Source organism: Thalassophryne amazonica, chromosome 11, assembly GCF_902500255.1.
Source record: "Thalassophryne amazonica chromosome 11, fThaAma1.1, whole genome shotgun sequence".
NCBI lineage: Eukaryota > Metazoa > Chordata > Actinopteri > Batrachoidiformes > Batrachoididae > Thalassophryne > Thalassophryne amazonica.
This window is the reverse complement of record NC_047113.1, coordinates 91,529,298-91,601,386: the sequence shown is the minus strand read 5'-3', so window position 1 is coordinate 91,601,386 and position 72,089 is coordinate 91,529,298. Positions and strand designations below refer to the sequence as shown.

At 41.7% G+C, this 72,089-nt stretch overlaps 1 long non-coding RNA gene across 1 annotated transcript; it reads right to left on the bottom strand.

Moving 5' to 3' along the window:
• Window positions 1-43,760: 43,760 nt before the first annotated feature.
• Window positions 43,761-68,123, bottom strand: LOC117520747. Its single transcript, XR_004563750.1, has 3 exons — window positions 68,108-68,123; window positions 47,819-47,821; window positions 43,761-43,923 (listed from the first exon to the last, which is right to left on the bottom strand). It is a non-coding gene; the product is annotated as an uncharacterized LOC117520747 (long non-coding RNA).
• Between the last annotated feature and the right edge of the window lie 3,966 nt (window positions 68,124-72,089).

Sequence of the window (72,089 nt, the reverse complement as noted above, 5' to 3'; positions counted from 1 at the left end):
GCACCACAACGCGCGGAACTCCTCCGCACGTCTGTCTTAATGTGCCGAAAATTTACTGATGTCCACGTCTTTTCACAATTCCTGTGCGGATCAAGACAGCGTCCAGTTTAAAAATGAACGGCACATTTCACTGTTACAGGAGTTTTTGTCATGGAAAGAGAAGCTGCTCCACCGCGTGTCGCGGTGCAGCCGCTTGGCACAAAGCAACGCCATGATGAAGCCTCACGGGACATGTTCTGGCATGTCCAGCTCATGCACAATCACAATCGGATATTCACACCACTGGAAAGCAACTGGAATCCATCTGAAATCCACCTGAAAGCCGTCCAACACCGAGGTAGTTTTGTCCCGCGTAATGAACGGCTCCGTGGCGCGTCCCTCTGCTTTTCTTTCCATGAAAAAAACTCCTGTAACGGTGGAATGTACAGAAAAAGTGCTGATGTCCACATCTTCTGCCTTTTTGTGAAAGTCAGACGAGGTCCAGGATCAACAAAGCCTTCACGTTGGAAATGATCTGGTTGTTTCAGCGGGGTGTGAGCCTGTCGATGGGGGCTGGGAGTGCGCCGCACTCTCAGGAGTTGTGGGCAGTCCTTAAAGCGGCAGTAACACTCCTTAATCTGTTTAATCCCCATAAAATCGTCCCTGAAAGCCATATTAATTTTTCGAACGGTGTCCACCTGGAGTTCTCTCACAGTTTCTGGAAAAAAATTGATGCAGCAAAGCTCCAAATCGTTCAGACATTTATTCGCAATAAAAATCCGCCGAGAGGGTGGACCACACCTCACTCAAAGCCTACTCACAGGCGAATGACGCAACCGACAGGCATGAAAAAACTCACGCATGCGCACGAGGGTTCAAGCTTGTCTGTCACACGTGATTCAAATCCATATGGTTTTTTAAAAAATAATGTCGGATACTTTTCTAATAGACCTCGTAGATCAGGCCAATTTCACCATCCCTATTAATATAACCGGGTTTTCCGCGTTATCCCGCATAAATTGTTCAGCGAATGGAACACCCGATGCAATAGCATGGCCCCAAGTAAAAAATCCACTACTAATATCTGACCTACTGATATACCATGCTTTTGACTGTTGCATAATGGCCAATGGTTCTAGACAATTAGGCGATGTTCCAGAATGGTTGTGCAATACCACCTACACCTATTGTCGGTATGAGAATAAAACTGCCCAAAAACAATGCATGAATAATAATACCTGTGCCAACAATGCAACCTTAAAACAACTATTCTACAAGAAATCATTTGATGACAAAAAGTGGTGTTATAATTCGTCAGGATGTGGTTGTTCCGCAATTGCTCCCTCCAAAAAGGGTAACAGGATACTACTACAACTTATGGTGTTACAGAACTGTATGGTTCTGGACTTGTTGACCGCACCGCAGGGAGGTGTGTGCGCTATAGTGGGCACAGCGTGCTGCACTTTCATTCCAGATAACACCGCTGATGGAGGTGCTATCACCCGAGCCTTGCGTTGCGTTGTTATTGGCTAAGTCATTGAGTGGCTTGACAGTTGTTCTGGGGTCTTAGAGACACTGCTCACTAGTTTTCTTTCCCGAGTCTTTGAAATGTTTTCCTTGCTACCTCTCCCAGGCCTGTTCATTGCTGTGTGGCTCTCTTTGAATATATTGATGCACTGGTCACTCCAGTTCTTGACACTTGGAAATGCTGTATTAACACATTCTCTTGCTTTGTGAGCATCAACAATTCTTTTTTTCAAGTTTAAACTGATTTTGTTTTTGGTATGATTTCAAATGACAGCTCAAACCCTGACTGAATTTTTATACTGTGTGTATGTTGGAAGATACCCACAGACAGGGGCGTGCTGGGGACATTTTTCAGCCCGGGAGTTTCATATCCAACCGGTGCTGACTGACTGTGAAAATTGGGTGGCTTATAAGAGAAAGTAAAAGTTAGTTAAGCTGGGCATACACTGTACGATATTTTCAATCGTTGTACTTGGCTTCAGCTCAAACTATGCGACAAAACTGCAGGATTTAAAAGTTCAGACTGCACGATTCATGTTCTCACACTGTATGGCCCGATGCTCTGAGGCGATCTGACTGCTCACATAGTACGTTCAAAAACCACACGTCTGGAAGCAAAACGTAAGAGAAGCTTTTTTTTTTCTTATTCAAAAAAATTTATTTCATGCCTATCAGTGCACACAGTGAGTGAAATCAGGTGGGGAGACTGAACGCATATGCGTGTGCGTGCACACACAGCAGACAGCAACATGATTCACGAGAGGACGGTAAAAAAAGAAAACACAAACATTTATAACAGGTGTTGCTACTTACACTGTTGTATAAATAAACTATATTTCATACAGAGTCTTACAGCTGTGCTTATCTGTTGTAAATCCTGTTGTTGTCTGCTGTGTGTGTGTGTGTGTGTGTGTGTGCGCGCACGCATATACATTCAGTCTCCCCCTACCTGATTCCACTCACTGTGTGCGCTGATAGGCATGAACTTTAATATGATATTAGGTTATTCAATCAATCAATTTTATTTATATAGCGCCAAATCACAACAAACAGTTGCCCCAAGGCGCTTTATATTGTAAGGCAAGGCCATACAATAATGATGTAAAACCCCAACGGTCAAAACGACCCCCTGTGAGCAAGCACTTGGCTACAGTGGGAAGGAAAACTCCCTTTTAACAGGAAGAAACCTCCAACAGAACCAGGCTCAGGGAGGGGCAGTCTTCTGCTGGGACTGGTTGGGGCTGAGGGAGAGAACCAGGAAAAAGACATGCTGTGGAGGGGAGCAGAGATCGATCACTAATGATTAAATGCAGAGTGGTGCATACAGAGCGAAAAGAGAAAGAAACAATGCATCATGCGAACCCCCCAGCAGTCTACGTCTATAGCAGCATAACTAAGGGATGGTTCAGGGTCACCTGATCCAGCCCTAACTATAAGCTTTAGCAAAAAGGAAAGTTTTAAGCCTAATCTTAAAAGTAGAGAGGGTGTCTGTCTCCCTGATCTGAATTGGGAGCTGGTTCCACAGGAGAGGAGCCTGAAAGCTGAAGGCTCTGCCTCCCATTCTACTCTTACAAACCCTAGGAACTACAAGTAAGCCTGCAGTCTGAGAGCGAAGCGCTCTATTGGGGTGATATGGTACTACGAGGTCCCTAAGATTAGATGGGACCTGATTATTCAAAACCTTATAAGTAAGAAGAAGAATTTTAAATTCTATTCTAGAATTAACAGGAAGCCAATGAAGAGAGGCCAATATGGGTGAGATATGCTCTCTCCTTCTAGTCCCCGTCAGTACTCTAGCTGCAGCATTTTGAATTAACTGAAGGCTTTTTAGGGAACTTTTAGGACAACCTGATAATAATGAATTACAATAGTCCAGCCTAGAATTTTTGAGAGAAAAGGAAGGTTGGAGATTGGCCTATAATTAGCTAAGATAGCTGGGTCAAGTGATGGCTTTTTAAGTAATGGTTTAATTACTGCCACCTTAAAAGCCTGTGGTACATAGCCAACTAACAAAGATAGATTGATCATATTTAAGATCGAACCATTAAATAATGGTAGGGCTCCTTGAGCAGCCTGGTAGGAATGGGGTCTAATAAACATGTTGATGGTTTGGATGAAGTAACTAATGAAAATAACTCAGACAGAACAATCGGAGAGAAAGAGTCTAACCAAATACCTAGCTTTACGGAGGGCTTTTTTATAGAGCAACAGACTCTTTTTCCAGGCTAAGTGAAGATCTTCTAAATTAGTGAGACGTCATTTCCTCTCCAACTTACGGGTTATCTGCTTTAAGCTACGAGTTTGTGAGTTATACCACGGAGTCAGGCACTTCTGATTTAAAGCTCTCTTTTTCAGAGGAGCTACAGCATCCAAAGTTGTCTTCAATGAGGATGTAAAACTATTGATGAGATACTCTATCTCACTTACAGAGTTTAGGGAGCTACTCTGCACCGTGTTGGTATATGGCATTAGAGAACATAAAGAAGGAATCATATCCTTAAACCTAGTTACAGCACTTTCTGAAAGACTTCTAGTGTAATGAAACTTATTCCCCACTGCTGGGTAGTCCATCAGAGTAAATGTAAATGTTATTAAGAAATGATCAGACAGAAGGGAGTTTTCAGGGAATACTGTTAAGTCTTCTATTTCCATACCATAAGTCAGAACAAGATCTAAGATATGATTAAAGTGGTGGGTGGACTCATTTACTTTTTGAGCAAAGCCAATAGAGTCTAATAATAGATTAAATGCAGTGTTGAGGCTGTCATTCTCAGCATCTGTGTGGATGTTAAAATCGCCCACTATAATTATCTTATCTGAGCTAAGCACTAAGTCAGACAAAAGGTCTGAAAATTCACAGAGAAACTCACAGTAACAACCAGGTGGACGATAGATAATAACAAATAAAACTGGTTTTTGGGACTTCCAATTTGGATGGACAAGACTAAGAGTCAAGCTTTCAAATGAATTAAAGCTCTGTCTGGGTTTTTGATTAATTAATAAGCTGGAATGGAAGATTGCTGCTAATCCTCCGCCCCGGCCTGTACTACGAACATTCTGACAGTTAGTGTGACTCGGGGGTGTTGACTCATTTAAACTAACATATTCATCCTGCTGTAACCAGGTTTCTGTAAGGCAGAATAAATCAATATGTTGATCAATTATTATATCATTTACCAACAGGGACTTAGAAGAGAGAGACCTAATGTTTAATAGACCACATTTAACTGTTTTAGTCTGTGGTGCAGTTGAAAGTGCTATATTATTTTTTCTTTTTGAATTTTTATGCTTAAATAGATTTTTGCTGGTTATTGGTAGTCTGGAAGCAGGCACCGTCTCTACGGGGATGGGGTAATGAGGGGATGGCAGGGGGAGAGAAGCTGCAGAGAGGTGTGTAAGACTACAACTCTGCTTCCTGGTCCCAACCCTGGATAGTCACGGTTTGGAGGATTTAAGAAAATTGGCCAGATTTCTAGAAATGAGAGCTGCTCCATCCAAAGTGGGATGGATGCCGTCTCTCCTAACAAGACCAGGTTTTCCCCAGAAGCTTTGCCAATTATCTATGAAGCCCACCTCATTTTTTGGACACCACTCAGACAGCCAGCAATACAAGGAGAACATGCGGCTAAACATGTCACTCCCGGTCTGATTGGGGAGGGGCCCAGAGAAAACTACAGAGTCCGACATTGTTTTTGCAAAGTTACACACCGATTTAATGTTAATTTTAGTGACCTCCGATTGGCGTAACCGGGTGTCATTACTGCTGACGTGAATTACAATCTTACCAAATTTACGCTTAGCCTTAGCCAGCAGTTTCAAATTTCCTTCAGTGTCACCTGCTCTGGCCCCCGGAAGACAATTGACTATGGTTGCTGGTGTCGCTAACTTCACATTTCTCAAAACAGAGTCGCCAATAACCAGAGTTTGATCCTCGGCGGGTGTGTCGTCGAGTGGGGAAAAACGGTTAGAGATGTGAACGGGTTGGCGGTGTACACGGGGCTTCTGTTTAGGGCTACGCTTCCTCCTCACAGTCACCCAGTCGGCCTGCTTTCCCGGCTGCTCGGGATCTGCCAGGGGGTAACTAACGGCGGCTAAGCTACCTTGGTCCGCACCGACTACAGGGGCCTGGCTAGCTGTAGAATTTTCCACGGTGCGGAGCCGAGTATCCAATTCACCCAGCCTGGCCTCCAAAGCTACGAATAAGCTACACTTATTACAAGTACCGTTACTGCTAAAGGAGGCCGAGGAATAACTAAACATTTCACACCCAGAGCAGAAAAGTGCGGGAGAGAGACAGGAGAAGCCGCCATGCTAAATCGGCTAAGAGCTAGTAGCTACGCTAAGCTAGCGGATTCCTAAAAACACGCAAAGTGAATAATGTGTAAATAATTTAGAGGTGATTCAGCAGAAGGAGTGCTTTAGTTAAGGCACGTAAAGATTACACTGGGAAACAAATCGTAATCTAGATAACTAGATCAATCTAACTGCGCAGATTAAACAGCTAACAGATACAGCAAAACACCGCTGTGCTCCGGAACAGGAAGTGATACAATACCACAGTGAGAGCCAACCACCAGTAGAGGCAAGCAAGAGCCAGAGCAGATTTTTATTGCGAGGGAACGCAATAAAAAAAGATCACTGTTTGCTCTCTCCGGTGTTTGCACATGCACAGTGCGTGAGGTGATCAGCGCGTAGACGCTTGTAGCGCTGCTTCAACAGCGCGGAACCCTCACGAGTCATGACGGCCGACCAAAATATCAAACAGGTTTGATTTTTATCTGACCATACCATTCCCCATCGGCAGGTTGTCGTGAGATGTTAAACGCAGCTCATTACTACTCCATGTAGACTGCACAATCCCGATGCACGATTAAGATGAAACTCGGCACGATCCTAAAAATTCTTGCACAAGTGAAAAATTGTCTGAAAAAGGGCCAAAAATCACACAGTGTAAGCCCAGCCTTAGTTAAAACAAGAACGGTATTGTTAACTCACCAGTACACCACCTAAGGCTGGTGTACAGTGTGAGACCATGAATTGTGCACGCTGAACTTTTAAACCCTGCGGTTTTGTCGCACAGTTTGAGCTGGAGCCAAGTACAATGATTGAAAATATCGTACAGTGTATGCCCAGCTTAAGTCACTGAAGTCTGTAAGTAGCTGGAAGAGGTGGTACTGTACTACAAATGATACAGCTGACATACAGCTGGCATAACAGGCTACTTGCCTGTTATGCCCGGCCCTATTTACCATTTCCCTCTTCGCTCTGTCTTCTTGAAAAAATATCTGTGAGCTTTGCACACTTGGCAGCATCTTCCTCCAAAGCTTTTCTTTTTCTTAATCTAGCTTTTTCAGCTCCACCTGGCTTTTTTCTGCCCATCTTTTCACTCACGGGTCACTCCTCCTATACTTGCTAGTAGCGCAAGTCCCATCTGGGTGCACAGGGCTTGATTGGACTGAACTAACTGTAATGAATGCATAGGGATGTTAAATGTGTAATGGTATGTCCCTACCTTAGGCTTTGGAAAAGATAACAGCTTTGCAAAAGAAGCAGTACTGAGTTATTTTCTTGTGAATTTTCGTGATTGTAAAACATTTATAACACTTAATGTCTTCTCTTTAAAATACAGCAGCCCAAGTGTCTTGCTGTGTAGCCTAACAGTTAGTGGTGGTCATATATGTATGCATAGATATTAACACCCCCTCACAACGGCCCCAGGTTGGACCAGCCCACCGGGAAAACTCCAGACTCTCCCGATTACCCAGCACGCGGTAGCCCACAGATTTATCTTGATTTTACAAGTGTTAATTCTGTCATCTTTTTTTCATTTAGTCTTTGTTTTGTGTCACATGTCATTTTCAGTTGTAGTCATATTTAGTCATTCACATACTATTTTTTGTTAGGTTTTAGTTGACTAACAATCTGGTTATTTTGGTCTAGTTTTAGTCAAAAGAAAACTGAATGTATTTTAATTTCATTTTGGTGAAGGGATTTTAGTCTTTTTGATAAAAAATAACAATTAGATCATTGCTGATTCCTATTTCAGTCAATATAGTGTTTCATATATTTCAAATACTGGATGTTATAATGACCTGACAGAATACACTTGTTGAATGATTTGTGGTGTTTTCCCCCAATATTTTACATGTGCAAGGCTTCAAGGTCATGAAAAAATGGTCATTGGCAACTATATTTCATCTCATCTGATCAAATTAACACTAGATTTTACAAGCTTTGACTACTACAAAGTTAAAACACATCATTGCACAACAGCAGTTTGTGCTACATATGGTTCAAAAAAGCATCACTTCTTAAGAGGGCTAACAGTTTTGACCCTGGTAGTTTTTGTTTTTATTAAATAATCTTGTTTCTATGTGCAAAATAAAATAATGTAAGCATCCAAAATAAAATTATGACAATTAGAAATGCTGTGTTGAAAATTCCTCGCTCTGTTATAAAAGCACTTGGGGAAATGTTGAAGAAAACATTACAGTGGTATGTAAAAGTTTCAGCACCCCTGATGATTTCCATGATTTTCCTTTATGAATCATTTGTTGTTTGAATCAGCAATTTCAGTTAAATATATCATATAGCAGACAAACAGTGATATTTGCGAAGTGAAATGAAGTTTATAGGATTTACATAAAGTGTGCAATAGTTCTTTTTAGACAAGTGCATAAATTTGGGCACCCCAACAGAACAAATACATCAATATTTAGTAGCTCCTCCTTTTGCAGCCTCTAAACACTTCCCATAGCTTCCAATGAGAGGCTGGATTCTGGTTGAAGGTATTTTGGACCATTCTTCTTTACAAAACATCTCCAGTTCAGTCAGGTTTGTTGGTTTCTGAACATGGACAGCCCACTGAAAGTCACACCACAGATGTTCAATAATATTCAGGTCTGGGGTCTGAGATGGCCATTCCAGAACACTGTACTTGTTCCTCTGCATGAATGCCTTAGTAGATTTTGAGCAGTGTTTAGGGTTGTTGTCTTGTTGAAAGATCCAGCCCAGGTGCAACTTCAACTTTGTCACTGATTCTTGAACATTGTTCTCAAGAATGTCCTGATATTGACTGGAATCCATGTGACCCTCAGCTTTAACAAGATTCCGAGTACCTGCACTGGCCACACAGCATGATGGAACCACCTCCAAATTTTACTGTAGGTAGCAAGTGTTTTTCTTGGAATGCTGTTTTCTTTTTCAGTCATGCATACCACCCTTTGTTATGTTGAAATAATTCAATTTTAGTTTCATCAGTCCACAGCAACTTATTCCGAAATGAAGCTGGCTTGTCCAAATGTGCTTTAGCAAACCTCAAGTGACTTTGTGGCGTGTACGCAGAAAAGGCTTCCTCTGCATTACAGCATCATACAACATCTCTTTGTGCAAAGTGTGCTGTATAGTTGAACAATGTACAGAGACACTATCTGCAGCAAGATCATGTTGCAGTTCTGTGGGTTGACTATGACTGTTCTCACAATCCTTCGCTTCAACTTATCTGAGATATTTCTTGGTTTGCCATTTGGGCCTTAAGTAATACTGTGCCTGTGGTCTTCCATTTCCTCACAATGTTCCTCACAGTGGAAACTGACATCTGAAATCTTTGAGATAGCTTTTTGTATTCTTCCCCAAAACCATGATGTTGAACAGTCTTTGTTTTCAGGTCATTTGAGAGTTGTTTAGAAGAGATGCAAAGAGGAGAAACATTTGTAAATGGCCACCTTAAATACCCTTTCTCATGGTTGGATTCACCTGTGTAAGGAGGTCAAGGGTCAATGAGCTTACCAAACCAATTTTGTGTTCCAATAATTAGTGCTAACTGTATTCAAATCAATAAAATGACAAGGGTGCCCAAATGTATGCACCTACCTAAATTTTGTTTAAATAATTATTGCACACTTTCTGTAAATACTAGAAACTTCATTTCACTTCTCAAATATCTTGCTGACAAAGAAAGAAGCCCCTGCTCCAAAATTGACACCTTCAAGCTAGACTGAAATTTGCAGCTGCCCACATGGACAAGCCCAGTGCTTTCTGGAGAAAATGTTTCTGTCAGACAATATAAAGATTGAGCTACTTGATCATAATGGTAAGGGGTATGTTTGGAGGAGTAACAGTGAGGCTTTCAAACCAAAGAACACTGTACCAACTGTCAAACATGGTAGTGGTAGCATCATGTTATGGAGCTGTGTTGCTGCCAGTGGTACTGGTGCATTACACAAAGTGGCTGGAATAATGAAGAAGGAGTACTACCTCCACATTCTTCGTCACTTCAAAACAGCAACTAGATGGTTGAAACTGAGCCAAAAATGGGTGTTCCAACAGGACAATGATCCCAATCACACATCAAAACTGGTTGTGGGTTTTTATAAAACAGGTTAACATTAAGCTTCTGGGATGCCCTTCCCAAAACCTGGACATCAACTCTTATTGAAAATTTGTTGACTACGCTTAAAAGCCGGGTCCATGCCAGGAAACCAACCAATTTAAATGAACTCTACCAATTCTGCCAAGAAGAGTGGTCAAATATCCAGCTAGAATTATTCCAGATCCCACAGAAACCTACACATTTTGGCATGTGAAGGGAGTTAGACAGCAAGGTGGAAAGATGCAAAGGGAAACACAAGAGGACAGAGAGATCACCAAAAAGAAAAAGTGCAGATTAATGGTTATTGTGTTCACAGACCTTAAACTCCCTTTTGGCTCAACTTGAAGATAACCATGCTTTTTTTTTTTCCCAGCACTATAACAAATGACTCTGAAATGCCATTTAATTAATAGATCTTCCCACAATGGTTTTAATTTTGTCATAACTCACTTGGCTAGAAAACAGTGTTTCTGAGAGCATTAACTGGTTTGATACTTCCTGCTTTTGATCATTTTTTTTGTCCATTGTGCACCCAGTATTTAGTTAATTTGGATATGTGCCTTTGAACATTGTTGCATGGTTTTGCACATCCACAGAACATGGATTAGCTTCATGTTGTTCTCTGATGTGAGAACTATAAACAGCCTCATTATTTTTTCCTGTTGCTCAGCTCCATGTGTAAGTCTGACAAATGTTAAATACTTTGAAAATTCTCCTTCAAAGAGAAAATTTGAAAATGTATTTGTCTTAGTTACCGTAAGATAATTATTAAAGGGATCAAATTGTGCCAGATGTATTTATCTACTTTTACATTTCCATGTGTTTGTCCCATAATTGTATGAGTATTTTCACAGATATTCTGTTGGGGTTTTGGTTTTGTTATGTGATTTCTGTCCCATGTTATGTTTGAGTCCCTGCATGTTGTTGTGGAAATGATCCTCTTGGAATCTGTCTTGTGTGCCTGGTGAATTGTGATGGAGATGGAGGTGGGTGCGTGTGTGTGAGTGCATGTGTGTGTGTGTCTGCTGGTCTTCCATGTGCTTCTCCTTTCATGGCCTGTGAATGTGTGTGTGACATACTCCGGTGTGTATTTGTGTGAGCGTGTGCGTTGATCTGGTCTGTTCTCTGTGTGCTCTCTGGTGATCTATGTGTGCACCTGTCTTACCGTTGTCTATGGGTGTGTGTGAGAATATGTGTGTGAATATGTGTGTGATTGGGTCCTGTGTATGTGAGTGCGTGGGATGCGGACTCTTCCATGCTGGTGTGTGCGTCAGTGTATGTCCGTGTCCTTGTCAGCCACTGTGCCTCAATCTTGTGTGGGTGGATGTGTGTGCAGATACACTTGTCACCCCTGGGCTGTGTCTGGCATGTGAAGGTGTGGTCATGTTTGCGTCTTTGCTTTTGGGCATCTCGTGCCAGTGTGTGCGGTGCCCCCCCCCCCCCCCCCCCTGCCCCCTGCTGTCAGTCTCCCTCATGTTTGGTCTGCTCCTAGTCTCCCAGTCTGTCAAGTCCCTGTGTCTGATACATGCTGTAATATATCACCCATCCACTGATCTGCATCTGATGATTTTCAGTTTATTTAAATTTTCTATTTATTTTCATTTATATAGCACCAAATCACAGCAAGGCTTCCTCAAGGCACTTCACACAAATAAGGTCTAACATTACCAACTCCCAGAACAACAGTGGTAAGGAAAAACTCCCTCTGAGGAAGAAACCTCAAGCAGACCAGACTCAAAGGGCTCCCACTCTGCTTGGGCCATGCTACAGACACAAATTACAAAAAAAATTCACAAAACGAACATACTGTTGCCGGTGCACAGGACGGTTTCTGCAACAGATAACACACCCATCTCGGGATGGAGTTGCACCTCAAACAGAGAGTAAAGAAAAAAAGCAGAATCAAGCACCAGAAAGACAACAAATACAGTATAATTTGTCAGCATTAAGCAACAAGAAAAACAGAAGAAATGCTAAGGTGATCGCCGGCCACTAGCTCTAAGCTTCACTAAAAGACCCAGACTTTAGATAAAGTTGAGGCCGCGGCCTGCTCCGTTTCCTAATAAAATTAATTAAAAGAGTAAAAAGCATACAAACATACTATGCTAGTATGCTAGCCATACGAAAGGGAAAATAAGTGCGTCTTATGTACGTCTGGACTTGAAAGTCTCTACAGAATCTGACTGTTTTATTGATGCAGGGAGATCATTCCACAGAACAGGGGCACGATAAGAGAAAGCTCTGTGACCCACAGACTTCTTATTCACCCAAGGGACACAAATTAGTCCTGCACCTTGAGGACGCAAAGCCCGGGCCGGTACGTAGGGTTTAATTAAGTCAGCTAAGTAGGGAGGTGCCCGTCCCTGAACAATTTTATAGGCTAGTAGCAGAACCTTAAAATCTGATCTCACTGGGAGAGGAAGCCAGTGAAGAGATGCCAAAATGGGTGTAATGTGATCAAACGTTCTGCTTCTTGTCAAAAGTCTGGCATAAGCATTTTGAACCAAATGGAGACCCCTAATGCTGGACTGCGGTAAACCAGAAAATAGAACATTGCAATAGTCCAGTCTAGAAGAGACAAATGCATTGATCAGGGTCTCAGCATCAGCCATAGGCAGGATAGGAAGAATCTTCACTATATTTTGCAGGTGGAAGAAAGCAGTCCTCGTAATATCTCTAATGTGAAGGTCAAAGGACAACGTAGGATCAAAAATTACCCCAAGGTTCCTCACTTTATCAATGTGATGTATGACACATAAGCCTAGGCTAAGCATTAACTGGTCAATTGATGCCGATGTCTCACTGGACCAAGAACCATCATTTCAGTCTTATCAGAGTTTAAAAGTAGAAAGTTGCTAGACATCCAGCTTCTCACTGATACAAGCCAATCTTCTAAGGATTTTATGTGGATGAGACTACCAGCAGTTATCGGCATGTATAACTGAATATCATCAGCATAGCAGTGAAAGGTAACCCCAAAAGCTGCAATATGTGCCCAAGGTTTGCAATATAAAGAGATAAAAGCAGGGGGCCTAAGACAGACCCCTGTAGAACCCCAAATTTCATGTCACTAAGGTTAGAGGTCGTGTTATTGTACAAAACACAGTGAGAACTAGGGATGTCCCTATCAGGTTTTTTTTGGCCCCGATCCGATTCCGAGTCATCTGATTTTGAGTATCTGCCGATACTGAGTCCTGATCTGATACTTTAAAAAACTGAATGAACAATGAACAAATGCTAAATATATAATATTTTCATTTTAATCACCTTATTTCATTATTTATCACTAAACAGTGCACTTCTCCTTGAGGTAGCTTGAACAATCAAGTAATAATCTACCAGACTTTAAAAATGTACAATTTTCCATGTTATTTTATTTGTCTAAAAATAAATGTCCAAGGTTCCTTCCTTTTGTTAATCAGATGACAGATTGTCATCCAGAGGACTTGGTCAGCACCGGGTCCTGCTGCGTGCGGAAGGATGACTGAGCAAGAGTTTTGGTGGGAAAGTGTCCATCACCCTCTTGTCATTTCATCAAGGCGTCAGGCTGAGCACGTTCTGCAAAAGAAACTTTACGCACATAACTCCCCCCACCTCTGTCCAGGTTACAATTCCATCTCTTCTTCCCAAATTCATTGCGCAACTCTTGCTCCCTTTTCTCCTCTGGAATCGGTTTCAGCCGCACGTGTGTGCGAGAATGTCTGGTTGAACTTATGTTTTTTCTTTTGTTCAATTAAAAAAAAAAGATTGGGTTGAACTTTGACCGCGTCAGCCTGCCAACAAGCGGCAATGCGCGCTCCTGTCAGAAGCATCACGTCAAAAGCTGAGCTAAAGCGACGCTTCTGACACCTCTAAAAAGCAACGCGTCTCACACCTCTGATGCTTCTGACGTGTGAAAGGCCCATTAATTTGCAATAATGAGCCTGAAATAGTGCTGATCAAAATAATAAGGATAAAATCTATATCAGATTCCTGATGGGGATGCATCGTCCGATTCGATCAAGTCTGAAACCACGTGATCGGGCCTGATTTCCGATCACGTGATCGGATCGGAACATCCCTAGTGAGAAGGACTGGTCAGGTATGATGTCAACCATGCAAGGGCATTCCCAGTAATCCCAAAATGATTCTCCAGCCTATTGAGTAGAATATGATGAACCACGGTATAAAACACAGTACTAAGATCTAACAGCACCAGAACTGCAGTGGTGTCTGAATCCATTGCAAGCAGAAGATCATTCACCACTTTAGTGAGAGCTGTCTCTGTGGAATGATATTTTCTAAAAGCAGACTGCAGTGGCTCAAAAAAATTATTCTCGGTAAGGTAGTCCACGAGCTGCCGTGAAATCACTTTTTCCAGAATTTCAGAGCAAAATGATAGATTTGATATCGGCCGATACACTTCAATACACTAGGGTCAAGATTAGGTTTCTTGAGTAATGGTTTAATCACTGCATATTTGAAATATTTAGGAACAGATCCAGAAGTTAATGAGAGATTTCCAGCACAGTCAGCCCAAGAGTGGGTCACAGATCCTGAAACAGTTTTGTTGGTATCGCATCGAATAAGCAGGTTGTGCTTTTTGTAGACGTTACGAGTTTTCTCAGCACACCGAGAGAGATACTATCAAATTCTGTAAATCTAGGTAATAACTCAATAATGGCACCCACCTCAATAGCAGGGTGTAGTGGCTCGGTTAAGGCATGCTGGGATATGTTTAACCTAATGTCTTCTATTTTCTTCTCGAAGTAATCCAAGAAATCTTGTGCTGTAAAAAGAGAGTGAACTACAGGTGGTTGTCCATATATAACAAGAACTTTGAGTTATGCTTGTTTTTGTTGATCAAATCAGAGTAATAGGTCCGCTTTGTAGCCAGTAATGCATGCTTATAGTCTAAGACAGCATCACTCCACGCAAGGTGGAATACTTCTAATTTTGAACTATGCCATTTCCGTTCTACAGTAGACCGCTAGCCTTATTCTTGAGGTCATGCAAGTAGTCACTGAACCAAGGTAACTGTGTTTTTTTTTTGGGGGGGGGGGGGGGGGCGTGGTTTTGACAAAGGTGGCTCAATTATGCCGAGTGTAGTTTTGAGCACTGAGTTTAAACTATCCATAAGACTGTCTACTGATTGGACATTTGCCAAATGTGAAGCAACACCCCTGCCTTGCTTTGCATCATGAGGGATGTGACTAAATGTGTACGCCGGTGGACAGGCCTCGTTTAAGTGGAGGACAGCTGTAGGTTTAAGCCAGGTTTCACATAACCCAATCATATCTGGGTGATGATCCATAACTAGATCATTAATCAACAATGATTTTGAGGATAGTGATCTTATGTTAAGGACCTCAGTTGGGATGCCGGTTTGACTGTTTGGGTTTAGGGGTGTTCCAGAGTAGCATATATAAGATGCCTGGAAGTAGGTTTAGGTTTGAGACATTCCACGCGAGTTATAGGTAGCAGACACGGAATCTTTGATTTTGCTGGAACAGCCAATGGGCCATCCTCAATTTTAACATCATCCAATGTAGAAATGTAAAAAACTCAGCCACATGGGGTATGCAGCCAGTACGTTCTGAGTGCCGGTCCCAAGCCTGGATAAATGAGGAGGGCTGCGTCAGGAAGGGCATCCGGCGTAAAACAAGCCAACCCAACTATGCAGACTAAGAATCGAATTTCCATACCGGATTGGTCACAGCCCGGGATAACAACATCCGCCACTGGTGCTGTTGCCCAACAGGGTGCCGGTGAAAATTGGGCTACTGCTGGGCGAAGACGAGAATGAAGAAGAGGAGGAGAATGTTTCCACAGACAGCGGGAGAAGAAGAAAACTAGAAGGGTGGAAATGAGAGTGGGGACTTTGAATGTTGGTAGTATGACTGGTAAAGGGAGAGTGCTGGCTGATATGATGGAGAGGAGAAAGGTAGACATATTGTGTGTGCAAGAGACCAAGTGGAAGGGAAGTAAGAGCAGGAGCATCGGTGGTGGGTACAAGTTGTAGTACCATGGTGAGGACAGGAAGAGAAATGGTGTTGGGGTCATTTTAAAGGAAGAGTATGTTAAAAGTGTGTTGGAGGTTAAGCGAGTGTCTGACAGGGAGTGTGAAGTTGGAAATTGAAGGGGTGATGATGAATATCATCAGTGCATATGCCCCACAGGTAGGTTGTGAGATGAAGGAGAAAGAAGATTTCTGGAGTGTGTTAGATGAGGTGGTGGAGAGTGTGCCCAAGTATGAAAGAGTGGTGATAGGAGCAGACTTCAATGGGCATGTTGGTGAAGGGAACAGAGGTGATGAGGAAGTAATGGGTAGATATGGTATCAAGGATAGGAATGGGGATGGACAGATGGTAGTTGATTTTGCAAAAAGGATGGAAATGGCTGTGGTGAATACCTACTTTAAGAAAAGGGAGGAGCACAGGGTAACATATTCTGTAAGAGTGGAGGAAGGTGCACACAGGTGGACTACATTCTTTATGGGAGATGCAAGCTAAAAGAAATCAGAGACTGTAAGGTGGTGGCAGGAGAGAATGTCATTAGACAGCATAGGATGGTTGTTTGTAGGATGACTTTAGAGGTAAAGAAGAAGAAGAGAGTGAGAGCTCAACAAAGGATCAGATAGTGGAAGCTGAAGGAGACTGTTGTGTAAAATTTAGCGAGCAGGTGAGAGAAGCACTGGTTTGAGGGGAAGCAATTTTGGACAACTGGAAAAGTACTGGAGATGTGGTGAGGGAGACAGCTAGGACAGTACTGGGTATGACATCTGGACAGTGGAAGGAAGACAAGGAGACTTGGTGGTGGAATGAAGAGGTCCAGGAAAGCATACGGAGAAAGAGGCTGGCGAAAAAGTTTTGGAATAGTCAGAGAGATGAAGAAAGTAGACAGGAGTACAAGGAGATGCGGCGTAAGGTGAAAAGAGAAGTGGCAAAAGCGAAGGAAAAAGCATATTGTGAGCTGTACAAGATGTTGAATAGTAAGGAAGGAGAAAAGGACTTGTACCGTTTGGCCAAACAAAGGTACAGAGCTGGAAAGGATGTGCAGCAGGTTAGGGTGGTAAAAGATGCACATGGTAATGTGCTGACAAGTGAGGAGTGTGTGCTGAGAAGGTGGAGGGAATATTTTGAAGAGCTGATGAATAAAGAAAAATGAGCGAGAGAAAAGGCTGGATGATGTGGTGAGAGTAAATCAGGAAGTACAAGAGATTAGTAAGGAAGAAGTGAGGGCTGCTATGAAGAGGATGATGAGTGGAAAGGCAGTTGGTCCAGATGACATTCCAGTGGAGGCATGGAAATGTCGAGGAGAGATGGCAGTAGAGTTTCTAACCAGATTGTTTAATAAAATCTTGGAAAATGAGAGGATGCCTGAGGAGTGGAGACGAAATGTGCTGGTTCCTATTTTCAAGAACAAGGGTGATGTGCAGAGCTGCAGTAACTACAGAGACATAAAGTTGATCAGCCACAGCATGACATTATGGGAAAGAGTAGCAGAAGCTAGGCTTAGAAAACAGGTGAAGATCTGTGAGCTGCAATATGGTTTCATGCTGAGAAAGAGCACTACAGATGCAATGTTTGCGCTAAGAATACTGTTGGAGAAGTACAGAGAAGCCCAGAAAGAGTTACATGGAGAGTGTGGTAGAGAGGTGAAGAAGAGAGTGCAGGCAGGGTGGAGTGGGTGGAGAAAGGTGGCAGGAGTGATTTGTGACCAAAGAATATCAGCAAGAGTGAAGGGGAAAGTTTACAAGACAAGAGGTGGCGGAGCTGAAGATGTTGAGATTCTCTTTGGGAGTGACAAGAATGGACAAGATTAGGAATGAACACATCAGAGGGATAGCTCAGGTGGGACGGTTTGGAGCCAAAGTCAGAGAGGCGAGATTGAGATGGTTTGGACATGTGCAGAGGAGGGACCCAGTGTATATAGGGAGAAGGATGCTGAGGATGGAGCCACCAGGCAGGAGGAGAAGAGGGAGGCCAAAGAGGAGGTATATGGATGTCCTGAGGGAGGACATGCAGGTGGCTGGTGTGACAGAGGAAGATACAGAGGACAGGGTGAGATGGAAATGATTGATCTGCTGTGGCGACCCCTATCGGGAACAGCCAAGAGATAAAGAAGAAGATACAATGTAGAAATGGGTATTAAGTTTGCAAAGCATAGCCCTCTATGATTTTTATGGACACGTCTATGGAAGCAGGCCACAGTCTCAACTTGTTGAATTTCCCTCCCTGACAGATAAACAGACTGTGTGTGAACACATCATCATCTGGTGGTTGGCTCTCACTGCGGTATTGTATCACTTCCTGTTCCGTAGCACAGCGGTGTTTTTCTGTATCTGTTAGCTGTTTAATCTGTGCAGTTAGATTGATCTAGTTATCTAGATTACGATTTGTTTCCCAGTGTAATCTTTACGTGCCTTAACTAAAGCACTCCCTCTGCTGAATCACCTCTAAATTATTTACACATTATTCACTTTGCGTGTTTTTATGAATCCGCTAGCTTAGCGTAGCTACTAGCTCTTAGCCGATTTAGCATGGCGACTTCTCCTGTCTCTCCCGCACTTTTCTGCTCTGGGTGTGAAATGTTTAGTTATTCCTCGGCCTCCTTTAGCAGTAACGGTACTTGTAATAAGTGTAGCTTATTCGTAGCTTTGGAGGCCAGGCTGGGCGAATTGGAGACTCGGCTCCGCACCGTGGAAAATTCTACAGCTAGCCAGGCCCCTGTAGTCGGTGCGGACCAAGGTAGCTTAGCCGCCGTTAGTTCCCCCCTGGCAGATCCCGAGCAGCCGGGAAAGCAGGCTGACTGGGTGACTGTGAGGAGGAAGCGTAGCCCTAAACAGAAGCCCTGTGTACACCGCCAACCCGTTCACATTTCTAACCGTTTTTCCCCACTCGACGACACACCCGCCGAGGATCAAACTCTGGTTATTGGCGACTCTGTTTGAGAAATGTGAAGTTAGCGACACCAGCAACCATAGTCAATTGTCTTCCGGGGGCCAGAGCAGGCGACATTGAAGGAAATTTGAAGCGTAAATTTGGTAAGATTGTAATTCACGTCGGCAGTAATGACACCCGGTTACGCCAATCAGAGGTCACTAAAATTAACATTAAATCGGTGTGTAACTTTGCAAAAACAATGTCGGACTCTGTAGTTTTCTCTGGGCCCCTCCCCAATCGGACCGGGAGTGACATGTTTAGCCGCATGTTCTCCTTGAATTGCTGGCTGTCTGAGTGGTGTCCAAAAAATGAGGTGGGCTTCATAGATAATTGGCAGAGCTTCTGGGGAAAACCTGGTCTTGTTAGGAGAGACGGCATCCATCCCACTTTGGATGGAGCAGCTCTCATTTCTAGAAATCTGGCCAATTTTCTTAAATCCTCCAAACCGTGACTATCCAGGGTTGGGACCAGGAAGCAGAGTTGTAGTCTTACACACCTCTCTGCAGCTTCTCTCCCCCTGCCATCCCCTCATTACCCCATCCCCGTAGAGACGGTGCCTGCTCCCAGACTACCAATAACCAGCAAAAATCTATTTAAGCATAAAAATTCAAAAAGAAAAAATAATATAGCACCTTCAACTGCACCACAGACTAAAACAGTTAAATGTGGTCTATTAAACATTAGGTCTCTCTCTTCTAAGTCCCTGTTGGTAAATGATATAATAATTGATCAACATATTGATTTATTCTGCCTAACAGAAACCTGGTTACAGCAGGATGAATATGTTAGTTTAAATGAGTCAACACCCCCAAGTCACACTAACTGTCAGAATGCTCGTAGCACGGGCCGGGGCGGAGGATTAGCAGCAATCTTCCATTCCAGCTTATTAATTAATCAAAAACCCAGACAGAGCTTTAATTCATTTGAAAGCTTGTCTCTTAGTCTTGTCCATCCAAATTGGAAGTCCCAAAAACCAGTTTTATTTGTTATTATCTATCGTCCACCTGGTCGTTACTGTGAGTTTCTCTGACCTTTTTCAGACCTTTTGTCTGACTTAGTGCTTAGCTCAGATAAGATAATTATAGTGGGCGATTTTAACATCCACACAGATGCTGAGAATGACAGCCTCAACACTGCATTTAATCTATTATTAGACTCTATTGGCTTTGCTCAAAAAGTAAATGAGTCCACCCACCACTTTAATCATATCTTAGATCTTGTTCTGACTTATGGTATGGAAATAGAAGACTTAACAGTATTCCCTGAAAACTCCCTTCTGTCTGATCATTTCTTAATAACATTTACATTTACTCTGATGGACTACCCAGCAGTAGGGAATAAGTTTCATTACACTAGAAGTCTTTCAGAAAGCGCTGTAACTAGGTTTAAGGATATGATTCCTTCTTTATGTTCTCTAATGCCATATAACAACACAGTGCAGAGTAGCTACCTAAACTCTGTAAGGGAGATAGAGTATCTCGTCAATAGTTTTACATCCTCATTGAAGACAACTTTGGATGCTGTAGCTCCTCTGAAAAAGAGAGCTTTAAATCAGAAGTGTCTGACTCCGTGGTATAACTCACAAACTCGTAGCTTAAAGCAGATAACCCGTAAGTTGGAGAGGAAATGGCGTCTCACTAATTTAGAAGATCTTCACTTAGCCTGGAAAAAGAGTCTGTTGCTCTATAAAAAAGCCCTCCGTAAAGCTAGGACATCTTTCTACTCATCACTAATTGAAGAAAATAAGAACAACCCCAGGTTTCTTTTCAGCACTGTAGCCAGGCTGACAAAGAGTCAGAGCTCTATTGAGCTGAGTATTCCATTAACGTTAACTAGTAATGACTTCATGACTTTCTTTGCTAACAAAATTTTAACTATTAGAGAAAAAATTACTCATAACCATCCCAAAGACGTATCGTTATCTTTGGCTGCTTTCAGTGATGCCGGTATTTGGTTAGACTCTTTCTCTCCGATTGTTCTGTCTGAGTTATTTTCATTAGTTACTTCATCCAAACCATCAACATGTTTATTAGACCCCATTCCTACCAGGCTGCTCAAGGAAGCCCTACCATTATTTAATGCTTCGATCTTAAATATGATCAATCTATCTTTGTTAGTTGGCTATGTACCACAGGCTTTTAAGGTGGCAGTAATTAAACCATTACTTAAAAAGCCATCACTTGACCCAGCTATCTTAGCTAATTATAGGCCAATCTCCAACCTTCCTTTTCTCTCAAAAATTCTTGAAAGGGTAGTTGTAAAACAGCTAACTGATCATCTGCAGAGGAATGGTCTATTTGAAGAGTTTCAGTCAGGTTTTAGAATTCATCATAGTACAGAAACAGCATTAGTGAAGGTTACAAATGATCTTCTTATGGCCTCGGACAGTGGACTCATCTCTGTGCTTGTTCTGTTAGACCTCAGTGCTGCTTTTGATACTGTTGACCATAAAATTTTATTACAGAGATTAGAGCATGCCATAGGTATTAAAGGCACTGCGCTGCGGTGGTTTGAATCATATTTGTCTAATAGATTACAATTTGTTCATGTAAATGGGGAATCTTCTTCACAGACTAAAGTTAATTATGGAGTTCCACAAGGTTCTGTGCTAGGACCAATTTTATTCACTTTATATATGCTTCCCTTAGGCAGTATTATTAGACAGTATTGCTTAAATTTTCATTGTTACGCAGATGATACCCAGCTTTATCTATCCATGAAGCCAGAGGACACACACCAATTAGCTAAACTGCAGGATTGTCTTACAGACATAAAGACATCGATGACCTCTAATTTCCTGCTTTTAAACTCAGATAAAACTGAAGTTATTGTACTTGGCCCCACAAATCTTAGAAACATGGTGTCTAACCAGATCCTTACTCTGGATGGCATTACCCTGACCTCTAGTAATACTGTGAGAAATCTTGGAGTCATTTTTGATCAGGATATGTCATTCAAAGTGCATATTAAACAAATATGTAGGACTGCTTTTTTGCATTTACGCAATATCTCTAAAATCAGAAAGGTCTTGTCTCAGAGTGATGCTGAAAAACTAATTCATGCATTTATTTCCTCTAGGCTGGACTATTGTAATTCATTATTATCAGGTTGTCCTAAAAGTTCCCTAAAAAGCCTTCAGTTAATTCAAAATGCTGCAGCTAGAGTACTGACGGGGACTAGAAGGAGAGAGCATATCTCACCCATATTGGCCTCTCTTCATTGGCTTCCTGTTAATTCTAGAATAGAATTTAAAATTCTTCTTCTTACTTATAAGGTTTTGAATAATCAGGTCCCATCTTATCTTAGGGACCTCGTAGTACCATATCACCCCAATAGAGCGCTTCGCTCTCAGACTGCAGGCTTACTTGTAGTTCCTAGGGTTTGTAAGAGTAGAATGGGAGGCAGAGCCTTCAGCTTTCAGGCTCCTCTCCTGTGGAACCAGCTCCCAATTCAGATCAGGGAGACAGACACCCTCTCTACTTTTAAGATTAGGCTTAAAACTTTCCTTTTTGCTAAAGCTTATAGTTAGGGCTGGATCAGGTGACCCTGAACCATCCCTTAGTTATGCTGCTATAGACATAGACTGCTGGGGGGTTCCCATGATGCACTGTTTCTTTCTCTTTTTGCTCTGTATGCACCACTCTGCATTTAATCATTAGTGATCGATCTCTGCTCCCCTCCACAGAATGTCTTTTTCCTGGTTCTCTCCCTCAGCCCCAACCAGTCCCAGCAGAAGACTGCCCCTCCCTGAGCCTGGTTCTGCTGGAGGTTTCTTCCTGTTAAAAGGGAGTTTTTCCTTCCCACTGTAGCCAAGTGCTTGCTCACAGGGGGTCGTTTTGACCGTTGGGGTTTTACATAATTATTGTATGGCCTTGCCTTACAATATAAAGCGCCTTGGGGCAACTGTTTGTTGTGATTTGGCGCTATATAAAAAAATTGATTGATTGATTGATAAACTGCACTATCACCATAGTGGATTTTCAGCACTAATTTCCTCGCTAAGTTAATGGATTCCACATCCACATTTGTCATATGTCTTGGAGGGTCTCTAATCACCTGCTCTGTAGCCTGCTGGAAAATCCTAATGTTACCCTCCCTGTAGAGCTCTATCTATGTTTGCGGACAAGATGTCGGCACCTTCGTCAGTAGGGTGAAAGCCGTTCGGCATCAGCAAGCCACGGTAGCCCCAGAATGAAGGCCAGTTATCAATAAAACTAAAGCCTTGCTGTCTACAAAATTGTGCCAGCCACCTATTCAATGATGTCAGCCTGCTAAACGCCTCATCAGGGGGAGGGGATGATTGGTTTTGTTTTTTAGTCAGCCTGTTGTTCTCAGCTTGTGGGTTTGTATTTCATGCAGTGTTTTGTATGTCACATTTAGTTGGTTCTCACGTGTTCTAGCCACTCCATGTTATTAGTCTGCACCTGTGCCTCATTTGATTGTGTACTTAAGCCAGACCTGGGTGTTAGACATTTGTGGGTCGATTTTTCTCAGTACTGTCATTCTCTTAGTCCTCAGTCACTTGTCCAGTCCGTCCACTCTGTCAGTCTTCAGTGTGTAAGTGTTTGCGCTTGCTGTCATCTTTTTGTTTTTTTTTTGTTACCAACCATTTGTTTATCTCCTTGTCTGGCAGTGCTTTTGTGTTGTTCATCTTGGATTTTTCATGTCACTACCATCATAGACTGTTGTTTTTTTTTTTTTTTATTTTTGGAGTCATATTGTATTTTCACTTTCACCTGTGGATTAAACACCTTGTTTGCTCCTTAACCCTTCATTGTCTGACTGACTGTATCCCAGTGTCCAACCCAAATGTCCTAGTGGGTCCAACCATAACATATTCCCCTGATTTACACAGAATTTATGTTGTGATCTGAGCTGAGCCAAAAATGAAACCCCAGTATGCAAGCAGCAAGGACATGAGAAATGTTGTAAACAGCCACTGTAATTTCATAATCAAAAGGTGAACCACAATCCAAACACACGATGAGCAGGGATGGGAAATACAAACAGTCCAAACAAACAATACAACAAAACTGGATGCACGAGAGGAAAAACAAACCACAGGTGTACAGACAGTAGGCGACAAAAGCACGAACTACTTACCATGAGTAACTGCAGTAAAGACAAACAAATGATTTGACGTGGAAAAACAGCCGGCAAACAACTGGCAATGAACAGTGACGAGGGTGAGGTGAAAATAAACAGACTAAAGGACAACAGGTGCAGTAAACAGGGTGGACAGGAACACATGAAAACTAAAGGAATGTAAAGGGGCAGAAGACTAAGACATCTGCAGGTAACTGGAAAAATAAAACATAACCAAAGAAATACAACTGAAATACACATCAGGTAATAAAATGCAAAAACAACTGTGGCTAAAGTGTAAAGACAGTAAATGATCAGAAATACAAGATGCGATGAACCTGAGACCGGGGGAACATCAGGACAACACCAACAGTGAACAGATCACATAGACATGGGAGATACGTAGATATGACCGAATCCAAATACATGCACAGGCATCACTAACAGGACACACCCACACCAATTTATGTCAAGCCCAACACCTTAACCACTAGACCATCACCTCCCCAAATATATCTTGTAGTAGATACAATTTATACATAAAAATATTTCTGCCATTGTTTCAAATTAGTGGAGTTTTTTGTAATAATTGATGATTAATAATAAAAATTGATTAGATTGTAATTCGTTTGGCTCGTTCGTTCAGCATCCTTCCGTCCTAAAAGACAATGGGTTCAGTGCACTGAATTTGTTGATGCTTTATGGACCCTGCAGTTTTTGTTGCGACTGTGCAGGCCTATTCTGGAGTTACAGTCTCACCTACAGTTTGGGCAGATGAAATTAGTATCTGGCATGGCTGAGGCTGGTCTGTACCTGTTACTTCTTTTGTCTGCCATCTGTTGTGCCAAGCTCTCTTCTGCATAGTTCACTCCCTCTGCTAATTCTTTGTTACTGTACTTAAGTACAATTTTGACGTATCTGTACTTTACTTCATTATTTACATTTTTTAATCCACTACATTTCCTCATTAAAATGTACCCTTTTACTCTGATACAGTTCTCTTAAACAGCTTTGTTACTCATTACTAAACTAAACAACTTGATTGGGCAATGCCTGTTTGTAGAGGTGAAAGTAAGCTGGAGCGCAGCAGATAGTCCTCTTTAACCAGAGCGCAGCGCCTTTCACTCCTGCAGCATCAAGTGTTGTGTTTGACATAAAACACATTTAAAAGACAAAAAAATGACAGATTGAATCTGTGCCCCCGCAGAAGAAGAGGAGACTGTGGAGGGTGAAAACCATCTGCGCTTTGGACGCTGATGCACACATACACACGGATTGGCTCTCACTGGAATCCAGCGGACATATCTAAGTAAAAACACAATTAAGGGGAAAACTTAAGTACCAACAAACCTGACAGGCATGTCTGTTTTGTTTTATTTTATTAGAAATTTTTGTGGAGAAGCGCTGCTGAGAAGCAGTGCGGAAAAGCAGTGTGGAAAAGCGGCGCTGCGTTTTGGATTCGAGAGCACAAAGAGCACTGCGTTTGGATGCTTTGCAGTGGTTGGTGGTGGTGACACTTGAAAAGTTGGGTTTCTTTTTACTTTTCCTTAAATTTGGTACAGCCGTGTAGCTACAAATGACTGTTCTGTTTCACAAGAGCCTGGCTGTTGTGTTTAACAGAAAAGTGTGTGTGGGTCTTCCAGGAAAATGATTGCATATTCAGAAAAAGAACGGCAGCTTTATTTACAGAAGTATACATCCGCTGTTGCTCTCTCTTCCCGTCACCAACACCAACTGCTCCACCAGAGGCGTATCCAGCCTTTAATAGGGACTGAGGCCCCCTCCTGGTTTTGACAGATACCACACTGGCTTTCTTTTCTGTCACCGTTTCACTCTGCCCTTGTTGGATTTTACTCAATATTTTTACTTCAAGTACATTTTATGTGAGAAATTTACTTTTCTCTACTTACAGTAGTTTTCAGAATAATAGTAGTGCTATGTGACTAAAAAGATTAATCCAGGTTTTGAGTATATTTCTTATTGTTACATGGGAAACAAGGTACCAGTAGATTCAGTAGATTCTCACAAATTCAACAAGACCAAGCATTCATGATATGCACACTCTTAAGGCTATGAAATTGGGCTATTAGTAAAAAAAAATAGAAAAGGGGGTGTTCACAATAATAGTAGTGTGGCATTCAGTCAGTGAGTTCGTCAGTTTTGTGGAACAAACAGGTATGAATCAGGTGTCCCCTATTTAAGGATGAAGCCAACACCTGGTGAACATGCTTTTCTCTTTGAAAGCCTGAGGAAAATGGGATGTTCAAGACATTGTTCAGAAGAACAGTGTAGTTTGATTAAAAAGTTGATTGGAGAGGGGAAAACGTATACGCAGGTGCAAAAAATTATAGGCTGTTCATCTACAATGATTTCCAATGCTTTAAAATGGACAAAAAAAAAAACAGAGACGCATAGAAGAAAATGGAAAATAACCATCAAAATGGATAGAAGAATAACCAGAATGGCAAAGGCTCACCCACTGATCAGCTCCAGGATGATCAAAGACAGTCTGGAGTTACCTGTAAGTGCTGTGACAGTTAGAAGATGCCTGTGTGAAGCTATTTTATTTGCAAGAATCCCCTGCAAATAAAAGACATGTGCAGAAGAGGTTACAATTTGCCAAAGAACACATCAACTGGCCTAAAGAGAAATGGAGGAATATTTTGTGGACTAATGAGAGTAAAATTGTTCTTTTTGGGTCCAAGGGCTGCAGACAGTTTGTGAGATGACCCCCAAACTCTGAATTCAAGCCACAGTTCACAGTGAAGACAGTGAAGCATGGTGGTGCAAGCATCATGATATGGGCATGTTTCTCCTACTATGGTGTTGGGCCTATATATCGCATACCAGGTATCATGGATCAGTTTGCATATGTCAAAATACTTGAAGAGGTCATGTTGCCTTATGCTGAAGAGGACATGCCCTTGAAATAGGTGTTTCAACAAGACAATGACCCCAAGCACACTAGTAAATGAGCAGAATCTTGGTTCCAAACCAACAAAATTAATGCCTCGCAGATGAGAAGAAATCATGAAAAACTGTAGTTATACAACTAAATACTAGTCTAGTGATTCACAGGATTGCTAAAAAAAAGCAGTTTGAACATCATAGTTTTGAGTTTGTAGCGTCAACAGCAGATGCTACTATTATTGTGAACACCCTTTTTCTACTTTTTAACTTTTTTTTTAATTTCATAGCCTTAAGATTGTGTATATCATGAATGCTTGGTCTTATTGGATTTGTGAGGATTTACTGAATCTACTGGTACCTTGTTTCCCATGTAACAATAAGAAATATACTCAAAACCTGGATTAATATTTTTAGTCACATAGCACTACTATTACAACCCCTGGCAATAATTATGGAATCACCAGCCTCGGAGGATGTTCATTCAGTTGTTTAATTTTGTAGAAAAAAAGCAGATCACAGACATGACAAAAAACTAAAGTCATTTCAAATGGCAACTTTCTGGCTTTAAGAAACACTATAAGAAATCAGGAAAACAAATTGTGGCAGTCAGTAACAGTTACTTTTTTAGACCAAGCAGAGGGAAAAAAATATGGACTCACTCAATTCTGAGGAATAAATTATGTAATCACCCTGTAAATTTTCATCCCCAAAACTAACACCTGCATCAAATCAGATCTGCTCGTTAGTTTGCATCTTAAAAGGAGTGATCACACCTTGGAGAGCTGTTGCACCAAGTGGACTGACATGAATCATGGCTCCAACACGAGAGATGTCAATTGAAACAAAGGAGAGGATTATCAAACTCTTAAAAGAGGGTAAATCATCACGCAATGTTGCAAAAGATGTTGGTTGTTCACAGTCAGCTGTGTCTAAACTCTGGACCAAATACAAACAACATGGGAATGTTGTTAAAGGCAAACATACTGGTAGGTCAAGGAAGACATCAAAGCATCAAGACAGAAAACTTAAAGCAATATGTCTCAAAAATCGAAAATGCACAACAAAACAAATGAGGAATGAATGGGAGGAAACTGGAGTCAACGTCTGTGACCGAACTGTAAGAAACCGCCTAAAGGAAATGGGATTTACATACAGAAAAGCTAAACGAAAGCCATCATTAACACCTAAACAGAAAAAACAAGGTTACAATGGGCTAAGGAAAAGCAATCGTGGACTGTGGATGACTGGATGAAAGTCATATTCAATGATGAATCTTGAATCTGCATTGGGCCAGGTGATGATGCTGGAACTTTTGTTTGGTGCCGTTCCAATGAGATTTATAAAGATGACTGCCTGAAGAGAACATGTAAATTTCCACAGTCATTGATGATATGTGGCTACATGTCAGGTAAAGGCACTGGGGAGATGGCTGTCATTACATCATCAATAAATGCACAAGTTTACATTGATATTTTGGACACTTTTCTTATCCCATCAATTGAAAGGATGTTTGGAGATGATGAAGATGATAATGCATCTTGCCATAGAGCAAAAACTGTGAAAACAATCCTTGCAAAAAGACACATAGGGTCAATGTCATGGCCTGCAAATAGTCCGGATCTTAATCCAATTGAAAATCTTTGGTGGAAGTTGAAGAAAATGGTCCATGACAAGGCTCCAACCTGCAAAGCTGATCTGGCAACAGCAATCAGAGAAAGTTGGAGCCAGATTGATGAAGATTACTGTTTGTCACTCATTAAGTCCATGCCTCAGAGACTGCAAGCTGTTATAAAAGCCAGAGGTGGTGCAACAAAATACTAGTGATGTGTTGGAGCGTTCTTTTGTTTTTCATGATTCCATAATTTTTCCTCAGAATTGAGTGATTCCATATTTTTTGCCCTCTGCTTGGTCTAAAAAGTAACCATTACTGACTGCCACAATTTTTTTTCCTGATTTCTTATAGTGTTTCTTAAAGCCAGAAAGTTGCCATTTGAAATGACTTTAGTTTTGTGTCATGTCTGTGATCTGCTTTTTTTCTACAAAATTAAACAACTGAATGAACATCCTCAGAGGCCAGTGATTCCATAATTTTTGCCAGGGGTTGTATTCTGAACACTACTGTAAGTACAGTAAATGTCAGATACTTTAAGTCTTTTACTCAAATAATGTTTTTAAAGGAGACTTTTTACCAAACTTTTTACGAAAGTAATTGTATGCTAAAATACTGAAGACTGTATATCTCAAAAGTGGGAGTTTGTGCATTTACCAATGTTCATGCACAAAATCATTGGTTCGTCTTTAACAATCATTAGTTAACATCGTCACCCAACTTGAACAGCCTTAAAATAGATTAAAAATGTTTAATTCATGATGTTATTCATGTATATTTTAATTTAGATTTGAGAGATTTAAATTAAATCACCTTTAACATCTTCAAATTCCCACAATTCTATAAGTGTTTTTATTCTCCTGGTTAAGATCAATTCAGTTTGTTTAACACCTTCTTAACAGAAATAACTCAGATCCTGTAATTTTAGTACAGATGATTAAATACTCCAAACACACACAGATCTGAGGGGTGTTATTTTTGCAAATATTATATATGCAAATAAATGTGATTCATTTAGATTAAGTAATTACAGACCTTGTAATTAATTAGATTTTTTAATCATGTGACAACAATAATTCAAATATGTATGCTGCATGTGTGTGTGTGCTTGTTTGTTTCAGCTGGTTCTCTTGTTGCAGCATTGCCATCGCAAACTGTCTGTTTGGGCATTCCACTGAGCCTCCGAATGGTGGGATGTGATTGTTCCCAGGTTCACCAACACACAGCGGTTGAATAACTTCAGGATGTCTGAACATTGAGCTTCCTGTGCTACAAACTCCATTCCATGACACTGGACAGCTTGCAGTGGAACAGCAATTGGTCAACAAAAAATTAATTTGAGCACGGGTGGTTGCTAAAAATGCCTTTGGCAGGCTGAACAGAAGATGGAGTTGCCTCCTGGAAAGGAATGACTGTGATCTCCAACTAGTAAAATCGATGGTGATGACTTGCTGTGCTTTACATAACATATGAAAATCATGGAGAGACTTATGACATGGAATGGGGCACACCTGCAGCAGCAGTTGAGCCTGTGTTGGCAGTGGTTACAGGCGGTAGAGACAGCCCAGTCTCATGTTTTTTATTTTTGTTGTTGTTGTTTTGTTTTGGGGTTTTTTCGTGTTCCCGTCACAAAATGAGTCAAATTTTCATGAGGGGGTTATTTTTTTAACTCACTATCACTAACCCCCTCTCCCTTTTTTTTAACCCACTATTACTAACCCCCTCTCCATCACCTTAACATGGTGGAGAGGTTTGTGTGCCGCTATGAACCTGAGAGCTGTGTTGTCTGGAGCCTTTGTGCTCCTGGTAGGGTCTCCCATAGCAAACTGGTCTCAGGCGAGAGGCCAGACTAAGAATGGTTCACAAGACACCATGATAGAACGAGGTAGAAGAAATGTGACCCGGCCTGGAGGAAGCACAGGGCCCTCATCTGGAGCCAGGCTCATTACTCCCAGGCTGAGCGCCACTACGTTGGAGTTTATTCCAGTAGATGAGAGTGTCGCCTCCCTGCGTCTTCGGTTGGCAGAGGGGAAAACTCTGACTGTTGTTTGTGCATATGCACCGAATGGAATCCTGTATGGGGCTCCAGTGGGGGACTCCATTGTTCTGTTGGGGGACTTCAACACACACGTGGGCACTGACAGAGACACCTGGAGAGGTGTGATTGGGAAGAACAGCCTCCCTGATCTAAACCCGAATGGTCGTTTCTTATTGGACTTCTGTGCTAGTCACAGACTGTCCATAACAAACACCATGTTCAAACATAAAGATGCTCATAAGTGTACATGGCACCAGAACACCCTAGGCCAAAGATCGAAGATCAGTTTTGTGATCATATCATCTGATTTGAGGCCACATCTGGATGCTTGGGTGAAGAGAGGGGCAGAGCTGTCAACTGATCACCATCTGGTGGTGAGTTGGATCAGAGGGTGGGGGAGGCAGGGGTCGAATTAGTATGTGCATGTGCTAGTTTGTGCATGTATTATTTGAGCAGTGCATGTAATTTTATACTGCAGTAGCACTGGTGCAAGTAACTTTATCCAGGTTTTATCAACTATAAGCACCTGTAGAATGAACCAATAAAGGAATAAATAAGGAAAAAAACAATTTCCAGTATGTTGTCTTTGTCTTCCCTGCATTTTATGACTCTCACACACGGAGTGAGTTGCTGTGCTTTATTTGTTGTGGAAAGCTGATGAACGTCGCCAGCGGCGCCATCCCTGGGTTCACAACATCCTCATGAGACGTTCTCAATTCGGGGAGTTTCATTATTTGCTGCAGGAGCTGCAGCAAATAACAGGACCTCCTGTCCCACATGTAAACAAAGAAAAGAAAAAAAAACTGTCTGCTGCTGCGGTTCCTCGCTCTCTCTCCCCTGAAACTCTGTCATCATTATGTTATAAACCAGTCACCATTTGTTTTATTATACATCTGTGTAGTTAATAAATAATCTTCACGGACGATTCGTTCGTACGCACACATGAAAAAAAAAATTGTCTGCCGCTGCTGCTGCTCTCCCCTCAAACTCTCCCCAGAGAGGAAAAGTCTGACACATCGGAGGAGGAGTTTTAAGGTTGATATAAGACTGACTTTTGGTTGTGCAAGTAACTATTTTTGGTGCAAGTAATTTTTTTGTTACTAGCACCAGTGCAAGTACGTTAAAAAATGTATTTTGACCCCTGGGGAGGACTTTGGATATGCCTGTTAAGCCCAAATGGATAGTGCGGGTGAACTGTGAACATCTGTATGGCCTTGCCTTACAATATAAAGCGCCTTGGGGCAACTGTTTGTTGTGATTTGGTGCTATATAAATAACATTTATGATGATGAATTGATCTGGAGGAGCCCACTGTTTGACAGATCTTCAACTCACACCTCTGGCAGAGTTTCTCTAGCATCTCTGAGGAGGTTGTGGGCATTGAACTAGAATGGGCAATGTTCAAACTTCCATTGCTGAAGCTGCAGCAGGGAGCTATGGCCTTAGGTGCCTCAAGGGGTGGCAACCCTCGAACACCATGGTGGACACCGTTGGTCAGGGAAGCCATCCTACTGAAGAAGGAGTCCTTCCGGGATATGTTATCTTGGAGGACTCCAGAGGCAGTTGCAAGGTACCGACAGGCCTGAAGGACAATGGCCTCTGCTGTGGGGGAGGCAAAGCACTGGGTGTGGGAGGAGTTCAGAGCAATCATGAAGAAGGACTTTCAGTTGGCACCAAGGTGCTTCTGGTGGGCCGTGAAGCATCTCAGGAGGGGAAAATGGGGAACCATCCAACCTGTCCACAGTAAGGATGGGACTCTGTTGACCTCAACTGAGGATGTAATCGGCACTGGAAGGAACACTTTGAGGAACTCCTGCATCAGACTGGAGCGCCCTCTATAGTAGGGGCAGAGCTGGAAGCTGATGGAGGATTATCATCAATTTCCCTGGTGGAAGTCACTGAGGTAGTCAAACAACTCTGCAGTGGTAAGGCCCTGGGGGTTGATGAGAACTGTCCAGAAGTGCTGAAAGCTCTGGGTGTGGAGGGATTGTCTTGGATGAGACGTCTCTTCAACATTGTGTTGAGGTCTGGGACAGTGCCTAAGGAGTGGCAAACTGGGGTGGTGGTCCCCATATTTAAAAAGGGAGACCAGAGAGTGTGTGCCAACTACAGGGGCATCACACTACTCAGCCTCCCTGGTAAAGTCTACTCCATTGTTCCTCTGATTGAAGAGGAACAATGCGAGTTCTGTCCTGGTCGTGGAACAACCGACCAGCTCTTTACTCTCACAAGGATCCTGGAGGGTGCCTGGGAGTATGCCCATCCAGTCTGCATGTGTTTTGTGGACTTGGAGAAGGCATATGATCAGGTACCCCGGGAGATACTGTGGGAGGTGCTGCAGGAGTATGGAGTGAGGGGGGTCCCTTCTCAGGGCCATCCAATCTCTGTACTTGCAAAGTGAGAGCTGTGATCGGGTGCTCGGCAGTAAGTCGGACCTGTTTGTGATATTCATGGACAAATTATCGAGGTGCAGTCGGGGGGAGGAGGGTTTCCGGTTTGGTGGGCTCAGGATTTCATCACTGCTTTTTGCAGGTGATGTGGTCCTGTTGGAATTAATCGGCCGATGACCTCCAACACTCACTGGATTGGTTCGTAGCTGAGTGTGAAGCAGCTGGGATGAGGATCACCACCTCTAAATATGAGGCCATGGTTCTCAGCAGGAAACCGATGGATTGCCTACTCCGGGTAGGGAATGCGGTCTTGCCCCAAATGAAGGAGTTCTAATACCTTGGGGTCTTGTTCACGAGTGAGGGGACGATGGAGAGTGAGATTGGCTGGAGAATCGGTGGAGTAGGGGTAGTATTGCATTCACTCTACCATACTGTACGAAAAAGGAGCTGAGCCAAAAGGCAAAGCTCTTGATCTACTGTTCAATCTTCATTCCTTCTTGCACCTACGGAGGTGTTTTTTGTTGTGCGCAATGAGCGGCTCCGTCCCGACGCGTGAATTCCTCCACACGTCTTTCATTACAAAATCTCCTGTAACAGTGGAATGTGCCGCAAAAGTGCTGATGTCCACATTTTCTGCGATTTCTCTGGTAGTCAGACGACGTCCCGGATCAACACAGCCTTCACTTTGGAAATGATCTGGTTGTTTCAGCCTGTCGATGGCCACTCGAAGCGCAACGCGCTCTCCGCCACTGTGGGCCGTCTTTAATCCAGTTGTAATCCTCCTTAATCTGTGTGACGCCGATAGAATCTTCACCGAAAGCCATCTGAATTTTCTGAGTGGGGCTGGACCAGTGCTCACTCAAAGCCTGCGCACAGGCGAATGATGCAACCGACAGGCGTGAAAAAACTCACGCATGCGCACGAAGGTTCAAGCTTGGCTGATGCAAGCGCACATGATTCAAATCCATATAGTTTTTGAAAAAAATAAAAAGGTCTGCTACTTTTCGGACAGACCTTGTATCTCCACACTGGCTTGGGAACGCCTCGGGATCCCCCAGTCAGAGGTGGTCAATGTGACACGGGAAAGGGAAGTCTGGGGTCCCCTGCTGGAGCTGTTGCCCCCTGCGACCCGAACCCGGAAAAGCAGTTGAAGATGAATGAATGATGAATATTACTCACCCTACTCCTTCCCCTAACCCTAACCACCCCGACCCCCCCCGCTTCATTTTTAATTTTGTGCAGCCATCACGGAATGTATTAGAATGAATTTGTGCTGCCGTGAAGAAAATGTGGCGCTTTTTGTGACAATATCACAAACCAATAGGTTAATGTATATTTCATGTAGCTGAATCACGACATGCCGTGAGACTAGGTTGGGTAGAGGAGGAGGCCAGAGATGTACGAGAGGGTCTGATGCATTCCTTACTGTCAAATAGTTCATTTTTGCATGTGTCATCATGTGCCTACATTAGACACCTGTATTTCACTGAATAAAGCTTTTTGTTTTCTTGCAGAAATGTCTTGAATTTTGTGTCACATAAATTTTATTTGTAAAGGTTACCAAGATTTACTGACATAAATTAAATGCTAAAAGATTGCAAAGCATAATCCAGTAATATGATTTTACATTTAATGGGGCCATAAATGTAACTGAAGCAAATGTTGACAGTACTACTGGCTGTCCAAATATCTGAATAAATGATGGTAAAATGTTACATCTCATTAAACCCTAACCCTCGTATAGCCAGAATTCCTTGATATAACGGTGCCATCACCTTTTCATCAACTTTTAAACCTTTTCATTTGTGTTAAAATATAATTTGGTAAAATCTCAGTTTGGACATGATTACTTCAGCATCTTTGGAAAGATTCAGCCAGGTGTGGTGTGTCATGTCTTCTGCAGTGGCAAATTCCAGATTAAAAATTCTTAAGAATGAACCATCATTGCACCAAAATGTCAATGATAAATATTAGGGTTTGTTTTTTTTTTTTTACTTTTGACTCAGCCTGAAATGACATAGAAAATTATGACAATCATATAAGACAAATTGTTTATTACAACCAAATGAGCAAAAAATAACGTGTGCAACACAGCACACGTTATTACACCTGGGGCAAAGCTCTTGATTTACCACTGATCTACATTTCGACCCTCACCTATCGTTATATGAGATTTGGCTCATGACCGAAAGAACAAGATCGCGAGTACAAGCGGCCGAGATGACTTTCCTCTGCAGGGTGGCTGGGCACTCCCTTAGAGATAGGGTGAGGAGCTCGGAGATGAGCTGCTGCTCCTTCACGTCAAAAGGAGCCAGCTGAGACATCTTTTTCAGATGTCCCCTGGATGCCTCGCTGGAGAGGTGTTCCGGGCATGTCCCATCGGGAAGAGGCCCTGGGGAAGACCCAGGACACGCTGGAGGGACTACATCTTGCAGCTGGCTTGGGAACACCTCGGGGTTCCCCCGGAGGAGCTGGGGGAGGTGTGTGTGGATCGGGAGGTCTGGGCGGCTTTGCTTGAGCTGCTGACCCCGCGACCCGACCTCGGATGGAGAAAATGGATGGATGGATGCAACACAGCAAACTCTATACAAAAGTTCCATGTCCCATGTGTCTATAGAGGGTCCACTCCTGAGTTGGGGGGAACGCATCACACGCACCGGTTACATATCACATGGAGAAGCTCGCCAGCACTCCAAGGAAAGCCTGATTAAATGCAGCTTCCACCTCCCTCACTTCACGGGCATCATTGAGCATCAGCTTGATGTGTTGATCACGCTGGGCCCGGTTCAGCTCCTGTTGTGTAACAGCTTCAGACTCAGCATGGTAGTAGTAGTAGTAAAAAAAAAAAAAGCACCGTTTTGTATCCGGAGTGGCCACTGCAAGCTACAGCTACGCCGCCAGTAATAAGATTCTCCTGGTGAAACAAGCTCCTTTTTCTCTTAACTGGACAAAAAGGAAAGTGGAATTGGGGAGTGATTACAAAAAATAAGTAAAAAAAAGTACAAAAAAAAAGGATATTCTGGAAATCCATTTGGAGCTAAAAGCCACAGGATGAGACTTGTTTACTCTTACCTGTGATAACATGTTGCCGTTTGGTGCTGGACATGGAAGAAGATGCACACTGGATCACATCACCAGAACATTGCATCTGATATTCCTTCACAGCAATAGTCCTCATCTGATTCATCAAAATCGAGTTGTCACCTTTGCTCACTGGTTAGCACCCCACTCTGGCGATCATCACTGCAGAAATATGTGAATGTCTTTACAAGTTCAACGTTTTTGCTGCATAAAGACACATTTCTGATGGCCAAATCCAGGAAGTCACTGAAAGTGTGGATCTTAGTTTTGATTCAGGACAAATGCAAACTCAGACCATCTGATTTTTGGCTGAGTTTCATTGCCGAAACCAGAGCATACATTGATTCTGTAAGCCAATGTTGGTTAACCTTTCCTCACGACAAAAATAGCACTGAAGTTGCTGCTTTAAACAAATCCTAACCAGCACAAAGTGGAGGAGCACTGAACACACCTGATAAAGAGCAGTATTCATTGGGAAAAAGTCAAAGATTCAGCCCCTGCTTTATAAATGACTCTCAGGACCTGCATATAGAATCATCTCCTGCAACTACTTGTGAATTCCACAAATTTTCAGGATGCCCTTAAGAGCAGCCCAACCAACCAAATCAAATGCTTTGCAAAAATCCTCACAAGCTGCAGAGAGGCACTAATATTGGCCGTGCTTCACTGCAGCTGAAGCTGATTTTTGCAAAGTATTCGATTGCTTGGCTGGTCTCTGGGGCATCCTGACAGTTTGTGGGATATCCAACAAATTACTGGATATCATACTTGGCCTACAGGTGGTGTTTTCAGTGACCACAACATGTGAGTGGATTTCTGAGGACAAAACAAACTGTCTCAAGCATTTTCAGGTTTTAAATGGTCTTTTTGACCTCTTTTAGGCTGCTGATTTTACCAGCAGCTGCAAATTAGCACCATGCAGTTACAAAACCCTCAGTACAGAGGTTTGATTGTGTCCGCAGCACTGCATCAATGTAATGGCTGTATCACTGCTGAATATGATTTTATATTCAATAAGCAGCGGGACTCCTACATCCATCATGGGAATGGACAAGTAAGGCACACTTTCAGTACCACCACCTCGCATTTATCTGCCCACTCATTTGTCTTTCCTCCCCAAGGCCTTCCTCTTCACGCCCACGCTTCGAAAGACGCATCAGCTCTTTCTCTCTTCACTTCTAGGTTCTCTCCAGCCAGACATTTCATTTCAATCCTCAGTTACTGACTGTGAAGTGCTCCTCCTCCGCACACCTTCAGAGCCTGCATACGATATGCACAGAGTGCCGACTTCCTTTCAAGTCTTCCTTTAAGTGACTGAGGGCATTAATATGGATACATGTCTCATTATTCCACATATAGAGAACATTCAAAGTCTTCTGACTGCCACTCAGGTAAAGCGTGGAAAAAGAAAATCTGTAGTCTTTAAAGAAGTTGATTTTTCACTGTTTTTTTTTTTTTTCTTAATTACATTACGTCATTTTAAGTGATTTCCTGATATGATAGTTTTGTACATGTTTCTGCTAATGCATGCCAACTAAAAAAAACAAAAAAAAACAAATGTGGAAACAAATGACACAACCATTTGCTTTCGTGTCAAATTACAAGGACATTAAATTAAAGGGTTTTTTTTGTACACCAGAATTCTCATGCCAGTTTTCTAATCTAGAATCAGAATCAGAGAATCAGAATAGCCTTTATTCGCCAAGTATCGACAAGAATACAAGGAATATGACTCCAGTTTGAGCTGTACTCTCTCTGTACGGCATGTATAAATACGAGGTCTATTAGAAAAGTATCCGACCTTATTATTTTTTTCAAAAACCATATGGATTTGAATCACGTGTGATTACATCAGACATGCTTGAACCCTCGTGGGCATGCAAGAGTTTTTTCACGCCTGTCGGTTACGTCATTCGCCTGTGGGCAGTCTTTGAGTGAGGAGTAGCCCACCCTCTTGTCGATTTTTTTCATTGTTTAGGAATGGCTCAGAGACTGCTGCTTTGTTTGATCAAAATTTTTTCAAAACTGTAAGGCACAACTGAGTGGACACCATTCGATAAATTCAGCTGGTTTTCGGTAAAAATTTTAACGGCTGATGAGATATTTTGGTCTGGTAGTGTCGCCGTAAGGACGGCCCACGGCGCCTGACAGCGATCTGCGCTTCGAGGCGGCAGCGTCTCACCATTTCAAGTTGAAAACTTCCACATTTCAGGCTCTGTTGATCCAGGAAGTCGTCAGAGAACAGAGAACTTTCAGAAGAAGTCGGCATGAGGAGTTTATTCGGACATTCCATTGTTAACGGACATTTTGTAATGAAAGAACATGCGGGCAGAGTCGCATGTCGGGCCGGACCCGACCGCGGGGGGTCACGATAGGAAAAACACCTCAGTTGGAAACCTTAACGGGCAAGTTGGAACATGCCCAAGCTGTTAAACAATTTCTCAGTTACTCACTTGTTGAAAGCCATCAAAAGCCGCCTGAATTTTACAAATGGTTTTCAACACGGAGGTATTTTTCGTGTCGCGGCGCACACAGATTTGCCGAGTCGTCACGGAAATGACTCGGTGAATTTGCGCGCACGTCTTTCATTAAAAAATGTCCTTAAACAGTGGAATGTCTGCATAAAGTCCTCATGCTGGGCCTCTTCTGAATCTTCTCTGTTCTCTCACGACGTCCTGGGTGAATTAAGCCTTAAATTAGGATGTTTTCAGGTCGAAACAGGCTGACGACAGCGCCTGGAAGCGCTGCACGACGTCCTGCTCTGTGGGAAGTCCTTACACCGACAGAAACACCCCATAATCTCTCATCAGCCGTTAAACTTTTCACCGAAAACCAGCTTAATTTCTCGAATAGTGTCCACTCGGATATTCCTCAGAGGTCCAGAAAAAATGTTGATAAAGCAACGCGCGCCGTCTCAAGCAGCGTGTGAAACAAAGGAATTCAGCCGAGAGGGCGGGACCACATCTCACTCAAGGCCTGCCCACAGGGAAATGATGTCACCAACGCGTGAAAAAACTCACGCATGCGCACGAGGGTTCAAGCATGATTGGTGTAATCATTCAAATCCATATAGTTAAAAAAAAAAATAAAAGGGTCGGTTTATTATCTAATAGACCTCGTATACACAAAATACTGAATAATTCGTAGTAAAAATGTGCAAATAAAATAAAATGTGCAATAAAAATGTGTGCAAAGGAGAAACAGACAAACGGATTGAAGTTGTACATGAGGTAGATGAATTGGTTAGTTTAATGGCAGGTTAAATTGTTCATCAGTGTGATGGCCTGTGGAAAGAAACTGTTCCTGTGTCTCATTGTTTTGACGTACAGAGCTCTGTAATGTCAACCAGAGGGGAGGAGTTTAAACAGTGTGTGTCCAGGATGTGAGGGGTCTGCAGAGATGTTACCTACTAGCTTCTTGGTCTTGAACCGGTATAAGTCATCGATGGAGGGCAAGCTGGCTCCAATGATTTTTTTCTGCAGACCTGACAGTTCATTGAAGTCTATGCCTGTCATGTTTGGAGGCAGAGGGAAAGCAAACAGAGATGTAGATGCACAGGACAGGATGATGGATGTGTAAAAGATGATGAGCAGTTCCTGGGGCAGGTTGAACTTCCTGGAGTCTATGTGGGAGGTCTTTTTCAGGTCTCAGGAGATGGTGGATCTCAGGAACCAGAAAGTGTCCACAGTAGGCACAATGTTGTTAAGGATCGGGGTTGGGGGTAGAGTGATGGTGAATTTCTCCTGAAGTCCACTATCATCTCCACAATCTTGAGCGATTTCAGATCCAGATCGTTCTGACTGCACCAGAGGACCAACTGTTCCACCTCCTGTCTGTATGCAGCCTTATCACCATCCTGGATGAGTCCAATGATGGTGGTGTCGTCCACAAACTTCAGGAGTTTAACAGAGAAGTTCCAGAAGGTGCAGTCATTTGTATAGAGGGAGGACAGCAGGGGAAAGAGCACACACCCCTGAGGGGCGCCAGTGCTGATTGTCCATGTGCTGGATGGCCTCACCTGTTGTGTCCTGTCCATCAGCAAGTTGGAGATCCACTAACAGGTGCGACTTGGCGCAGAGTGGTTGGAGAGTTTTTTGGAGGCGAATGTCTGGGATGATGGCATTGAATGCCAAGCTGAAGTCCACAAACAGCATCCTCATGTACGGCTCTGGAGAGTCCAGGTGCTGCAGGATATAATGTAGTCCCATGTTGACTGTATCCTCAATTGACCTGTATGCCCAGTAGGCAAACTGCAGGGGGTCCAGCAGGGGTCCTGTGATGTCCTTCAGGTGACTCAACACCAGCCATTCAAAAGACTTCATGGATACAGATGTCAAAGCAACAGGCCTATAGTCATTTAGTCCTGTTATGGAGGGTTTCTTTGGAACTGGTATAATAGTGGAGCATTTGAAGCAAGACGGGACCTCCGATAGTTCCGGAGATCTGTTGAAAATACGGGTGAAGATAGGAGCCAGCTGATCAGCAAATGCTCTAGTACACGAGGGAGAGACACCATAAGGTCCTGGGGCCTATTTGATCTTTTGTATATGGAACTGCTGGCATACTTCCTCTTCACAGATCATTAGTGCGGGTGGTGTTGCTGAAGTGAGGGGGAAAGAGGTGTCTGGTCTGGGGGGCAGGTGGTCCATTGTTGCTGCGGTGGGTGAGGAATGTGTAAGGGTCGCTTTCAAACCTGGAAGAAAACATCTTCAACTCCTCAGCCAGTTGTAGGTTCTCCACAGGTAGTCGGGATGGTCTCCTGTAGTTGGTGGCATGCTGAAGACCTCTCCAGACTATTGCAGGATCGCTGGCTGAAAATTGTCTTTTCAGTCTGTCAGAGTAGCTCCTCTTTGCTACTCTGATCTCCTTTGTTAGTGTGTTTCTGGTCTGCTTGTACATGAGCCTATTTCCACTTCTGCAGGCCTCATCCTTGGCTTCGTGTACAACCCCTGGCAAAAATTATGGAATCACCGGCCTCGGAGGATGTTCATTCAGTTGTTTAATTTTGTAGAAAAAATGCAGATCACAGACATGACACAAAACTAAAGTCATTTCAAATGGCAACTTTCTGGCTTTAAGAAACACTATAAGAAATCAAGAAAAAAAATTGTGGCAGTCAGTAACGGTTACTTTTTTAGACCAAGCAGAGGGAAAAAAATATGGACTCACTCAATTCTGAGGAATAAATTATGGAATCACCCTGTAAATTTTCATCCCCAAAACTAACACCTGCATCAAATCAGATCTGCTCGTTAGTCTGCATCTAAAAAGGAGTGATCACACCTTGGAGAGCTGTTGCACCAAGTGGACTGACATGAATCATGGCTCCAACACGAGAGATGTCAATTGAAACAAAGGAGAGGATTATCATACTCTTAAAAGAGGGTAAATCATCATGCAATGTTGCAAAAGATGTTGGTTGTTGTGACTGTGTCTAAACTCTGGACCAAATACAAACAACATGGGAAGGTTGTTAAAGGCAAACATACTGGTAGACCAAGGAAGACATCAAAGTGTCAAGACAGAAAACTTAAAGCAATATGTCTCAAAAATAGAAAATGCACAACAAAACAAATGAGGAACGAATGGGACGAAACTGGAGTCAACGTCTGTGACCAAACTGTAAGAAACTGCCTAAAGGAAATGGGATTGACATACAGAAAAGCTAAACGAAAGCCATCATTAACACCTAAACAGAAAAAAACAAGGTTACAATGGGCTAAGGAAAAGCAATCGTGGACTGTGGATGACTGGATGAAAGTCATATTCAGTGATGAATCTTGAATCTGCATTGGGCAAGGTGATGATGCTGGAACTTTTGTTTGGTGCCATTCCAATGAGATTTATAAAGATAACTGCCTGAAGAGAACGTAAATTTCCACAGTCATTGATGATATGGGGCTGCATGTCAGGTAAAGGCAGTGGGGAGATGGCTGTCATTACATCATCAATAAATGCACAAGTTTACGTTGATATTTTGGACACTTTTCTTATCCCATCAATTGAAAGGATTTTTAGGGATGATGACATCATTTTTCAAGAGGATAATGCATCTTGCCATAGAGCAAAAACTGTGAAAACATTCCTTGCAAAAAGACACATAGGGTCAATGTCATGGCCTGCAAATAGTCCGGATCTTAATCCAACTGAAAATCTTTGGTGGAAGTTGAAGAAAATGGTCCATGACAAGGCTCCAACCTGCAAACCTGATCTGGCAACAGCAGTCAGAGAAAGTTGGAGCCAGATTGATGAAGAGTACTGTTTGTCACTCATTAAGTCCATGCCTCAGAGACTGCAAGCTGTTATAAAAGCCAGAGGTGGTGCAACAAAATACTAGTGATGTGTTGGAGCGTTCTTTTGTTTTTCATGATTCTATAAATTTTTCCTCAGAATTGAGTGATTCCATATTTTTTTTCCCTCTGCTTGGTCTAAAAAAGTAACCGTTACTGACTGCCACAATTTTTTTTCCTGATTTCTTATAGTGTTTCTTAAAGCCAGAAAGTTGCTTTTGAAATGACTTTAGTTTTGTGTCATGTCTGTGATCTGCTTTTTTTCTACAAAATTAAACAACTGAATGAACATCCTCCGAGGCCGGTGATTCCATAATTTTTGCCAGGGGTTGTAGCTGCCCCAGTAAACCAAGGTTTGTTGTTGCTGTATGTGCAGAAGGTTTAAGTTTGCACACAGAGGTCCTTACAAAAACTGATGTAAGATGTCACAGTGCTTCAAAGATGCTCCAGTCTGTGCAGTCAAAACAGGCCTGTAGCTCCTGCCTTGACTCATCTGTCCACCTCTTTACTGTCTTCACTACAGGCTTTGTAGATTTTAATTTCTGCCTGTAAGTGGGGATGAGGTGGATCAGACAGTGATCAAAGTGTTCCAAAGCTGCACGGGGAACAGAGTGGTAAGCGTCCTTTATTGTTGTGTAGCAGCGGTCAGGAATGTTTGCATCCCTGGTGGGACACGTGATGTGCTTTCTGCATTTATAGAGTTCAGGGCTCTGTTAAAATCCCCCAGAATGATGAACAGGAAGGCTGGGTACTTTCTCTCCACATCTGTGATCTGGTCAGAGAGCTGCTGCTGCGCCTCTGTTACGCATGCATGTGGTGGAATATACATGCCGACCACCATGAACGAGGAGAACAATTGCAGTAAATAGCATGGGTGACAGTTTATGAAAATGGTTTCCAGCTGTGGCTGCACATCCTCTTCAACACTGTGACATCTACACATAAACCTTTGTTTAAATAAAAGCATATTCTACAGTTTTGTTTGTCATTCTTTCCTTTTTCGTTGCACTTTCACGAGTTTACCAGTGGCTGAAGGAAGAACTACACTTTTACTTTTTTTTAATTAAAATAAAAAAATAATAAGAAGAAATCACATAAACATATCTATTCACACCTCAATATGTTGTTGATGCACTTTTGGCAGCAATTACGGCCTCAAGTCTTCTGGAATATAATGCCACAAGTTTAGTACATCTATCTTTGGGCAGTTTTGGGTATTTCTCTTTGCAGCACCTCTCAAACTCCATCAGGTTGGATGGGGAGCATCACTGCGCAACCATTTTCAGAGCTCTCCAGAGATGTTCGATCAGATTCAGGTCTGGGCTCTGGCTGGGCCACTCAAGGACATTCACAGAGTTCTCCTGAAGCCACTCCTTTGATATCTTGGCTGTGTGTTTAGGGTCATTGTCCTGCTGAAAGATGACCTGTCACCCCAGTCTGAGGTCAAGAGCATTCTGGGGCAGGTTTTCATCCAGGATGTCTCTGTACATTGTTGCATTCATCTTTCCCTCAATCCTGACTAGTCTCCCAGTTCCTGCCGCTGAAAAACATCCACACAGCATGATTCTGCCACCAACATGCTTCACTATAGGGATGGTGCCTGGTTTCCTCCAAACATGACACCTGGCTTTCACACCAAAGAGTTCAATTTTTGTCTCATCAGACCAGACAATTTTGTTTCTCATGGTCATGATAGTCCCTCAGGTGCCTTTTAGAAAACTTGGGGAGGCTGCAATGTGACTTTTACTAAGGAGTGGCTTCTGTCTGGCCACTCTGGCTACCATACAAACCTGATTGGTGGATTGCTGCAGAGATGGTTGTCCTACTGGAAGGTTCTCCCCTCTCCACAGAGGAATGCTGGAGCTCTGACAGAGTGACATTGTGTTCTTGGTCACCTCCCTGGGAAAGATCTCCATTCGACGTGTTTGCTTTGTGATTTCTCTCACATTTCTTTAAAGATGAGTATGAAACTTGCGTATAATATCCACCTTACTCCTATCCCTCATGAGGCTTTGCATGAATTATAGATGAGACTTACTGTATGAACCAGAAATGGTGTTTGTTTACATGTTAATTGTTCGTGCGAATCCAATTTCTATGTGGCTTACAGGCATAAACAGCTTAAATGAGACAACACTGCAATCCCACTGTCTACAAATATAGAGAGGTGTGAGAACGACATGAAGAAGTGGCCTAAGATAACGTACAGTAGCATTTTTACCTCCTTTCTTAGCTCTCGCGCCGGACGAGGCATATCAGGAGCTGCACAGTAATAAGGTCAGTCCAGTTCTGCTGAACGAGGTCTTGGGACACAACTTATTTACCCGAAGCCAGACGTAGAGTCCAGCAGAAGCATAAAAGTCCTTGATCACCGAGCCTGGGTTTGAGTTTCAGCATCAGGTGAAATACAAACAGCGGGGTGTTCAGACATTGCAGGTCAAGGCAGATCTCCAGGTGGGTAACTTTTGTAAATTATAATGTATGAACTAATGTGGCAGAATACATGTGAGCCCTCATTAAAATAAACTCTAAGACAGATTTTTACATCCCTCTAGGTCCAGTTGACAGTGATGCGTCTGTCTGCAGCTGGTTATCTGGACACCAACTGAGCACCTGGAGCTGGACATCATTTCATTTGACAAATTCTTTACAGATGCATGAAATACCTGCAGAATTTCTACTTTTCACATCTGATTCCAACATTAGTGGATGAATTTGTTGCAAAGGTTCTGCTCTGCCCCAAATATCTGAATCTCTTAAAAATAGAGTAATCACTTATCAGGTGTAATGTGTGTTACAGACAACAAAAGAGCACTGTACAATGGAAAGGATCGGAAATAAGTCACTTTCAGTTGTTAATTTTTTATTGTTAGAAAGAAAAGTGTTTTTAATACATTTTCAAATATTATTGTTCCAAATAATAATAAAAAAAATTATCTGTGTTATGAAGATGTCACATTTTCCACCATGTTTATTCCAGAGGGGGAAACAGCCACTAAATACTTATCTGATGTGTTTTTTGATACGACTGCTGGGCCCGGGCTCCCATTTCCTTTGGAGTATGGCTTTTAACCAAAACTTCCTCCTTGCAATGTTCTTGGCATCATTTTTGGGGAGAAGGTAATAGTTTCTCTTGATCCCTAGCTCCTTGTCTCTGTCTGACTGGTTGTCACAGCCAGGGGCTTTGCTCCAGTTTCCACTATAGCCTCCTTTCTTGCGATGGATCTTTGGCAAGCCCTTTGAAAGTGATGAACTGCTGATGCCACTGGCTTCAGACATAAGAAAAAATAGAAACAAATATACTGTCCCTGTCTATGTTGCCAAGATTGGCGACATAAAATTTCAGTTTAATTCTTTGAGTATTATAACATAAATCAACTTCAGCTCCAAGGGACAAAAATAGTTTATCACACCTATCTCTGCTTTGAAAAACAGTTCAACACACCTGTCTCTGCTTTGAGATTAATCTTTCCTTCAATAAGAAGCCCAAAATGAAAATGCAAGCATCATTGGTGGTGCCAGTACTTCTGAACCAGACTGCAGGTAAGTGGAGTGACAGTGAAACTACTGTGCAAATTGGCCACAAAACTGAGAATACTAAACCCATAATGCTGAAGAACAGTCTGCCAGGCCTCAAATTTGTCACTTAAATTCATTAGATGGCTGAAAAAAATAACCAGAAGAATAACCAGAATGGCAAAGGCTCACCCATTGATCAGCTCCAGGATGATCAAAGCCAGTTTGGAGTTACCTGTAAGTGCTGTGACAGTTAGAAGACACCTAAGTGAAGCTAATTTATTTGCAAGAATCCCCCGCAAAGTCCCTCTGTTAAATAAAAGACGTGCAGAAGAGGTTACACTTTGCCAAAGAACACATCAACTGGCCTAAAGAGAAATGGAGGAATATTTTGTGGACTGATGAGAGTAAAATTGTTTTTTTTGGGGGGGGGGGGTCCAAGGGCCACAGACAGTTTGTGAGACGACCCCCAAACTCTGAATTCAAGCCACAGTTCACAGTGAAGACAGTAAAGCATGGTGGTGCAAGCATCATGATATGGGCATGTTTCTCCTAGTATGGTGTTGGGCCTATATATCGCATACCAGGTATCATGGATCAGTTTGGATATGTGAAAATACTTGAACAGGTCATGTTGCCTAGTAAACAATCAAAATCTTGGTTCCAAACCAACAAAATTAATGCCTCACAGATGTGAAGAAATCAAGAAAAACTGTGGTTATACAACTAAATACTAGTTTAGTGATTCACAGGATTGCTAAAAAAGCAGTTTGAACATAATAGTTTTGAGTTTGTAGCGTCATAAGCAGATGCTGCTATTATTGTGAACACCCCCTTTTCTACTTTTTTTTACTAATAGCCCAATTTCAGAGAATCTACTGAATCTATTGGTACCTTGTTTCCCAAGTAACAATAAGAAATATACTCAAAACCTGGATTAATCTTTTTAGTCACATAGCACTACTATTATTTTGAACACTACTGTATCTGCTAACTAACCCATTAATGGTTCTCTGTATATGTACATACTATGTGTAAGTATGTAAGTGTGTAAATCAGTATGAATAGTGTCTGAAGGCCTCTGTGCCAATGTGAGTGTATAAATGTATGATGGTTTATTTAATCTATTGATAATCTCATCAAAATCTCTCTCTGGTTATCAATCAATTAATCTATAGTAATAATGCATGCCAAAACCTTCTTTCTCTTAAAAAACACACAAAGTATAGAGGAATTGTGTCCTTTTATAAGCACTACAAGAGTTTGTTAAGTCCTGCCCTGAAATCAAATCGGTGTGACACGTCGCAGATACAAGTGTGACATAACAATGTGTCTGGATTTCCCCTGGACTCTGGTTTTTACTGTTTTAACAGTGTTTTGTGTTTGTTTCTCCACCAGATGGCAGCTTCAGCTTTGTTTTCACACCTGGATCAGATGAATTACTGATTATTGATGGACTATTTAAACCCTGACTTTCTGTTCATGAATTGCCAGATTCTTCCAGATGCTTCTTAAGCTCTTTGAACCAGGCCAGATACTTGCATGTTGCATGCCCTTTGCTGTCTGTTGCCTTGCTTTCTTGTTTTGCCTCGCCAGCTTCCAAAGCCTTGTCTATGATCCAGACGGATACCAGGAGGACCAAACCTGATTGCCGCCTTGTGACCATGACCGCGTCTTCCAGCTGTGGGCTTAACACGCCAAAGCTTTCCACAGCGCATCTCAACTAAATGCCAGTTAAGTTCTCATCCGTCTCAGTGGATCCTGTTCTCACTTGTTCCTGTTTGTGACTGTTATGATAAAGAACTATTCTGACAACTCTGTTTAACAACTGCATGAACTCTGTTATCAAACAATTTAAGAACCCAGCCCAGCTATATCAAGTCCTGCTTAATTGGTGCTGTGCTTCAACACACAGCACTTGACCTCTGACCTTTGGATACAACTTATGAACTATGAACAATTACTGAACAGTGAAACGAAGATAACTTTATTTCATGAACTCTGAAACAACCTGTGTCAACCCTTTTATGAACTGTGACTGTTTGTGGATCCAGAGTTATGAATGCATTTCACTCACCCTGTGTACCTTCGTCCTTACTTCCTGGTTGCAGAGGCGAGCATCCCACTTGGCATAGACTATAGAATCCTTTGTTGACACATTCCTTCAAGACTGGCTCAGGATACTGCAGCTCCCTACTTTCACCACTAGAGGGCGAGTCACTCCATACTCCAGGCACCCCAGCACAGCATTTTTTTTTTATTTATTGTAAATAAATATATATTTCCTTTTGTACTACTCTCCATGTCCAGCTCCCTGCGTTTGGGTCCATAGTCTGAAATGGTTCAGTTCCACTCGAACCCCTAAGCATAACAGAAAGCTTCATGTGGGGAATTGCATGATTTTTTGCAGGATGAAGTGAGGCATCAAAACGTCTTGCAGTGACACTTCTGCTATGAAAGATCGATTGAGCCGTTGGATGGTCTTTTTTAAAGATGACAGTTTGTCGTTTGAGGAAGTAGTCGAGTGAAATCTTTGTGGCATTCCATTGCTGATCTATTAATAGAAATATGACAAAAAAAAGAGTTGGACGTAACTGTGCGTCCATGATCTTAGATGATGAAAGGCATTTTCTCATAACAGAAGTAATTATTTCATTGTCTCAAGATATTTTTATAAGCTCTATGCAGATACTTTTGTCTGTTCAGTGTTAAAAGAAGCAGTCCACTCTCAAGGTCTTCATGCCTCATACAATAACCTTAATTAACCCATTAGGTCATGTTTGATAATGCATTGTTTGTATGAATAAATAATGTGCAGCATTTTAAACAGTTTTTTTTTTTTTAGTGAGGCAAATGTGCACATTTAGCTCTGAACAGACTGTTCATTGGTGACAAGAAGCAATTTTTCCTTTACCTTATAAATAAATTCTGCATTACATTTAGTTTACTTCTTGTTGCATTAAGTAGTAGCACCATGTTTCAAAAATAAATGTCACTCATAGGTCGATGTGATCAGTGTATATGCTTTTCCTTTACATGATGCATTTCTGGAGAGATGCAACTAATACTACGGTGCAAATTATCATCCAGAAAATGTGATTAAGAACAAGTCAATGAAGATTACCCAGAAATGTGATCTAGCCTGCTGTTTGATAACATAAGATGCTCGCCTTGTACAATGTGATGTATTCAAAACAAGCTGCAACATAACCATAGACACCATACTGTACCCATGTTGTAACTTTAATGCCAATGTAACATGTTTGTATAACCTTCCAGTGATGTTACCAATTATACAAAAATTTTACAGGCTGCACAGAAATTCCAGGAATAACCAATAGTATATCAAAGGTTGCGACTGATATACTATTATAAACAACAATACAAACATTAGAGGTTACCCCGCTAATGTTTTCCAGGGTATGGACAAGGATTCAAACTCTGAGCTTCTGCCATGTGTATCTATGAAAATGAAAATGGGGCTACAAGCAATAATTAGTAACTGAAAGTTGCATGTTTTAAGATACTTTGGACTATAACTGATTGTAATGTCACATGACCCGCTTTCAGACATCTATCCTTATATCTACCCAAAGGAGACGCCTAGTTGATTGCACTGTGCAGTATTCCCTCAGCTGTTCCAGCTGACATTTCAGCAGTATCCTCTGTGTCTTGTGAGAGAATGCTCTTCAAAAAAGGAAAGATTTGGTGATGATTGTTCATTGAAAATACAGGTGAGCCCTGTTAAGTCGCACGAGTTGGGGTCCACAAAAACTGTTATCTGAAACCGCGAGTTACTGAAGTTGACCAAAAAAACCTTATAATTATCTTACCTTGCCATATTACAATAGTTTCGACCATTTGAAGTATGATTCCTTCCTGGATGGTGATAGTTCTTTATTTGGATTGGGTTTGGGAGCTTTACCTTCCTGCTTTTACTGCTGCACATCAGTGATGAGGATGTCGTCAGTGTGAATGATTCCTGACGTTTTTTGGATGGGACTCTTTAGATCCTTACTGCTGGTTCAGATTGGACTGAAAGTTATGCACCTGTAGTGGGTGTGCGTGTAAATTCCAGCCCAATTTGAACCAGCAGTAAGGATCTAAAGATTTCCATCCAAAACATTGAATCATCTGGAATCATCCACACAGAATCATCTGCCCTCATCACTGATCTGGAGCAGTAGAAGGAGGAAGAAGAAATCATCATCCAGGATGATTTCTGATTTATTTCTTATGATCCCTCCCAAAAACGGTCAAATCAAATTGACTTTTATACAGTATTCTAAATTTTCAGGGTCCACAACTTGACTGTGTGTAAAGCCGAATCGCAATTTAGCGTACGCGAGCTAACGAGGCTCGCCTGTACTTCAATGAATACCCACTTCTAATAACCACAGCCTACACATGCTCTTGTGATGTGAAAGAAGATAAGCCAACATATTAAAAAATGCATATATACAAAGTTTAGAATTACACACTAGATCCAAAAAACATTTTAAATTCACATCCGTTTTTTATTAATTCTTTGCAAATGAAACATGCATTTCATCACTTGATGTCACTGGTGTGATGTTTCAAATATTAGAAAACATTTGGGACCCTAGCTTGATAGCCAACATGGAAAAAAAAATTGCACAAATAGTGCACGTCTTACCTCCCATACTGAGTTCATTTGGCATTGGTATGTTGTAGTCTGCAGTTGTGTCAATAGTATCAATCAATCATTAATCTGGGATCTAAGTGTATGTTCTCAATTTCATCACGCCTTCATTAATTTTAAGATACTTGTAAATAGTTTTCTGAATGTGACACACATATTGGTGTGCATGTATGTAATTTAGCTCTAAAGCTGAAAATGTGAAATTAAATATTTTTTGAAAATATACCTATATGTGCGATGTCTTAAATGACCTATCACACATTCTTTTCTCTGGAAGATGTGACAGAGCAAGCAAGTGTAAAACTTACTGTCTTAACCCCTCATCATCCCATCATCCACCACACTACTTTTTGAATTTCACAGGATATAGTATTGAGGTTCTGAAAGACATTTTTATCAGTCTTTTATGTTGTGTGGGCCGCTGAAGAGGAGGTACTGCTGGCCCACCACCAGAGGGCACCCTGCCTGAAGTGCGGGCTTCAGGCAGGAGAGGGTGCAGCCACCTCGAGGAAGCAGCCAGGAGTGGCAGGTGCCACTCATCATCTCATCATTTCATCCATCCATAAAAGCCGGACAGCAACTCCACCTCCCTGCCGAGATATCATTCTACCTGTCAGGTAAACCTCTCAGCCATTTTTCTGTGCCGAACGCACGTGTCTGTTTCTGAGTTTTTTGCAGGAGTTCCTGTTAACTACTGTCAGCTGGGAGCTGGGTTTGTGGTTAGTGGAGGAGAGACGTCTTCACCCCTCACTCCAAACCGGATAAGTAGTAGTTTCAGGCTCTGCACGAACTGTGTTCCTGTGTAGGAGGTGGAGATTTTCCTACAGAAAGAAACTGACTGTTTGCTGACTGTTTTGCTGGGTGTGCACTCACCCACCATAAGCTGTTTCTGCTTCCTGCCAGCAGTACCAGGTCTGACAGCTGGAGACGGTGGCCACCTGGGGATTCAGGACTTGGCGGCTCCAGTGTGCTCCAAATCCGTTGGCAGTGGAAATTGTGTGGGACCCGGCTCTTCTCTGGACAGACGTCTTCTATCCTCGAGCCTGCCCACACGTCACCTTTGTATATTGACTGAATTCTAAATCTGTGATTGTCTGTATTCCGTTGTGCACATTCACAACAGTAAACTGTTATCTTTTGGTTCATCCATTGTCCGTTCATTTACGCCCCCTGTTGTGGGTCCGTGTCACTACACTTTCCCAACAATTTTACACCCCTTGAAGGCAGGTTTAATACCTCAGTTTAAAATTATTTTATCTGTGGTGTTATCTCTGATTTATCTGTGTTTTGTGTTGTCTGTCATTTTTACTGCTCTGCAACTGTTTACCACTTTTGCCCAAGAAAAGGTTCCCTGTAGGTACAAGAAAGTATAGTTGATTTGATTGAATAAATGTCCCAAATTAAAATGTGCAATCTTGTGTACTGAGCAGTACTGATATCCGTCACTCTATCATATTTTTGAATGATTGAGTGATAAAATAGCATTAAATAAAGACTGCATACTACATATCAAACTTAATGGGCCATGAAAAATGAGCATTAAAACATTTTTTAACACATCATATTTGTTTGGAGAGCTGCCTGTGGCTAAGACAGCCATTCATATCCCTCCCTGATGTTCAACTTTATACCAGGAAATAAGTAATGAATAAAGATTTTTGATCATTTTGAAGTAGCAAAACTAGTGCACACTAATGTCAGTTTTATATATATTAACAAGCGCAATCAGAGATTTCTGACATCCCCCAATCCGGATCTGGATCACCTCCAAAATTCAGTGGAGTCTTCCATGCCCTAATATCTATCTGTGGTGCAAATTTGGTGAGAATCTGTGTAGTCATTTTGAAGTAATCCTTCAAAGTCTATATTAAGGGAAATCTTGATCCAGAATCTGGATCCAGATCTGGGTCACCTCCAAACGTCAGTGGAGTCTTCCATGCCCTAATATCTATCTGTGGTACAAATTTGGTGAGAATCCATGAAGTACTTTTGACATTATCCTTGAAAGTGTATTTACAGTGAAATCTTGATCCAGAATCCAGATCTGGGTCCAGATCACCTCCAAAATTTAGTTGAGTCATCCTTGATCTAATATTTATCTGTAGTGAAAATTTTGTCAAAATCTGTGCAGTCGTTTTGATGTAATCTTGCTAACAGACAGACAGATCAATCAACAAGAACAACTAACGATTCTGGCGTCCTCCAATCAGGATCACCTCCAAAATTCAGTGGAGTCTTCCATGGCCTCATGTGCGTTTGTTGTGAAAATGTGGTGAGAATCCATTAAATAGCTTTGGTGTAATCCTTCAAAGCCTATATAATGTGAATCTTGATCCAGAATCCAGATCTGGATCTGGATCTGGATCACCTCCAAAATTCAGTGGAGTCTTCCATGCCCTAATATCCATCTGTGGTGCGAATTTGTTGTGAATCCATGAAGTAGTTTTGACGTAATCCTTCAAAACCTATATAAAGTGAAACTTGATCCAGAATCCGTATCACCTCCAAAATGTAATGCGTTTTTCCATGGCCTAATATGTAGCTATGGTGAAAATTTTGTCAAAATCTGTGCTGTAGTTTTGACATAATCCTGCTAACAGACAGACAGATAAATAAATAAACGCTGATGATTTTATTACTACCTTGGCGGAGGTAATAAACAGACCTGTTGTGCTTTGAATGCATTCTGCAGTGACTGCTCACATTATGCCCGTTTGAAACTCTCTGTACATAAAAGAATACATTTAGAAGTTAATATTAAATATGACAGACACAGAGTGCAGTCAGTAAACCTGCCCAATTACGGCAGAAACCGTGCAGATTTCATCTCCTGGCTCAAAGTAAATATCACTGTTCATGAACCTGCCTAATCTGGAAATGTTGCATTACTGCTCAGGGAATGTTTGCGTTCGGTCCAGCTCACTGTTTCCTTACAGGACGACCATGTGGAAATATAAACAAATTGACACCACAGCTGTAAATACACATCTGCTGGTGTTGATCAGCTTTTTCTTCCTCCTGTAATCCTGATGAATTCAGTTTTGCGTGGAAGTAGTGCCCCACCTGTTTGTGTGTGTGTGTGTGTGTGTGTGTGTGTGTGTGTGTGTGTGTGTGTGTGTGTGTGTGTGTGTGTGTGTGTGTGTGTGTGTGTGTGTGTGTGTGTGTGTGTGTGTGTGTGTGTGTGTGTGTGGACTTATTAATCAAAAACAACTGGGCAGAATTCCTTCAAATTTGGTGAGTGTATTACTTGGACAGATATCTAGAGCTCATTAGAGTTTGGAGTAGTTTGGTCAAAATACCTTTTCTGTATAGTTCAACAACTAAGAAGCTTAGATGGACAATCTAAAGCAGGGGTCTTCAACTCATTCCAGAAATGGCAGAGAGGGTGCAGGTTTTCTTTACAACCACCCACTCCACCAGGTGACTTCACTGATTAATTGATTTTATATAATGGCTGAGTGGATCCTTGTCATTTGATTGGTGCTTTGTATGTCACATGACAAGGATTACTTGTTCCATTTGTGTTGCATTGCATTTAGAGTGCAGTTTGGTTCCATTTAGAGTGCGAATTTGGTTCCATATGTTTGGTATCATTGCACTCTGCAAACACACACACACACACACACACACACAAAACGCAACAACACAACACAAAACATTTGTGGACATTTGCAGTTACTAAGGAGCTGAAATTGTTTTTTAACACAACCACTTTGAAAGCATCAAAAGTGGTAAAAGAGCTAAAGAATTAGCAAGAAAGTTTGACCATGCTACTCTCTGCAGGAAGCAGCACAAACAAATCCTGAGAACACCCATGAAATCAACTCTTTACAAACCATAATCATTTTTCTTTCAACAGTCTGCCTCTGCTATAAGCTCTTGTTTACACCAGCACTACCAGCACTCCCACCACAAAGGCACACCAAGCACAGCCATAAAACCAGCTCCATATCAATTTCAACACTCCGGTCAGGCGGAGGTCTTGAAAAATAAAGTCATACTAACTTATGGTTTTTTGAAAATACTGATAGAATAACTCCATTAATGTCAATTCTGTCATTTGTACAAAGTTAAAATATAACATACATCTTTTAATGTTGAATAAGGCACTAATTCTGAGGTTTTGTAACAAACAGACCGCAAAGCATTCTGGGTAAAAGTGCTATCCAGTGATTGGTTCAGTAATCCATTATGTAAACCAACACGTTAATGTGATGTGTGTCGTGTGTTGGTTTAAAGATAAATGTGCTTTTGTAAAATATTCCATTTTTATTTCTAAAAACAGGCATTTTTACGGAGCCCTGGAAGTGTCATCGCAATTGCATGTTTTAAAACTTTTATGATGTTGTAAAACGTGCACTCAATATTAGTAAGTAAGTAAGTAAATTTATTTATATAGTGCCTTTCACAGACATAAGGCCATGTACACACGTTGTCGGGTATTTGTAAAACCGAATATCTTACCCTTTCAGTTTGGGGAAAAACTTCATCCACACTACGTCGTTTAAAAAAAAAATCCATCCACATCGAACCATATAAATGTGTTGTAATTAGTCTGCCAAACCTTTGGGTGGCGGTACTGATTAAAATTCTATCCAATCAGGAGCCTTATTCTCTTGTCGTCACTTCCACAAAAACTAAAAACATGGTGCCAACCTCGTTCGCGTGGACCAATAAGGAGTCGGAATTACTTCTAACCGTAGTTTTAGAATACAAAGTTAACATATATGCACACAAAAAGCGCCTGGACAATGGACAATACCAACACTTTGAGAGCAGCCATGTACCCAGACGTTTAATACTGCCATGAACACTCCTGGCCAGTAGATGGCAGTAGCGGCCTTGAAAAAATGTCAAACAAAATTCCAGATAATCCGTGTCTGCTACATTTAAGATGCGTGGAATTTATCAAACACAAATACACTAACATCTATAAACCCAGAGAATATATTCACAAGAGTTTTAGGCACTAGAGTTTAATGCTGTTATCTGTGGACCCTGAACAGAGTGTCTGAAATGCATTTGTCCTGTCTTGAACGTCTGAGATTACCTTATGCTGCCCATAATGCATTGCTGCCTGGCACAGCATGTGCTCACAAAACCTTAAAAATTAGCACATTACTTTAAAACGAAAACATATATCTGATATTTTCACTTTATAAACTTCAGACATGACAATAATTTTAAATAACTTGTCTAAAATGAGTGGTTAAAATTTGAACCATAAGTTAAACATGTATGCCTCTGGATGACTTGGTGACATAGCGATTATATTAGTATGGTGTTAAAGAAAATGGCTTTTTTTGGGGGGGGGGGGTCAGCAGTTCTCCTTTGCTTACAGATGATAGAGTGATTTGTGATTGTAGAGGGTAGCACAACATGCCTATTAGGAAACTTTTAACAGGTAGGTCTCAACAGTTTTAAAAATGCTTTTCACTGTTCAGCTTAATTTAGTATGTTATTGGTCTAAAAGTTATCGGACGGTAATTCATCGGAAGATAATTAGTCCGATGATGGTTTTTAAATTTATCTAAAAACATAATCCCATAATGAAAACATTATCTTCGATAATTATGTTATCGGATTAGCCGAAGTGTGCCCACCACTGGTCAGGAGGCTGTTAACAGGAAGTTAGAATGTAAAGCTGGACTAATTTCTGACGTGGTATTTTTTCGCTGCACTGAGGATGTATAGTCTTTTTTTTTTTTTTGTAGTGGATGTGCACACAAGTGCCGACCCAGTTGTGTGAGCATGTGCGCACACACATGGGACAACAGCACATGCGAGACAATGATTTGTTGAGCTAACTGACTGTGCTAAATCTTGTAACACACACACAAAATCCACTCTACTGTAAGCCATCTGGATGCATGAAGAGCTGTTCAGATGAAAAGCTGACTGAGGAACTACACAAAGTCTTTTTTTATGGAAGTCCATAGTTAGTGCACAGAATGATTGGACTACATGTCACAATTTGGACTTACGCAGCAGTGGAACACCAAAATGTAAGTCCCCTTTCTGTTGTTTAGAATTTAATAAAATATCAAATGACAAGGATATAGTTTAGCCATTATATAAAACAAACAATGAATGTTTTTATATCCTTTCAATGTAACAAATATTTAATTCAGTGAAAGCTGGAACATGGACAGCCACTTGTAAGTCATTCTCCATTTTCAGCACAAGATTTCTTGGATTACTTTGACAAGAAAATTGAAGATATTAGATTAAACATATCCCAGTATGCGCTGGTTCACCCACTGCACCCTGATATTGAGGTGGATTACCGGGGTGCCACCTAGATTTACAGTTTGATGGTATCTCACTAAAAGTGCTGACGAAACGTGCAATGTCAACAAAAGCGCAACCCACCCCAACAAAACTGTTTAAGGACCTGTGGCCTATTCTTGGGCTATGCTGGAAATTGTTTATCTTTCATTTACTTCTGGATGTCTTCCTAAATGTTTTAATTCTGCAGTGATTAAACCATTACTTAAGAAACCTAATCTTGACCCTAGTGTACTGAAAAAGTATATGCCGATATCAAATCTATCATTTTGCTCGAAAATTCTGGAAAAAGTGGTCTCGCAGCAGCTTGTGGACCATCTCACTGAGAATAATCTTTTTGAGCCACTGCAGTCTTCTTTTAGAAAATGCCAATCCACAGAGACAGCTCTTACTAACGATCTTCTGGTGAACGATCTTCTGCTTGCAATGGATACGGGCACCACTTCAGTTTTGGTGCTGTTAGATCTCAGTGCTGCATTTGATACCATGGGTCATCATGTTGTACAACCCCAATTCCAATTAAGTTGGGACGTCGTGTAAAATGTAAATAAAAACAGATTACAACGATTTGCAAATCCTATTCAACCTATATTGAATTGAATACACCACAAAGAGACAAGATATTTAATGTTCAAACTGATAAACTTTATTGTTTTTGTACAAATATTTACTCATTTTGAAATGGATGCCTACAACACGTTTCACAAAAGTTGGGACAGTGGTATGTTTACCACTGTGTTGCATCACCTTTCCTTCTAACAACACTCAATAAGTGTTTGGGAACTGAGGACACTCATGACTGTGTATAAAAGGAGCATCCCCAAAAGTCTCAGCCATTCACAAGCAAAGATGGGGTGAGGATCACCACGTTGTGAACAATTGCATGAAATAATAGTCCAGCAGTTTAAGAACAATGTTTCTCAATGTTCAATTGCAAGGAATTTAGGGATTCCATCATCTACAGTCCATAATATAATCACAAAATTCATAGAATCTGGAGAACTTTTTACATGTATGCGCTACATCTACAAGTGCAAGTTAAAACTCTACCATGCAAAGTGAAAGCCATACATCAACAACATCCAGAAATGCTGCCGCCTTCTCTGGGCCTGATCTCATTTGAAATGGCCAGACACAAAGTGGAAAGTGTGCTGTGGTCTGATGAGTCCACATTTCAAATTGTTTTTGGAAATGATGGGTGTCGTGTCCTCTGGACAAAAGAGGAAAACGACCATCCAGATTGTTACCAGAGCTAAGTTCAAAAGCCAGCATCTGTGATGGTATGGGGGTATGTTAGTGCCCATGGTATGGGCAACTTACACATCTGTGATGTCACCATCAATGCTGAAAGGTACATCCAGGTTTTGGAGCAATACATGCTGCCATCCAAGCAATATCTTTTTCAGGGATGTGCCTGCTTATTTCAGCAAGACAATGCCAAGCAACATTCTGCACGTGTTACAACAGCTTGGCTTCGTAGTAAAAGAGTGCAGGTACTAGACTGGCCTGCCTGCAGTCCAGACCTGTCACCCATTGAAAATGTGTGGCGCATTATGAAGCACAAAATACAACAATGGAGACCCTGGACTGTTGAACAACTGAAGTTGTACATCAAGCAAGAATGTTAAAGAATTCCACCTACAGAGCTTCAACAATTAGTGTCCTCAGTTCCAAAACGCTTACTGTTCTTCATGTTAGGGATATTATGAGAGGTGCCTTCTTCCATTTGTGAAATATAGTGTGGATTCGTCCCATTTTGTCCATGGCTGATCCTGAGACCCTGATTCATGCCTTTGTTTCCTCCAGATTGGATAGTCCAGTATCAGGGGTCTCCAGTTAGTTAAGAATGCTGCTGCCAGACTTTTGACATGGAACAGAAAATTTGACCATATTACACCTGTTCTGGCATTCCTCCATTGGCTACCTGTCTCTGTGAGATCAGACTGTAAACTTTTGTTGTTCGTCTGTAAAGTTGTTCATGGACTAAAGTTGTTCATTTAGCTGATCTGATTAAACCCTATGTACCGTCTTGGGCCTTTAGCTCACATGATTCAAGATTCAAAATTCAAACAATTTTATTGATCCCTAAAAAGGGTAATTCATATCACACAAAAGTCTGTTGGTTAAAGGGCCTTTTCATGTTGTGCCCCAGTACTGTGGAATGGTCTCCCAGTGTCGATAAGACAGTCCGATACTATGGAGACCTTCAAGTCAAGACTAAAGACACATTTTTTTTCCAACAGTGCTATATGATTAATATACGTAGTGTGATATTTTACTCTTGTTAATTCTTTTAAATTTTATTCTTTTAATTTTTGCTTTTTTATTGTGTTTTGAACTTGTTTTTAATTCATTTTAAATTGTTTTTGAACTGTTTTGTGTTTTGTGTGAAGTGCCTTGGGGTGATGCTCTCATGATTTTCTGCTTTATAAATTGAAAAAATTGAAATTGAATGCACAATTACTGTGATAATAAGTGGCTCATAACTTTTCATATCCACTCCAAATTAAACTGTTAGGAGAACTGCCATGCAGTCCCCAAAAACGTGATTTTTAATAAACACGAACTGAGGATATCCTGTTAGCTCTAGCTGGTTCGGACTCAAAGAGAGGGGTACGTTCAGGCTTCTTTTCTCACACAATGAGCCACCCATGCTCCACTCGGTTATGCTTTAATGAGTTCATCATGACAGAGTGAGAATCAACACTGCTGCCAACATGGCGACACCAAGATCTGATGTGTGTTGATCTGCCACAGATTGGGCTTCATACAGGTTTTCCCAGTCTCAATATAAAACCTATGGGTGACATCATGTTGAGTATATATGCAGTCTATGCTTCTCCCTTGTTTCACCCAGGGTTGCCCGGGGTCACCACAACAGATCCAAGAAGCATCTGCAAGTTGATTTACCCCTGTAGAGTTTCCTTTTTTGATACAACTCCACATTACATGGAGAATGGGTAGAGGTGACCTTGAACCAAGAACTTTCAGCAGTGGAAACAAGCACACTGAACTGCTTGGCCACCACCCCTGCCTGTACTAATTCCTGGAAAGTAAAAATATTAAAATATATTTTTAAAAAAGCACAGAATAATTTCAAATATAACTATTATTGAATCTGTAAATTGTGTTTTGTATTTTATGTAAGTTATGTACTGTATATACACTGTACTGATCATTTCCTGTGAACGTGTTCCTGGCTCTGGTTTTACATAATGAAGTAGGGAAAGTTTTCTCGTTGTACTCAGCCTCATTCACAGTCATATTCACAAATTCACCCCTGACTGCTGTCATCAGCTGTATTTTCAGTTGATGTTCTGGCCCAGATTTTGTCCAGCTGGTCCGAACTGTTACATTTCCACTGTGGTGCTTCTCTAAACTCAGCACTAACACTACCACCTGTACAGAAATGTGAAATCATGCAGCATAGAGGGACTTGGATTTTTTTTATTTATTTTTTTGCTGCCATAAGCACAAGCCAGCTTCATTAATTATAAGTTGAGCAATGATCAGACCATTGGCTCCAATTTGTCTTCTTGGTTTTCAGGTAATGAGCCTCCTATTTTGTGTTACTCAATTCACAGGAGAATGCACACACACACACAAACACACACATACTTACATAAGCATTTATAATCCATAGTTGCATACATACTATGCACATGAAGAGCCGCATGGTCTCTCTCACTCGCTCTCTCTCTCACACACGTATACACACACAGACATACTTACATAAGCATTTAAAATCCGTAGGTGCATACATGGTATGCACGTAATGAGCCACATGGTCTCTCTCACAAACACACACACACACTAACAGAAGCATTTATAATCTATACTTGCATACATGCTATGCACACAAGCATGGTCTCTCTCTTGCTCTCTGAACTGAACTAATAGGTCTTTTCAGGCTGCAGCCACTCACTGGATATAAAGTTCCTAGTTGGAGCTACATAACTTCCAACACACTGATTTTGTTTTTGAGGGGAGCAGAAGAGGAGGAGAAAATTATGACACTGGCAACAGGCTCTCACGTACAGAGTGTTACATCTCAGCTCTCTGTTTCTGTACTACAAGATAACAAAATACTGGCTTCAGACATTTGAAGAAACAGTTTTTCTGTGTATGTTAGCGAGTTGTTGGCGTGAGAAAATAAGCGTATCATAACCAAGGGTGGACAAACTAAAACACAATAACCAGCGAATAAAAACTAAAGGGAAGAAGAAATAAGTAAATAAAGCAATATGGCTTTTATTGCAGTCGATATTCTTAAAAAAACTATTGGACAGTCTAATAGTGACTACAACCTGTTTTCTGACACTGTTAGGTTTTGAATTCACATGTGAACACATTGTGAATGTGCAGACAATTGCATCCAGTGCAAGGGAGAAATAGTCTCGCATCAGGAATGTGTGTGTGTGTGTGTGTGTGTGTGTGTGTGTGTGTGTGTGTGTGTGTGTGTGTGTGTGTGTGTGTGTGTGTGTGTGTGTGTGTGTGTGTGTGTGTGTGTGTGTGTGTGTGTGTGTGTCTTGGGGGTCGGTCAATTGGGCTTACATGTACGAGACAAATTGTGAAACAATGTAGACACAAGACAAGGTGAGAGAGAAATGCTCAGATTAAATGTTGATCAAAGAAGAGAAGGATGAGTGGAGTGGGAATGAGCGTAACAGTTCCCCAGCAATCACATGTTTTACAACATTACCCCTTGCTTCGATATTTATGTGCTGTCATACAAGGCCCCCAACTGCCCACTGCGGAGCAACTGGGGGATTAAGGGCCTTGCTCAAATGAATCTTATTGATGGGAATGAGAACAAATGCTGTTCTTTCACGTTCCACACCAACATTTTTTCCTGTCCGCTAGGGTGATTGAACTCATTATCCTTTGGTCAGAAGCCTGTATTTCTAAGGGCCCTGTCCCACTGGGGAGAGGATTAATTGCGCATGAATTGAGTATACAAAGTGCGGGCATTCGTTGTCGTCCCCAACAAAAATGGTCAAAAATGACAAATGTCGCAGTATGAATTACGGATATATTAATAATATACAGCAAATATATGATGAACAATCACGGTTATACGAGGTCTGTCCATAAAGTATAGGTCCTTTTTATTTTTTTCAAAAACTATATGGATTTCATTCATATGTTTTTACGTCAGACATGCATGAACCCTCGTGCGCATGCGTGAGTTTTTCCACGCCTGTCGGTGACGTCATTCGCCTGTGAGCACTCCTTGTGGGAGGAGTCGTCCAGCCCCTCGTCGGAATTCCTTTGTCTGAGAAGTTGCTGAGAGACTGGCGCTTTGTTTGATCAAAATTTTTTCTAAACCTGTGAGACACATCGAAGTGGACACGGTTCAAAAAATTAAGCTGGTTTTCAGTGAAAATTTTAACGGCTGATGAGAGATTTTGAGGTGACACTGTCGCTTTAAGGACTTCCCACAGTGTGAGACGTCACGCTGCGCTCTCAGGCGGCGTCATCAGCCTGTTTCAAGCTTAAAACCTCCACATTTCAGGCTCTGTTGATCCAGGACGTCGTGAGAGAACAGAGAAGTTTCAGAAGAAGTCGGTTTCAGCATTTTATCCGGATATTCCACTGTTAAAGGAGATTTTTTTTAATGAAAGACGTGCGGATGGGTCCGCGCGTCGAGACGCAGCCGGCGCGGAGCGGCGGCACAGGAAAAACACCTCCATGTTGATAACCATTTGTAAAATCCAGGCGGCTTTTGATGGCTTTCAGTGGAGTGAGTATACGAGAAATTGTTTAACAGCTGGACATGTTCCAACTTGTCCTTAAGGCTTCCAACAGAGGTGTTTTTCCTGTGGCGGAGCATCGCGGCGGCTGCGAGCCGACGCGCGGACCCGTCTTTCATTAAAAAATCTCCTTTAACAGTGGAATATCCGGATAAAATGCTGAAACCGACTTCTTCTGAAACTTCTCTGTTCTCTCACGACGTCCTGGATCAATAGAGCCTGAAATGTGGAGATTTTCAGCTTGAAACAGGCTGATGACGCCGCCTGAGAGCGCAGCGCGACGTCTCGCACTGTGGGAAGTCCTTACAGCGACAGTGTCACCTCAAAATCTCTCATCAGCCATTAAAATTTTCACTGAAAACCAGCTTAATTTTTTGAACCATGTCCACTTCGATGTGTCTCACGGGTTTAGAAAAAATTTTGATCAAACAAAGCGCCAGTCTCTCAGCAACTTCTCAGACAAAGGAATTCCGACGAGGGGCTGGACGACTCCTCCCACAAGGAGTGCTCACAGGCGAATGACGTCACCGACAGGCGTGGAAAAACTCACGCATGCGCACAAGGGTTCAAGCATGTCTGACGTAAAAACATATGAATGAAATCCATATAGTTTTTGAAAAAATAAAAAGGACCTATACTTTATGGACAGACCTCGTATAACACATGTAGTGAGGAAACTGATCCGACACATTGAAATTATCACGGCAGTATGACGGGTGTATTATGAATGCATTGCGCACGTGTTGCGCATGCACGGCATCTGCATTGCGGTCATAAAATAAGTGCACTCGCTCCTTTCGGCATTAGTATTCACACCAACAATACAGCCTCTGGAGCAAGTGCTGGACTTGGACAAGTTGATCACAGAGTATTGTCATGCAAGGGTTAACTGTTCATGAGTTTGGGTGTGAGATGGTGTTTTTTTTCTGAGAGTATCACAGAAAACAGACTTCAGCATGAGTTGTGGCTAAACAGTAACTCTTCCTTTTGTTGGTGTTAAATAAAAGTCCTGGATTGCAGCAGCTACGTCTTTGTGGATCTACACAGCCGGACCGGCACTGACTGGCAGGTATGTCGCTTTCTGCCACATATAATATCAATCAATCAATCAATCAATTTTATTTATATAGCGCCAAATCACAACAAACAGTTGCCCCAAGGCGCTTTATATTGTAAGGCAAGGCCATACAATACGAGGGCTGTCAATAAAGTAACGGTCCTTTTTATTTTTTTCAAGAACTATATGGATTTCATTCATATGTTTTTACGTCAGACATGCTTGAACCCTCATGCGCATGCGTGAGTTTTTCCACGCCTGTCGGTGACGTCATTCGCCTGTGAGCACTCCTTGTGGGAGGAGTCGTCCAGCCCCTCGTCGGAATTCCTTTGTCTGAGAAGTTGCTGAGAGACTGGGGCTTTGTTTGATCAAAATTTTTTCTAAACCTGTGAGACACATTCGAAAAATTAAGCTGGTTTTCAGTGAAAATTTTAACGGCTGATGAGAGATTTTGAGGTGATTCTGTCGCTTTAAGGACTTCCCATGGTGCGAGACGTCACTCAGCGCTCTCAGGCGGCGTCATCAGCCTGTTTCAAGCTGAAAACCTCCACATTTCAGGTTCTATTGATCCAGGACGTCGTGAGAGAACAGAGAAGTTTCAGAAGAAGTTGGTTTCAGCATTTTATCCGGATATTCCACTGTTAAAGGAGATTTTTTTAATGAAAGACGTGCGGACGGGTCCGCGCGTCGGGACGCAGCCGCCGCGACACAGCCGCCGCGACGCTCCGCCACAGGAAAAACACCTCTGTTGAAAGCCTTAAGGACAACTTGGAACATGTCCTGCCTTTTAAACAATTTTTCATATACTCACTCCACTGAAAGCCATCAAAAGCCGCCTGGATTTTACAAATGGTTATCAACATGGAGGTGTTTTTCCTGTGCCGCCGCACACGTCTTTCATTAAAAAAATCTCCTTTAACAGTGGAATATCCGGATAAAATGCTGAAACCGACTTCTTCTGAAACTTCTCTGTTCTCTCACGACGTCCTGGATCAATAGAGCCTGAAATGTGGAGGTTTTCAGCTTGAAACAGGCTGACGACAGCGCCTGAGAGCGCTGCGCGACGTCTCGCACCGTGGGAAGTCCTTAAAGCGACAGAATCACCTCAAAATCTCTCATCAGCCGTTAAAATTTTCACTGAAAACCAGCGTAATTTTTCGAACCGTGTCCACTTCGATGTGTCTCACAGGTTTAGAAAAAATTTTGATCAAACAAAGCCCCAGTCTCTCAGCAACTTCTCAGACAAAGGAATTCCGACGAGGGGCTGGACGACTCCTCCCACAAGGAGTGCTCACAGGCGAATGACGTCACCGACAGGCGTGGAAAAACTCACGCATGCGCACGAGGGTTCAAGCATGTCTGACGTAAAAACATATGAATGAAATCCATATAGTTTTTGAAAAAAATAAAAAGGACCGTTACTTTATTGACAGCCCTCGTAATTACGTAAAAACCCCAACGGTCAAAACGACCCCCTGTGAGCAAGCACTTGGCGACAGTGGGAAGGAAAAACTCCCTTTTAACAGGAAGAAACCTCCAGCAGAACCAGGCTCAGGGAAGGGCAGTCTTCTGCTGGGACTGGTTGGGGCTGAGGGAGAGAACCAGGAAAAAGACATGCTGTGGAGGGGAGCAGAGATCAATCACTAATGATTAAATGCAGAGTGGTGCATACAGAGCAAAAAGAGAAAGAAACACTCAGTGCATCATGGGAACCCCCCAGCAGTCTAAGTCTATAGCAGCATAACTAAGGGATGGTTCAGGGTCACCTGATCCAGCCCTAACTATAAGCTTTAGCAAAAAGGAAAGTTTTAAGCCTAATCTTAAAAGTAGAGAGGGTGTCTGTCTCCCTGATCTGAATTGGGAGCTGGTTCCACAGGAGAGGAGCCTGAAAGCTGAAGGCTCTGCCTCCCATTCTACTCTTACAAACCCTAGGAACTACAAGTAAGCCTGCAGTCTGAGAGCGAAGTGCTCTATTGTGGTGATATGGTACTATGAGGTCCCTAAGATAAGATGGCACCTGATTATTCAAAACCTTATAAGTAAGAAGAAGAATTTAAAATTCTATTCTAGAATTAACAGGAAGCCAATGAAGATACTTTGGGTTTATGTGATGTCCACAAATCAGCTGCAAAGCAGATGTAATAAAAACACTTTATTCGTGGCCAATTTGTATGCATTCGCTACAACTTATTTTAGTTTGTGATGTGGACATGACAGGCATGCAATATATCTGTTTTACACACTGTCCAAGTCCACTGTCAAGCCGCAAATCCCCGTCAGTTGCGGATATCAGTGGTTAACGGCAGATATACAGCGCATAGAGTGAGTATGTATTGTGTATGAATTGAGTATATATGGAGTATGTAAGGCGGATGTTATCCGCATCCAGATTTTTGAGCTACTCAAAAATCCTGGCTACGGACATGCGTGCCTCTGCGGATGATCACGGGTGTGTTTGGATGACTGCCGATTCATACAGGCATGTTTCACGGATATTGCGGATGTTTGGCAAATATGGGCCAATTTTGTTCGCAATCCATACGCAAATCCTCCTAAACGCCAGTGGGACACGGCCCTAAACTGTCAATCCCATTCTCACATACACAGTTTTGTCCACAGCTGTGAATATAGCATGTCAAAATTGTTGAGTTGTTTAATCTTGAGCATATTTTGTATTAAATTAATCAACTCATGCTGAACCAAGAACCACCACGATTTAGAATGAGACCATCAAGATTATCGTAAGACTGCATAAGTTACAGCTACCAGGAAACAAGAGTGTCCACAATGCCACGCAAGTTGGGATAAAAGTAGACTCAAATACCTTACAATACCCATGATTTCCCTCTTGATGGCAGCACGACAAAGCAAGACTGCAGGACAGTAGAAAAGTTATTTTTAAAGGTTCTGGAACAGTTCATGGTAGTTAAAAAAACAGTTGCTATGGCACCATCTTAAGGCACTTTTCTACTTCACAAAAACCAGAACTACTCGGCTCGACTCGGCTCTACTTGGTTTGGTTCCAGGCGCGTCTTTTTCTACTACAAATTGTACCTCTTCAACATGGGTGGGGTCAGCAGAGCAAACTGCAGTGACGCCGTTTTATGCGCGAGATGAACATCAACAATGGTGGACTCCGTGTGTTTACTGCTCTGTGAGTTTTTAAGAGAAAGCTGCTGGTGGCGAGACGAAACATGCTTGAAAAGTACAGAAGACTTTGGGAAGTCATACAACAACATGAAGATGAGAAGATACAAGCTGCTAGAGACGAAGAGACAAAACATGACGATAAGCTAATCGTTAGCTTCCTAAGTAGCTCGTGAATAAGTAATAACTGCAGGCTGTCGCTATTAAGTATTAAAATTGTGGCTGTCAAAATATAGCGTTACTTTAGATTAATTAATTACAACACCTATCATGCCTTCAGTCACACTTTGCAATGTTTTGTTTTGACGTCAATGACTTGGTCTGTAAATAAAGTTGCGTTTCTGAGAGCAATAAATGTGTTAGATGTCAATACTTTTTATACCAAAGTAACTTGCATTGATAATTTATTGTTAATCTAAGATGTGGGAGTTTGTGCGTTTATTGACGTTCATGCACAAAATGTTGATTCGATTTTAATGACCGTTAATTAATGTCGTCACTGAACTGAACAGGCTTAAACCCCATTAAAAATGTTTGATTTGGTTTTCATTAGCTTTTAATGTTCAATGGACAAATTTAAACATGAAATCTAATAAGATAATTATTAAAGGAGTCACATTGTGCCAAAAGAATCAGCCTCCAAACTCCCACAATTCTGTTTTTATAGACATTCTATATAATACAGCCTTTTATTGTCATTGTACACATACAATGAAACTTGTCTGCATTTAACCCATCCAAATTACAGTTAGACAGTTCTCCCAATTTAAGATCAATTTACAGCTTGTTTAATTCCTGCTTGATGTGTAACAGAAATAAACCAGATCCTTTATACCAGATTATGAAATGCCCCAAACACACAGATCTGAGTTTTTTTTAAATATACCTGCAATTAAATGATTCATTTAGATTAACTAATCACAAACCCTGTGATCAATTGTGTCGCTCACACTGGACCCACTTCAGCTTCAACCTCAACATCACTCAATCGAGACAGATTCTCCTGCTGGAACAGGCTCCTTTTTCTTTTGCCTATACAATAGTGAAGATAGAAATTAGAAGTGATTAACAAAAGCAAGTTTATATATATATATATATATATATATATATATATATATATACAACCCCTGGCAATAATTATGGAATCACTGGCCTCGGAGGATGTTCATTCAGTTGTTTAATTTTGTAGAAAAAAAGCAGATCACAGACATGACACAAAACTAAAGTCATTTCAAATGGCAACTTTCTGGCTTTAAGAAACACTATAAGAAATCAGGAAAAATAATTGTGGCAGTCAGTAACGGTTACTTTTTTATACCAAGCAGAGGGAAAAAAATATGGACTCACTCCATTCTGAGGAATAAATTATGGAATCACCCTGTAAATTTTCATCCCCAAAACTAACACCTGCATCAAATCAGATCTGCTCATTAGTCTGCATCTAAAAAGGAGTGATCACACCTTCGAGAGCTGTTGCACCAAGTGGACTGACATGAATCATGGCTCCAACACGAGAGATGTCAATTGAAACAAAGGAGAGGATTATCAAACTCTTAAAAGAGGGTAAATTATTACGCAATGTTGCAAAAGATGTTGGTTGTTCACAGTCAGCTGTGTCTAAACTCTGGACCAAATACAAACAACATGGGAATGTTGTTAAAGGCAAACATACTGGTAGACCAAGGAAGACATCAAAGCATCAAGACAGAAAACTAAAAGCAATATGTCTCAAAAATCGAAAATGCACAACAAAACAAATGAGGAACGAATGGGAGGAAACTGGAGTCAACGTCTGTGACCGAACTGTAAGAAACCGCCTAAAGGAAATGGGATTTACATACAGAAAAGCTAAACGAAAGCCATCATTAACACCTAAACAGAAAAAAACAAGGTTACAGTGGGCTAAGGAAAAGCAATTGTGGACTGTGGATGACTGGATGAAAGTCATATTCAGTGATGAATCTCGAATCTGCATTGGGCAAGGTGATGATGCTGGAACTTTTGTTTGGTGCCGTTCCAATGAGATTTATAAAGATGACTGCCTGAAGAGAACATGTAAATTTCCACAGTCATTGATGATATGGGGCTGCATGTCAGGTAAAGGCACTGGGGAGATGACTGTCATTACATCATCAATAAATGCACAAGTTTATGTTGATATTTTGGACACTTTTCTTATTCCATCAATTGAAAGGATGTTTGGAGATGATGAAATCATTTTTCAAGATGATAATGCATCTTGCCATAGAGCAAAAACTGTGAAAACATTCCTTGCAAAAAGACACATAGGGTCAATGTCATGGCCTGCAAATAGTCCAGATCTTAATCCAATTGCAAATCTTTGGTGGAAGTTGAAGAAAATGGTCCATGACAAGGCTCCAAGCTGCAAAGCTGATCTGGCAACAGCAATCAGAGAATGTTGGAGCCAGATTGATGAAGAGTACTGTTTGTCACTCATTAAGTCCATGCCTCAGAGACTGCAAGCTGTTATAAAAGCCAGCGGTGGTGCAACAAAATACTAGTGATGTGTTGGAGCATTTTTTTTTTGTTGTTTTTCATGATTCCATAATTTTTTCCTCAGAATTGAGTGAGTCCATATTTTTTCCCTCTGCTTGGTCTAAAAAAGTAACCATTACTGACTGCCACAATTTTTTTCCTGATTTCTTATAGTGTTTCTTAAAGCCAGAAAGTTGCCATTTGAAATGACTTTAGTTTTGTGTCATGTCTGTGATCTGCTTTTTTTCTACAAAATTAAACAACTGAATGAACATCCTCCGAGGCCGGTGATTCCATAATTATTGCCAGGGGTTGTATATATATATATATATATATATATATATATATACGAGGTCTATTAGATAATAAACCGACCATTTTATTTATTTATTTTAACTATATGGATTTGAATGACGTGCAATTACACCAATCATGCTTGAACACTCGTGTGCATGCGTGAGTTTTTTCACGCGTGTCGGTGACGTCATTTCCCTGTGGGCAGGCCTTGAGTGAGATGTGGTCCAGCCCTCTCGGCTGAATTCCTTTGTTTCACACGCTGCTCGAGACGGCGCGCGTTGCTTTATCAACATTTTTTCTGGACCTGTGAGGAATATCCGAGTGGACACTATTCGAGAAATTAAGCTGGTCTTTGGTGAAAAGTTTAACGGCTGATGAGAGATTATGGGGTGTTTCTGTCGATGTAAGGACCTGAAAACATCCTAATTTAAGGCTTAATTCACCCAGGACGTCGTGAGAGAACAGAGAAGATTCAGAAGAGGCCGGCATGAGCACTTTATGCAGACATTCCACTGTTTAAGGACATTTTGTAATGAAAGACGTGCGCGCAAATTCGCCGAGTCATTTCCGTGAGGACTCAGCAAATCTGTGTGCGCCGCGACAGGAAAAACACCTCCGTGTTGAAAACCATTTGTAAAATTCAGGTGGCTTTTGATGGCTTTCAACAAGTGAGTAACTGAGAAATTGTTTAACAGCTTGGGCATGTTCCAACTTGCCAGTTAAGGTTTCCAACGGAGGTGTTTTTCCTGTCGTGACCCCCCGCGGTCGGGTCCAGCCCGACATGCGACTCAGCCGTTAAAATTTTTACCAAAAACCAGCTGAATTTATCGAATGGTGTCCACTCAGTTGTGCCTTACAGTTTTGAAAAAAATTTTATCAAACAAAGCAGCAGTCTCTGAGCCATTCCTAAACAATGAAAAAATCGACAAGAGGGTGGGCGACTCCTCACTCAAAGACTGCCCACAGGCGAATGACGTAACCGACAGGCGTGAAAAAACTCTCGCATGCCCACGAGGGTTCAAGCATGTCTGATGTAATCACACGTGATTCAAATCCATATGGTTTTTGAAAAAAATAATAAGGTTGGATACTTGTCTAATAGACCTCGTACAACAAAAATATAAACGCAACACTTTTGGTTTTGCTCCCATTTTGTATGAGATGAACTCAAAGATCTAAAACTTTTTCCACATACACAATATCACCATTTCCCTCAAATATTGTTCACAAACCAGTCTAAATCTGTGATAGTGAGCACTTCTCCTTTGCTGAGATAATCCATCCCACCTCACAGGTGTGCCATACCAAGATGCTGATTAGACACCATGATTAGTGCACAGGTGTGCCTTAGACTGCCCACAATAAAAGGCCACTCTGAAAGGTGTAGTTTTGTTTTATTGGGGGGGGATACCAGTCAGTATCTGGTGTGACCACCATTTGCCTCATGCAGTGCAACACATCTCCTTTGCATCATCCGTGAAGAGAACACCTCTCCAACGTGCCAAACGCCAGCGAATGTGAGCATTCGCCCACTCAAGTCGGTTACGACGACGAACTGGAGTCAGGTCAAGACCCCAATGAGGACGACGAGCATGCAGATGAGCTTCCCAGAGACGGTTTCTGACAGTTTGTGCAGAAATTCTTTGGTTATGCAAACCGATTGTTTCAGCAGCTGTCCGAGTGGCTGGTCTCAGACGATCTTGGAGGTGAACATGCTGGATGTGGAGGTCCTGGGCTGGTGTGGTTACATGTGGTCTGCGGTTGTGAGGCTGGTTGGATGTACTGCCAAATTCTCTGAAACGACTTTGGAGACGGCTTATGGTAGAGACATGAACATTCAATACATGAGCAACAGCTCTGGTTGACATTCCTGCTGTCAGCATGCCAATTGCATGCTCCCTCAAATCTTGCGACATCTGTGGCATTGTGCTGTGTGATAAAACTGCACCTTTCAGAGTGGCCTTTTATTGTGGGCAATCTAAGGCACACCTCTGCACTAATCATGGTGTCTAATCAGCATCTTGATATGGCACACCTGTGAGGTGGGATGGATTATCTCAGCAAAGGAGAAGTGCTCACTATCACAGATTTAGACTGGTTTGTGAACAATATTTGAGAGAAATGGTGATATTGTGTATGTGGAAAAAGTTTTAGATCTTTGAGTTCATCTCATACAAAATGGGAGCAAAACCAAAAGTGTTGCGTTTATATTTTTGTTGAGTATATATATATCATTCCCCAGAGTTTCATTTATCTTGGTCACTTTGCAAAAAAGTTATGTTTTTCAAAATTATCCTCCAAGAAATCAGACCATTTGAAGCATAATTTTGAAAGAACATGACTTTTATGCAAAGCGACCCAGATAACCAGAGCATGGTCCTAGACCTGACCTGATGTGACAAGCATGCACCTTGGGTGGTGGTCTTGGGAAAAAAGTATACAACATGCTTCCAGGGCTTAATTTGAGGGGGAGCAAGCCGGAGCACGCTCCGGAACCTTGGACGCGCGCTATTTATCCCTTTATCTATGGCGATGGCGCCCACGCCATATTTTCCATATGCATATGTTTTTTACTGTAACTCTGCCATAGTTTGTCCAATCTGAATGATTCAAAGTGCATTGTAAAGCTAACACCAAGGGCTTTCCAATGATATATGGTGTATTACGG